At 45.9% G+C, this 70,005-nt stretch overlaps 4 protein-coding genes across 5 annotated transcripts; 2 read left to right on the top strand and 2 right to left on the bottom strand.

Annotated features, from left to right (window-relative positions):
* Window positions 1–3,956: 3,956 nt before the first annotated feature.
* RBM7 (RNA binding motif protein 7) lies at window positions 3,957–11,175 on the top strand. Of its 2 annotated transcripts, none has more exons than XM_035139637.3 (5): window positions 3,957–4,168; window positions 6,774–6,936; window positions 7,992–8,100; window positions 9,609–9,699; window positions 10,102–11,175. In XM_035139637.3, the coding sequence occupies exons 1-5, from the start codon at window positions 4,073–4,075 to the stop codon at window positions 10,474–10,476; spliced, it is 834 nt and encodes a 277-aa protein (XP_034995528.1). In that variant the 5' UTR covers window positions 3,957–4,072; the 3' UTR covers window positions 10,477–11,175. The 2 variants fall into 2 exon arrangements, with proteins under 2 accessions (XP_034995528.1, XP_034995527.1); XM_035139636.3 differs by having other exon boundaries at window positions 9,606–9,699.
* Window positions 11,176–15,032: 3,857 nt separating this feature from the next.
* Window positions 15,033–24,793, top strand: REXO2 (RNA exonuclease 2). The gene is made up of 7 exons (XM_035140185.3): window positions 15,033–15,265; window positions 18,742–18,825; window positions 20,029–20,106; window positions 20,998–21,109; window positions 22,387–22,495; window positions 23,698–23,751; window positions 24,367–24,793. The coding sequence occupies exons 1-7, from the start codon at window positions 15,107–15,109 to the stop codon at window positions 24,494–24,496; spliced, it is 726 nt and encodes a 241-aa protein (XP_034996076.2). The 5' UTR covers window positions 15,033–15,106; the 3' UTR covers window positions 24,497–24,793.
* A 332-nt stretch (window positions 24,794–25,125) lies between these two features.
* Window positions 25,126–31,317, bottom strand: LOC148683515 (NXPE family member 4-like). Its single transcript, XM_088657912.1, has 3 exons — window positions 31,183–31,317; window positions 27,340–27,558; window positions 25,126–25,755 (listed from the first exon to the last, which is right to left on the bottom strand). The coding sequence occupies exons 2-3, from the start codon at window positions 27,548–27,550 to the stop codon at window positions 25,220–25,222; spliced, it is 747 nt and encodes a 248-aa protein (XP_088514038.1). The 5' UTR covers window positions 27,551–27,558; window positions 31,183–31,317; the 3' UTR covers window positions 25,126–25,219.
* Window positions 31,318–31,614: 297 nt separating this feature from the next.
* On the bottom strand, window positions 31,615–41,479 carry LOC118097327 (NXPE family member 1). Its single transcript, XM_060268611.2, has 6 exons — window positions 41,348–41,479; window positions 39,910–40,020; window positions 36,966–37,753; window positions 34,240–34,301; window positions 33,225–33,446; window positions 31,615–32,462 (listed from the first exon to the last, which is right to left on the bottom strand). The coding sequence occupies exons 2-6, from the start codon at window positions 40,009–40,011 to the stop codon at window positions 31,927–31,929; spliced, it is 1,710 nt and encodes a 569-aa protein (XP_060124594.1). The 5' UTR covers window positions 40,012–40,020; window positions 41,348–41,479; the 3' UTR covers window positions 31,615–31,926.
* Between the last annotated feature and the right edge of the window lie 28,526 nt (window positions 41,480–70,005).

Here is a 70,005-nt window from a genome sequence, read left to right as displayed (position 1 = left end):
TGAAAAGCTGGAAAAGGGTTTCACTCTTATCTTAAAGCAACTTGAAAATAAGGATCTGAACCAGAGTTTGCTTATTTCCTCCTCCCTCCCTCTCAATCCAGTAGAAAGGACTATACCACTTTGAACACTCTTTTTATATTGTGAAACTGCCCTGTGAACCTCAGATGAACAGTGGTATAGAAACATTAACAACAACAACAACAACAACAGTTTCCCTTTGGTTTTTCTTTTCTTTTTCTTAAAAACACAAACTCAAATCTAAAACACCACACTCATTGAATCCTGAAAATCATCACACCAGGGAGATGATCATTCTCTCATCGTTACCCACATTTTACTATCATTACCTGTTTTCTTCTAAGAAAAAAGGTACCGGTACTGCATACTCTTGAGTATGCCGGGGGGGGGGGGGGGAGCACTGATTACCTGCAGTCCTGCTGTGCCAGATTAACAAGACAGGCTCTGATTATCACCAAAGGAAACCCCTCTGATTGGGTACCTTACCCAAGCATGAAGGAGCTGCAGGAATTTTGGGGGGTAGTGATTGTGCCTAGAAGAAAACACTTCAAATATTGGGGGGGGGGGAGCATAATAAATGTTATGTATTAAGTTAACTGCAGTATTCCTTTTGGCCACCGTGGCTGCAGTTCTTACCCTGCTCACTGTGGCTGCAGTTCTCACTCAGGTCCACAACATGCAAATGAAGGATTGAGAGTGCTGTTCACGGATTGGGTAGCTAGGGGAAGTTTGTTACTGTTGCAAGTTACTGAGTACTATATAAGCCAGTTGGCTAAGCTGCTGTTCAGTCTGGACTCAGAGCTAGAATAAAGAGCTGGTTGTTTTGAGAGCTGTGTCTTCATCCTTCTTACCCACTATTTTACAATAAAGATTTATGAATTTATGCATCGCATGTGCAAAGTGGAGTAATAAAGCAACCAAACAGAATCGTTTGCAATCCTAGGCTACCCTGTTCCAGGAATAAGCAATTCCAGTTGCTGGCTTTCTCTGAAAGCTGAGGCTGGAAATAGACAAGAGGCAACCAAGGTTATCCCACCTACAGGGTGCCCCCTTGACCAGGGTGCTCCCTTGGGAGGAAGCAGGGACAGCCAGTGAAACTCACTTCCAGAAGTGAAGTGTCAGCAGTCAGGATGGGACTATGACAGGTATCTTTATGAAGAGAAAAGGTAGGCACTTGTGGAGGGCCCAGCTAGATGTGATGCTAAATGTGTGCTTGCATGTGATAGTGGTTGGTCTGTAAACACACACACACACACGTCAGTGCAGATATCAGGTTGGAGGGTGTGTGCGTGCCTATTTGATATTGTCTTAGGAGGCCACCACACATTTATAAAGACTGTAAAAACACAACAGTTTTGACCGGAGAAAATTACTGCAGATCTTGAAGGACACAGTCCCGTCACGGGGATATAGGATATGAAATACACCAACCTTCATTTTGAGCTGCATAGACATAAAAGCTTTAGTTGTATTTTAAGTTTTCAAACTGAACAGTGTTTCAAACTTTTGAACAGTAGTTAAGTCACTTATGCATTCACTGCATAGCTGCCAAGTTATCCCTTTTTAAAAGGGATTTTCCATTATGCTGAATAGGCTTCCTCGCGAGAAAAGGGAAAACTTGGCAGCTATGATTCACTGTGTTCTTGTTTGTTTTGCAAAACCATCCACTGCTCCCTCCACGATGGTCACCAGGCAGGAGTCCTGCTGTAGGAAGGGAAGGGAGAGAAGGGCTGAAGACTGAACCACTCCGTCAGTGCAGCTAAGAAACTGGCAGTGTTTGGCTCCTTCTGTCCTTGAACTTTTCCACGTCCATCGGAATAACTTAATTTTAACCATGCACCTGTACCTGAGATTGCTTATTTCCATCTCTCTCCCAGTGCCTTTCCCTTGCGTCTTGTCTTTTTAGATTGTAAACCCTAAGGGCAGGCTTCTTATGATAATCCACATGGCCAAGTTTTGTGCCCACAGTGAGGAAGCCGTGCGTCTCTGAATGAGTCCTTGCTGTAGCAAGTGGAATCTACAGTCAGATCAGGGACTCACGCAGAAACACAGTGTGTGGAGTTACCTGGGGCAAGTAATTCTCAGGCACATCCAATTAGGGTTGTCATATGTCCAGAATTTCCCAGACACATACGGGATTCACCGGTCAACATGGGCGTAGGCAGGGGGGGCAGTTGCCCCCCCTGGAGGCGGGGCCGGTGGGCGAGAGCGGCGCTGGTGGACAGGGGCGGAGGCGGAGCGCAGCCCGGCGGAGCGCGGGTTCGGCGTTCCGCGCCCTCCCTCCAGCTCCCCGTCGCGCCCTCCGGCGGGGCCAGGCGGGGCGGGGAGCCAGGGAGCGCAGCTGAGCCGCTGTCGCCCTGCTGCGTTTTGCTCCCTTGAATTGCCCTCCTTCTCCTGGAGGCGCAGCTCCTTTCCCCGCGGGTGGCTGCTGCTGCGGCGTCCTCATCCTCTCTTCGTGCCCCTTCCTCGACGGGGTGTGGGGGAGGGGTTGCCCCCCCGCCCGCCCCCTCCGCGGCCCGGGCAGCCCTGTCTGTGGGGGGGGTGGTGGCGCGGGGGTGGCGCCGGAAGGATGTTTGGGCGCCGGAGGGACCTTCGAGCCACGGCGCCCGATGTCCTTGAGGCGGGCCTGCTGTGAGCTGGGAGGGGTGCGTCCGGGCGGTCGCTGCTAGCCCCGCGGGCCGCGCCGCCTCTGCCACCTCCTTCCTCCCGGCGGGAGGCTCGTGGGGCGCCTTCGGCGGGGAGTGCAGAGGGAGCGTGCGCTGGGCGGCGCTTTCGGGTGGGGCGCTCTCTCGGAGCCCTCCCCGCAGCCCTCCCGGCGGAGGCTTCCCGCTCCGCTGCCTGGCGTTCCAGCGGGGTGACCGCCGCGCGGTTTGCGCTGGGGGTGTGTGCGCTTGGGGGGGCTGTGGCCCCGCTCCGGAGTCGCCTCCCGGGATCGCCACTTGCGGGCCGCGGAGGGCATTGCTGGCGGGGGCGCCGCGGTCGTCGAGGGAGGCTTTGCGGCGCGAGTTGCGCACTCGGCGGCTCCTGCGCCAGTGAAGGCTCCGTTTCGGACTTTGGATACCGGAGGATGCCGCGCCCGTCGGGGCGCTCGTCGGCGCCCCTCTCCCGTTTCTCCCGTGCGGGGAGGGGGCGTGGGGGGTGCCTTTGCGCCGCGGCGCTGGATGGGCTTGGGATGGCCCTGGTGGATTGTCTGTTGTCGCCTTGACATCTGTTGTGGCCCCTCCCCTCCCGTGCCTTGGCCCCGCCCCTTGCCCCCCCCGGTTTTGATCCTGGCTACGCCCCTGCCGGTCAAAAATAGCGTCCAGGTTGAATTTCCAAAAATCAGGTAAAATGTCCAGGAAAACCCAGGCGTATGAAGGAAGTGTCGCATTTTTGGACAAATTTCCTTTAAAATGGCTCAAAAAGTACAACGTTGGCAAAAGAAAAGAAAAAGCTCAACTTTGCTTCCCTCTCCACCCCCCCACCAACAAAAGCGGAACAACTTTTGTTTCCGGATTTTCACTTTTTGAAACGGAGCGGGACAATGCATTCTGCGGTTGAAGCGCCTCCTGGTTTGCAGCCTTGGAACTGCTTATGAGGGGGCGGCACATTGTCTCGCAGTGGGCGGAGACTTCGCTTTTCACCGCGAAAAGGAGAAAGAGCGGTCAGTCTCTCGATTTGTCTCTTCTCGCTTGCCGTCGCCTTTACGTATCTTAGAAACGACTTGTTCTTTCCCTTCTGCGCGAGTATTAGGCTTTTAGTGGGCTTGATACGCTGCAGAAGCACGTTCTCATTTAATGCCGAACGTTATAAGGAATACCCAATCACAGTCCCGATAGGCTGCGCTTGCGCAGTTGAGCCGTCGAGGGCACAATTTTGGGCACCGAGGAAGGAGCAGAGCAGCTCATGCGCAGTGAGACTAACAGTCTGTCACGCCCAAGGCCCACATCGGCGCCTGCGCACTCGAGAGGCCCGCGGGCCTGAATCGCACCGGCCGCGGGAGCGGCTCTCCTTCTTTCGGCTGGGCCGGACGCGCGCGCCTGCGCAGTTCAGCAGCCGGCTGCGAGCTGAGGCGATGGGAGCGGCGGCGGCCGAGGCGGACCGGACCCTCTTCGTGGGGAACCTCGACCCCAAAGTCACCGAGGAGCTGCTCTTCGAGCTCTTCCACCAGGTAACGGGGCGGGCAGGGCCGCCACCGCCTGGCTTGACTCGACCTCGGTAGGCTCAGAGCGGCCTACCTCGCAGGGGGCGCCGGCCTTGCTGTATGTGTGGGGAGGGGGGCGTTTCCCTCTGCCTACGTTTTAATGCGCGGGCCCTCTGCACATGCCCAGGAGCTATAGAGGAGCGGGGGCTGCCCTGAAAGAAGACTGGCACCTCCTTGGTGTCGCTGCGACCGAAATCGGATCTGCGAAGGGAGACGGGGAGGCATTGGCTTTGTTTGCGTCTCGCCTGCCTCGCTTTCCTTTACCTTTGAACGGATTTCCGTTTCTCCTGGCTTCGTTCAGAAGCCCTTGCAAGGCGAAAAGCCCCCTCGGGATGCTCTCCTTCCCTCCGTTTCCATCTTAAAACAAGGCAAGGGGCGAATTCTTCTAAAGGTAAAACGCTGGCAGCAAATAGGTTTGATCGTTAGCTGGTTTCATGCCCGGAAAAAAGGGAACTTCGTGGTGGATGGGTGTGATAGGCAGGATTTAAAAATAAGTATCAGAACATTAAAACAACAACAACCAGCAGCTTGCAGAATTGACAACAAAAGCACCAAAATGAACAGAAATGAGTTTTTGATCTGGGCGCCCTGGGTTGTCGGAACAGGGCAACTTCAGTTGTAACCCAGGAGGTGCATAAACAGGAAAGGTAGGCTGGGGATGGTTTAGCTCTATATACGGTATCAAGGGAAGCATAATGTTTCATGAACTGGAAATTAATCCTATAGTATAGCACCACCTTGGGTGTACCAGTCCTGAAAACTAATTTAGTTTTGGGGATGTGGTCTCATCCCCTGAGCAAAATGCCAAGGGTGGTCTTGAGGGGGAGAAAGAAATGGGGAATGGGTTGTAATAATGGGTTGCCTCTGTCATGTTTGCCCAGGCTGTCTAAGGGTACTTCAGTTTATAACCAGGAGGCAAAATGTGTAGATTGTGAGCAACTCTGCCTTGAAACAGTTAGTCATAGAGCTGACCTGAGGAGAAGCTATCCTAGACCTAATTGTAAGAGGTAGTGGAACCCTTGTTTCAAGATGCAAGGGCTATTGATGTCAGGGTCAGCGTACATGTAAGCAAAAAGTTGCCACATCGTCCTGCGCCATCACATTTGTACCGTATATATTCACATTTGCTGTGAAAGTAAGACAGCCAGAATCGCCATGTCTTTATGGTGCAGTTGCATTCAGAATGTGGTGTGTACTGTTCTCTGTCTGCTCACATCTAGAAGAAGAAGAAGAAGAAGAAGAAGAAGAAGAAGAAGAAGAAGAAGAAGAAGAAGAAGAAGAAGAAGAAGAAGAAGAAGAAGAAGAAGAAGAAGAAGAAGAAGAAGAAGAAGAAGAAGAAGAAGAAGAAATTGTAGAGCTGGAAATGGTTTGACAAGGACATGGTTAGCTGTTCGTACACCTTTCCTACAAGGCTCAAGTGTCTGGACTTCTCTGTATAGAACAGAAGGCTACAATAGACGTTTATAGACGTAGGCATGGAGTGGCAAAAGCGCCTAGAGAACTTTTCCAAACACTTTCATAATGCTAGGACCTGGGGTCTTATGATGAAGTAGATTGGCTGTAGGTTTAGGACACACACAAAACTGTAGACACTCAGTGACATTCAGAGGAGATTAGATGAACTCCTTGAGAACTGGTCTGTAGTTCCAATAACTGAATGGGAGCTCAGGATACTCCTTGATGCCAAACTGTGAGGGAGTAAATAGGGGGAGGGTTGTTGCCTTCATGCACTGCTTGTAGGCTTCCTGAAAAACTGCCCTCCTCCTCTTCCCAATATCTATGTCCAGTTCTATTGGATCAGGGTGATTTGAACCATTGTAATGTTCTCACAGAAAGTTAATAATGGATCCGTAGAAAGACATTGTGAGGCTGACTTCAAAGGAATGCTTCAATGCTCCTTGCTTACTTAAAATCAGCATGGTTGAAAGGTGAATGAGTTTCCCTCTGCTTTTTCCGTGCATGCTTATGAGTGGAAGGAGGTTCACAGTGCATGTTAACTTTCTGTTCCATGCTGGCATGTGGCTGAATCCACTGCTGTTGGTTTCTTCCCTGGATAATATTGAGTGCCAACCAAAGTTGTTTATTTTTGCTTTATTTACATTTATCTCCTGCAATACTTCCATCATAGAACCCAAGTTGGTGTCCCTGTGGCCATCTTGTACACCCACCCAGACCCGATGGCTCTGGATTTACATGGGGGAATGTATTTTTCTGCTTTCATAGCACCTACCTGAAGTGATGCCTGGAGACCAGCAGTAAACTGACTATTACCTGGTTTGAACCTCCTTCACCTGCCTGGTGAATCTAGGACTATGTCCTACTCTCCAGTCCTTTGGAGAGTAAAATTGTAAAATGCCAACTATTAAGAAAGTTGTTTTGAGAACCTGCCTGACAATGCATATCTTTCATTTAATTGGTAACACCCTATACTGTACTTGAATGCAAATACAGGTTTACCTTGGAATGCAGGTGCATGCAACTAAATAACCTTCAAGGGAAAGTTGCTCCTTTTTTATTTTAATGTTTTTTTTGTTTTGTTTTTAATGTTTTTTTGGGTTTTTTTGGTTTACAGGGAGGTCCAGTCATTAAAGTAAAGATTCCGAAGGACAAGGATGGGAAACAAAAGCAGTTTGCATTTGTGAATTTCAAACATGAAGAATCTGTCCCCTATGGAATGAATCTACTTAATGGGATCAAACTTTTTGGGAGACCTCTCAAAATTCAGTTTCGATCAGGTATCCACAAAACCTTTAAAATAGCCTAGGTCATCTAGGCAAAATTGAAGGGGGTTCATATTCCCTTTATGCTTAAAATTCTGGTGTGTAAAACTTTTTATTCTGATGCATTTTTTGTGTTGAATTATATATCAGATTAAAATTTCACTGAGCCTGTAAAAACCACTCATGTGTTCCTAGTGTTGCTGCATATTTGTATGCTATCTTGAGGAGCTAACTCATTTGAAGGGGGCTTTCTGACAGTTTTTGGAAGACAGTTAGAATCTTTTTTAAAAGGAACTTTAAAAGATGTTGAAATGCACTTCTTAGAAGAGGTTCAGTTGTTTGGGGACAAACCATCTGTTTTTAGAAGGGATGTCCTACTCTAGCTTTGGATAACCTTTAGCCTTCCATATGTTGCTAAACTGCAACTCCCATCCTCACTGACCATTGGCTATGCTAGCTGGGGCTGATGGGAGTTGTAGTTCAACAATATCTGGAGGGCTACACATTCTACACATCTGCCAAACCCTTTTCAGTTGAGAACAGATCTGTGTGTATTCTGAGCTCCTATGATCACAGAGGAATGCACTTTGCACGTGTCTAGAAGCATTATTTTATCACTTCAGATTATTTCTGAAATGAGTCCCGGCACTCAAGCTAGTTCTAGAGTGAGCCTTAGCTTGGATTGAGTTCATGTGTAATTCCTTGGAATTGCTAAAATTCCTTTTTAAATAAAGGAAATGAAAACACTATTTGCTCCTTATTTGGTCTGTTTGAAGTAGTGTCCAAAGTTTTTCACTTTAGGAAAGCTGAGTTTCATCTGCAATTAACTTAAGTTTAGTGTCCTTAGCATTGCATCTCGATTGCATCTTCACCACTGGGTATTCCAGTAGGTTGCAACACTTGTTTTGGAAATATGTTTGTATGTCTTAATGGTTCTCTAGTGTGATACTCCAGAGCCCATTAAGTAATGTGCCATGTTTTCAATTTGTTAGCATCTTGCGTCGGCTTAACCTTTCTCAGTGTAAATGACTTGTTTTAGTTATACTTCAAACACGTCCTTTTACCTTTAGGGAGCAGTCATGCATCTCAAGATAACAATTCACCTTATTCTCAACCTGTATATGCTAATGGAAGCCCCTCCAGTATACAACAACTGCCAACAACAACTGCCAGTAGCAGGTAAGTTCTTAATGTTAAGCCAGACTTCCCCCAACCTGGTGTCCTCCAAATATTTTGGACTATAACCCTGAGTCTGAAAGATCTCAAGGGCATCAGTTTTAGGAAGCCTGTGGTAAATCATTTAAGTAGATTTAGAATTGCAGCTTGTTAGGGAGTGAACTCCATTGAACTTGGTGGGACTTGCTTCTGACTAATTGTGCCTAGGATTGTGTTCTTAGCATTCATTACAATATGGTAAATTCTGTGACTGCTTTCCAAAGTGGGCATAATACAATAGCCTATGTCTGAGCTTGCCTTTCTACCTTTATGTTTATTATTTGTCTTTAAGTGGGAAAGAATAATATGAACTGAATTCTAGCACTGAGAAAATATATTTCTATTAGCTTTTTTTCTAGAGCAGCTACAAAAATCAAATGGTATTGAGAACTTTGATGTAGCACATCAGGAATTTTGTTTCTAAAACAACAGATGGACAAGCAAATTAGTTTCCATTAGGGAAAGCTGTGAGTCTTTTCAGAATCTTCTAAATTGAGATGCAGAGTAGATTAAAGAAGCTGTTAGTAGAAACCTCCTGAGGCTTGCGATCTGTGTTTCTGTATTTCTTTGACAAGTGTGTCAGTTATAAAATTGAAGATGAACTGAAAACAGATTGCTCAGTTATACTCTGCTTAGAAAAATATATATTCAGTAACAGTTTACGATAATGGATCAAAGGAAAACTGTATGATGTAGTGGTTAGATTAGAAGTGTTATGCTGCAACCAGGGAGACCCAGGTTCAAATCTCCCACGGTCTCTGTCATTCAGCCTAACTTATCTCACAACCTTGTTTTGAGGCTAGGGGAACAAATATGAGAATGAGGGGGATAGAAATATAGCTATAACCATGAAGCTGCTAATGCCAATGTTTACCTGGTGCTTTGCTTCCTGGTTATTTTCATTATACCTATTTTCCCCCACCCCTGGGAAAACCATGTGCAAATAACTTAAAGTAGAACCATAGAATCGGACGGGACCCTGAGGGTCATCTATTCCAACCCCCTGCAATGTAGGAATCTTAGCTAAAACATCCATGGCAGATGACCATCCAACCTCTGCTTTAAAACCTCCAATGAAGAAGAGTCTACCACCTTCTGAGGGAGTCCATTCCACTGTTGAAGAGCTCCAACTGTCAGAAAGTTCTTCTAGATGTTTAGTCGCAAAATCACAGATTTGTGATTCTGATTTGGCTTCTACCCTCCAGAGCAGGAGAAAACAAGTGTGCTCCATCTTCCATGTGACAGCCCTTCAGATATTTGAAGATGGCTATCCTATCTCTTCACTGTCTCCTCTTTTCAGGCCAAACATACCCAAAGCCCCCAACTCTTCCTCATAATGCTCAGTTTCCAGACCCATGATCATCAGTATAACTGTCTTCAATTGAATACTGTTGACTGTGATTACTGTTAGTGCAGAATTCCATGATCTGAGACTTCTTCTGGCCAATTGACTTCTGGTTTTCGCTTAGCAGGTATGAGAGGAATGTGGATAACATCTCAACAGAGTCACCAACTGTGCAGAGGTCCTTCTCATCCCCAGATAACCTCCAGAGACAAGCGGTGGTGAGAATTCTTTGTTTAGCTGTTAACAGGAAATAGGCAGGAAAGGGTTTGCAAATGAGTGGAGCGGTGCATGCGTCAGACAAAAAAGCTGAGTGGTTAACAACCACAGCACTCAGAAAAATACTGGAAGCCAATGTAGATCTGGGGTTATATAGTCCCGGCGGCTGCTCTCATTCACCAGTCTGGCAGACGCACACTGACTGTTTAGATGTTGCTGGACTAAGAGATGTTATTAGAACCAGCCTTATTCTTTATAATGTAAATAGTTTTAACTGATTTGTATTTTTACACTGCCACTCTGGGACCTTATGGTGAAGGGCAAGTAAGGAATTGAACAAATCATCATCATAACCCCTACTATTGGCCATGCCTCTTCTTAACAGAAGCGCTTTCTGTTTCCAGATGAATATGTGGCAACAGTCGCAGTACAGTGGCAGGCACAGCTCCTTGCACCCGGAGCCATCCGGCTTTGCTTCGCCAGGGCACCACCCAAGTTATTCGTTCACCCAGTCATCGGCCTCATCCATGCAGTGGCGCTCAGAGACAAGTGCCGCCCAGCGCAAGAACAGAGTGAGCTCCCATCCGTATCCTACTGAAAGCAGGCATTATAGCAGCCGGGAACCTCAGCGCCCCAGCGACTATGGCTCGGAGCATCATTTCAGGGGCAATCGGGAGGAATATGGTCACGATGACAGACACTATGGAGGCTGGAGTCACGATTACGATAACCGGAGGGAGAACTACCGAGATGGCAAGTGGCGCCCCTCCCGCCACTAGCAAGTATTCAGAGCAGATTTTGCATACCTTTCCTTGGCAAAATGGAGTGGCTCTTACATTTTTAAGAAATCATTTTTTACAGAGAGCTTGCAACAAGTAACTGCACGAGTTACTTTTAAAAAATCGTTTTATAAAAATTACCTGCAGTATGTATTCCATGAGAAGTGGCTTCGTTTCAATTGTATTACGGTAACTTTCCCTCAGGGTTTAGGAAAAAAAGAGAAGGTGCCACGCTTTTAAACAAACAAAAGAGAAATCAATGTAGATAATTTTGTAAGGGGGGAAAAAAGGGTGCTGCTTTGGTCGTATTTTCAAATGAACATTGGTATTTTTGTAGAGTGTTAATGAGAAAGCTAGAGAGCCCCTGAGGTGGTTCTGGTAGTAAGTAACCCCATGGAAAAAATGAATGCCACAGAGTAGAAGGCTCAATGGCACATGGAAATATTGGTAACAGTGTTTTTCTTCTGGAATAAATGTTGCTTTTAAATACTTGTATTAAGCAAACATGCAGCCTGTTCAGATATTAAGAGTGAAACAAATTTGCTGGATGACTTGATGATTTGTATTGAATGATGTGTTAATTTTTTCAGCTGCTTTCATTGAGGGTCCTTTGATTTTTATATTATGAGCAAGAGAGCCCACAGTATCGTAAAAAGACTTTCCCAACAGTTTAAGTGATTAAAACCTCTCAGGAAATCATTGCATGCCTCTGTCCATTCCCTTTCTATAGATGACATAATTTTTAAAAACCTCATTGAATTGAAAAGTTTGGACATTACAATTGATATTTAATGCAAAGGAGAAACGAAGGTAAGTATCTATGCACTTCTTGTCCATGGGCTTTGTGTGGCCAAATGCTTTATTTCATCCAACCTGCAGCATTGGTTCATCTTTAAAATTAAATAAATTAAATAAAGTCATTTTGGGGGGAGGGGGAATTGGTCTACAGCACTTGCTCAGAAGTGCAGGACTTGCTCAGAAGTGCAGCTGCTAGCCTCCATTTGCAAGTACAGCTAAATTTGGAATAGCTTTTAACTAACCAGAAATCTGAGATGAGCTTTTTTTAATAGGGTGGATTTTTGTGACATCTATCCTCCTGAAGTTTGTGCATTTGAAATGCCATCAATGTCTTTAACTATGATTCCCCCTATACTGAAAAATAGTGGGACTTTTGAGATGGGAACTCTTGGTGCCATTTAAAAAAAGATCCTGTAGCTAAATTGTTTCCAGTAGCTTACGTTTTTGTTCACAGTGCTTCCATTTGAACATTAGTACAGTCATACCTCCGTTTACGACCACAGTTGGTATTGCGGAGCCAGTCGCTCCCTGAGGCACGCTTCTGCGCGTGCGCGAAGTATCGATAGAGCGCCGCGGAACCCGGTGGTCGGAAACCGAAGCAGTCGCAAACAGAGGCGGTTGCAAACCGAGGTTTGACTGTAATCTCTAGCAACTGGAGTACAGTAAACCTGCAACTTGTGCACATTTTACTCGTGCACATTCAGATTTACGTGCTTGTCAAACGAAATAATAAAAAAGCGATGGGGAGCAGGCACCCAGAAAAAAAGACTTTGGTAATTGCACCTGCCTTTGTACCCAATGTCTTTTGACTATACACAATTTTGGCTTTAGGAAAGTATTCAGACCCTCGTAATTTTCAGTTGCATCAAAATTGACAAGGGGGCAATTGCAGCAGCAGTAAAATGCGGCTTACCTTAATCTTTCACTTCCCTTGAAATCCCCTCTCTCTCTCTCTCTCTCTCTCTCTCTCTCTCTCTCTCTCTCTCTCTCTCTACTCTAATCCAAATCAGTCATAGTTTCTTGAACCCCAGTTCTTCCGTGCTGTTTGGGTTTATATCTGGGGGGGGGGGTGGCTAGAGGATGGAGATGCTTGTGACCCTCTTATTTACATGCCCAAATGGGACATCTTTTTTAAAAATATAATATTTTTGTCAAATATACACTAATATAAGAGGATTCATTGTTATCCTTTGACTTACATATTTATGGCATTGTTGCAAAAACAAGCACCCGTCTTAAAAAAAAAAAGATTTACGTAATTCAAAACTTCCTCAAGCAATACTGTTAATAGTATTTTCAAAAAATGCACTTGGTTAGCCATATTTTTATTTCCGCTAAAATAAATTCTCGTTCTTTCAAAATATTGTGTGCAAGCAAATTTTCCTAAGAACTAAATTTTACAGCTGGTGTTCTCTCTTTACATATAGTTGTTATATTTGCATCCAAAAGTGATTTTTTTTTATCTTCTCATTGGAAAGTTTGTATTCGAGAGAGTGGCCTTTGATGCCTTCAGAGTGACTGAATGCGTGAAAATGCCCAGCAAGTTTTGCATTGACGTGCTCAGCCTGCATCTTAAATAGGGCACATTTCATAAGCTGCTACACCAGATGCCTAGCCATCAGTCTTCACACTGTATTTTTTAGACAGATTGTACACATGCTGTCCACACATCAGCCACACATGCTTTGTATTCACAGAGGTAGTTGTAATGTCCTTTTTTCCCCGTTACACCTGGTGCGGGGTGGGGGGATGTATATCAAAGTTGATTGACTAACATTTCCAGTGTAGGTCAGAGCAAGACATCCAGTGATGTTACTTGGCAGGAGGACTATCTATTCCATTAAAGCAGAGAGTTTGCTGCCAGTGTCTTGTCTGCAGTAACGGGGGTTCTCTTTTCATTCACAAGCAGGCAAAACCTCAAATAAAGACTGCAATCCTAACCATGTCCACGCAGAAGTAAGTTCTATTGAATTAAATTGGGTCTCCTCGCAAGTAAGTGGGGTTAGGCTGGCAGCCTCAGGGTTTTAAAAGCCAGAAGGCAACCTTGATTCCCCCCCTGTTCCTTGTTATTCCCTAGCCCAGCCTTTTACAACCTGGTGCCATCCATATATTTTGGACTGCAACTCCCATTAGTCTCGGCCAGCACCAGGTTGCAGACAGTAGCCCAAGCCTATAAATGTAAAATAAATGCATTTTTAAAAAGTGGTTTGTCTCTCTTTTGATGGGGAGTGGAACATATTGTGAAGCCAACCAGGACTTAAAAACAAAAGGGAATCTTGACTTGCTCTGGTTTTCAAGAGGACCCAAGGGTTGGGTGACAGAGGGGGGGGGGTTTCCTATATTGCAATGGTAAATGCATGTTCCATCACCATGTCTGCATGTTCCAGTTCTGGCTTTGTATTCTGTGAACCTAATGTGTGTTTGGGTTGGTGTAAACACATTGCATACTGTAGCACTCTTAATGTGTAAGGCAATTTCGCGTGTGCCAGGATGCAAATGCAACGTGTAAAGAAGCTTTGAGGCGCAAAGTTGTCATGTAATGGCACGCTTTCTTAAATAGCAATGCCCTCTTCAAATATAGAATGCAATTTCTCATACCTGCATGCTGCTTCTGTGGACAGCCATAATAATGCTCAAGTACAGTGGATTTAGGTCGTGTGGGCACATGAGGGCTTCCATCTTAAACCTTCCTGGGTCTAGGGAAATGCTTCACAAAGTTCACTCTAAAAAAAACAAAACATGAATTGCAGAAAATGGCACTGGAGCCAATGAGAATGATTTTTCTTTCTGTTCTAAGTACCACTATGTCAAACAAAAAATTGTCCCTTACCACCTCCATGTGCCAGTGTTGTTTCTTATCTTGGTGTGGCTTTGAACTTACTAACCTAATGCACAGGACACACCTTTGTATCTGAAGAAGTGTGCATGCACACAAAAACTCATACCAATGACAAACTTAGTTGGTCTTTAAGGTGCTACTGGAAGGAATTTTGTTTATTTTGTTTTGGCCACGGCAGAGCAACACAGCTACCTACCTGTATTTAAAACTCCTGTTTTTGTCTCTGATGGAGGGGCCATCTTTCTATGATCCATGCTTGCAGAAGGACTCAAGCCAAAAATCTCTGGTATTTTCTCCAGTTAGGGCTAGGAATGGCTCCCACCTGAAACCTGCCTGTGAGTGTTGATAACACTGGTGGGTCTCTTGCCTTTTCCCCTCTTTTGAGGCATTATTTTAACTTTCCCCCTGTCTATTCCTGAGTTAATTATGGACATTTTTTTTTCATCCCTCTATTCTGTTACTTCCAAGCTTGGGGTGGGGGTGGGATCCTGCTCCCTGCATATTTGTTTGTTTGTTTGTTTTAAGAAAGAAAAAGTTTATGAGTCTCGGGAAGGGGCTTTGGGTTTTCCTTTGTTGTACAGACCACATATTGCGTGCTTTTAGAATAACACGTTAACTTTGGGCTCAGTACTTTCACTAAAAAGGGCTAGTATTTGCTTTCTTAATGTGACAAGAAAATGCAGCTTAGTATTGGGGAAGGGGGGGGGGGACGCAAGCCCAGTTGAGCCTTTTACTGGGCCAGCCTCCCGTTTTGGAGGATTGGGGCACGATCTCGCATTACAGTGTGGGAACCGAGCACCTCCGCCCCCGGAGTCTCATCCCTCAAACTACAACCCCCAGCATGCCAAGCGCGCAGCGACGCGCTCACTCCGCTGTTGCCACGCAAAACTACAAATCCCAGGAGGCTGCGCGACAGTCCCTTATGGCCTAGCGGGCGGGGCTGGCGCGGGGCTTGCTGGGCTTTGTAGTCTGCGGCTTCTCCGGCTTTTCCAGATGATGCGTGCTGGCGGAAGGGCTTGGCGGCTTTTCGGCGCGCCGGCAGGGAGGCGGTGGCTGTCGGGGCGCTGCCTGAGCGGGTTGCGAGACATGGCAGGAGCTGGAGGGGCGGCGGAGCCCGGCATGGGGCAGAGAATGGTCTGGGTGGACCTGGAGGTGAGGCGCCCAGCCCGTAACGAGGCCTCTGCGAAGGGGCATACCATAATATCCCGTCGTTTTCGTCCCCCCGAGACGCCTGCACCATGTGGAGTGCAATGCGGGGGTTCCATCCCGTAGTATCCTGCTCCCTGGAATTGGGTGCAGTATGGGGGGTATAAAAAAGGGCGCTCCATCCCATAATATGCCCCCCTCTCCCGCGCGACAGGTGCGGTTTAGCTCCTTTTGAGGAGGCTCCATCCCGTAATTCCCCGCTGCCCCAGAACATTGCCCTCGGAGAAATATGAAACAGTTATGCAAATGGTTTCTATCCCATAATATGCCCCCATGAGATTAGGTTCAGAAAATTTATAATTTATCTTTTAAAAAATCATTGTAAACAGTTAAAATCGTTATTAGGATCGGAATAACACTTGTAGTTTAATGGTGAATTTTGGATATAATGGAGATGTAAAAGATTTAGATTATTATAAAAGATGCAGGAGGAAATGACTAACAACAGGATCCACAAAGGGGTAGGAGAGAAGTCTAGGAGATTATTTGGAATCTTGTTTTTATGATGTATGCTGGATATGTGATTGCAAAACTTATACATACATATATATATATATATATATATATATATATATATATATATATATAATCTTTAATTATATATATATATGTATATATGTATATATGTATATATATATGTATATGTATATATATGAATATGAGATTTGGTTCAGTATCTATGTGTAAGGAGAGGGCGGGGCTGTATCCTGCAAAATTCCCCTGCCCCTTGAGACAGCTTGGGGGGGGGATACTTGAGGATCCTAATCCCATAGTATCTATTGTCTAGTATCTGTTCATGTAGAAATACCTCCACCACATAAGGCAACGTTCTCAAGAGATGTGACTGTTGGGTTATTTGCAAAGGAGCTGCAGCCCATAATATCCTCGCAAGAGATACTGGTGCAGTTTAGGTGTAGAATTCATCCTCCTTCCCCAAAGAGACAGGTGTAATGTAAGTGTATGCCTGTGTACGAGGAAGATCGGACTCTCTTAGAATATCCTTTGAGGAGATGTGTATCTTACAAGGGTCACAACTCATAATGCCCCCCACCCCTGACTCATGTACTACAGGGCATGTGCAGGAGATTGGTGCCTACCCCATTATTCCTGGGAACCTTGGTGTGTGTGCCCATCCGATATTATCCCCCACGATACATCGGCACTGTAGGTGGATGTGTATGAGAGAGGGAAGGAGACCACCCGCCCTTTAAGTGTTTTGTCTAGGAAATGTAGAAAGCTTGGTTTGTGGGGGGAAGAAACAGCCTAATTTAACAGGAAATGAGATCTTGGGAGCAGAATATCAAATATGGTCACCCTAGGACAGGTGGGACCCTTGGTAAGTTGGAAAGGAGTGTTCTAACATATACATGTATCTGCATTAGCAGTGCAGGAATTCACATGGGATCTAGGGCAGCCTTCACCAACAGTGGTTGGACAGTGTTCTTGAACCCACCAACATGAGTCTCACAAAACTGCGGGAGGCAGTGGAAGAAAAGGAGTGCCTGGCGTGCTCTGGTCTATGGGGTCATGAAGAGTCGGACACGACTAAACGACTAAACAACAACAACAAGTTCACAATTTACAGTCATACCTTGGTTTAAGTACGCTTCGGTTTGAGTACTTTCAGTTTAAGTACTCCGCGGACCCGTCTGGAACGGATTAATCCACTTTCCATTACTTTCAGTGGGGAAGTTCGCTTCAGGTTAAGTACGCTTCAGGTTAAGTACAGACTTCCGGAACCAATTGTGTACTTAAACTGTAATATAAACCTTCAGCAACGACTCTTGATATTGGGGTTCTTGTGAAAGCTTATTCTCTGAAGTAGTTACAGATTAAAGCTGACTCATGTTGGAAACAAAAACTCGGAACCAATTGTGTACTTAAACCGAGGTACCACTGTATTTGAAGGGGATATGTTGGCTCCATGTGTGACCAGACTGAGGATCAGTTCTGTGCTTCCAGCAGTAGCAGACAAGATGTCATTTCTTATTGTTGGCTTCCAGAAGCCACTGAATTTGGAGGCCTTTTATTGCTCTTAATAGTCATTGGGAGGTCTATTTTTCACAGCAATTCACAATCCTAGATTTTATCAACTTGTGTAGGCTTGAGGTCCTAAAACAATTGACGCACAATAATAATAATAATCTTTTTAAAATTTGTAACCCGCCCATCTTGCTGGGTTTCCCCAGCCACTCTGGGCGGCTTACAACATGCATAAAAACACAACAAAGTATCAAACATTAAAAAACAAAATATCCTCTGCGAGCAACAAACCAACCAACCAATAAATCAATAGAAACCAATAACAACAACAACAACAATAATAGACAGTTTGCAGTTATACCCAAATTAAAATAACCACCAACCCCAACTAAACATTTAACCACTTGGCTTAAGTGAGCAGGAGGAACATCACTGCTGTGGCCTGACATTAAAGAAATACCTGTAAAGAAATAAACTGTGTTCCAGGGCAATTTTCCGAGTTCATTTCCTAGCTCTTTGTGAGGCAGACACATTTGTTCAAACCTTCAGTGGGTCTTCCCCCACCCCCTATTTCCTGGCTGCTGTGAATGTTTTTTTAACCTACCAGCATCAGGATATTTAAGATATAGTCCAGGGGAAGGATTAAGGTTTGTTAAAATGCACTTTCTCTAGCACAGTGATGGGCAACCTTTTGAGCTTGGTGTGTCAAAATTCGCCAAAAAACTGAGCATAACTCGGGTGATGTGTCACTTCAAAAGAAAAAAACCATAATTTTGCGATATTTATAGTTTAAATAACAAAAATGAATAATTGTAATATATAACTGTATTTAATAAACCAAAAACTAATTATTTAACCAAACCAAACCAAAACCCCCTTATTTATCACAAAGTGCCCAGAGTTGTTGAGCTTTTGGGGGGGAGCTGCTGACCAAAGTTTTGGAGGTTTTTTTGGGGGGTGCAAAAGTTACTTTGCTTTTGGGGGGGTGCCCCAAAGCTGCTGCGCTTTTGGGGGGGAAGAGAACAGAAATAAATGATGAATAATACATTCGCTGGAACTAACACGCAGCACCGACATAGTCTGCCAAAGCGCCAAAAAAACCAGCACAGAACGGGTTAAAAAATGAACGCTATTATACCCAATCATCGTCTGCCAAAGCGCCAGAAAAAAACAGCACAGAAAGGGTTAAAAAACCAATCTCTGGCTACCAGCAACAACAACAAAAAAGGATCGGAGGAGGAGGAGGAGGAGGAGCGGGAGAACAAATGGGGGGGGACACAACAACAGCGCGAATGGGCCAATGGGGCGTGTGCCAGCAGTGAGGGCTCTGCGTGTCACGTCTGACACGCGTGTCTTAGGTTCGCCATCACTGCTCTAGCACATAGTGGAACAGAAAGCGCTGACATCTTACACTTGTTAACTTTTTGACTTTGATATAGATGACTGGGCTGGACATCGAGAAAGACCAGATCATTGAGATGGCCTGTCTCATAACAGATTCTGACTTGAACATCTTGGCTGAGGTATGTTGGTTGCGGATTTTTGCTCTGGTGCCTGCTAAATGCCAGCTAGCAGAGAAATAACAAAAATACTGGAGAAACCCGTTAAAAGAAAAAACTGGTGCAAAAAACTTCTTTGGAGGTCTGGTGGCCATTGATCCAGAATTTGAACAAATACTTTACAGGACAAACTATACCTACCACATTCCATAATATCTGTTTGTGTTAATATTCTCCTCCATACTGACATTAGTAGCTTTCTGTTTTTCTCTATTTTAGTGCTTGTTTTAACTGTACTATTTTTGTTTACATCTGAACTATGCCTCTGGGATGGAGGAAAGGGGGGGGAAGGGAGGTTGTTAAGTTTGTAATACTTTTTTTTCTTTTCAATATACATATTTTAAATGCCAGCTAGCTTGCTAACTGCTGTGAGTGGCCAACTAGTCACTCACAATTTCCACTGACTTCTTTGCTACATACCTGGCTGATGAAAAGCCCTTTTTATGCATGCAATTTCCAGATGTTTTTAGCGAGGGAAGTGAATGCCAACTGGATATTGCGAACTCAAAAGCTGACCTGATTACGGCTGCTTCCTGTTGCCATTAAGTCTAAAAGTTCATCAGTTTTTTAGTTGCTTTATGTGACCTGGTGCAAACTATCACCATTACACTTGAGAGTAAAAATAAATCTGATTGCGCTACAAGTTTACATCCCTTCATGTTCAAACAAAGGTGATTATTTCTATTCATAATACATATTGCTGTTTGAACAGCTCCACTTATATTGCTGCCAAACACACACACCATCCCTTCTTCCCTGAGCTGTTGTCCTTTAGCAGCTCTTGTTTTAGAGTGTTTTGAAGAGAGAGGTGAAACTGCTGGGCTGTTTCATTGACTCTTGAAAAAGCCAACCACATTTGACTCCTCTAGCAGGTCATTGTAAGAACCCTGTAACTTAAGAAGAAGTGCCTGAGTTTGCTTTTTCCTCTTCCCTCCCAATTCCACTTCCTTCTGTGTCATGTGTGGTTAGATTGTCAGCCTGTGGGTAGCAGCTATCATATCACTGATATATGTGAGCAATCCTGGGAACCCTTAGTGGCTGAGAACCAGGATAAAATGCTAGTATTACTATATTAACAATTGCAGCAGCAGCAGCAGCAATAAATGAGTGTCAATGATGTAACAGTCTGATCTGATTCCACATTGTTTTCTCCCATTTTGCTGACAGGGTCCCAACCTGATAATAAACCAGCCAGATGAGCTGCTGGACAGCATGTCAGAATGGTGCAAAGAGCATCACGGAAAGGTAGAGGCCTGCTTCTTCATCACTCACAATCCCTTGAGAAGAACTCCTCTGTCTTTTTACAGCTCCACATGCGCAGAACCTTACTTTGATCATGCCGTGTTCCCTGCTGTCTGCATTAAGCACTTCTCTGAAAAGGATAGCTGAAGGTTCATCTCATCCGTGCAAAATGGGCCAGCTTTTTGCCAAACCGTCACCCAGCTTCACAGTGTGTCCTTAGCATGACATTAGAGTTCCCCGTGTCCATTATGAAGACTTTTTGACATTAAACGTTTTTTGTTGTGCTAAAATTGCTGCATCCTTTGTCTGGGGTTTGGGAGTGGGGAGACCGCTTCCTTGTTTACCAGCAGTTCCTGTGAGGGAATGAGATCAGAGATCAGCCACATTCATCAATGGCTACTAGTTGAGATGGTTGTGTGAGTCCTCCAGATCCAGTTTCAGCCTCCGTCTGAATATTAGTGGTGGAGTGCCAATAGACCATGCCCTGTTTTTTGGCCTTCCCTGGGGCATCTGGGCCAATGTCTGTAGGAAGCAGAGGGTTGGATTAAATGGTTCTTTTGGCCTGGTCTAGCTGTGCAAATCCTCCAGCAGTTTGTCCCTTTTCCAGTAAAGGCTTCCACCATCCACTAAGATGATGATGTTTTCTTAGTCGTGTGCTGCCAAACCTTCCTGTGGCTGTTAAGGGGGTTGTTTTCTTTCTGTTTTTATGGTATAATATATTGATATTTATGTTCTAAATGTGTTGTAATTGGCTTGGAGGCCTTTGAGTAAGAAGTGACCACAGGTTTAATAAAAACTAACAATAGTATTGATTCTTGCATGACATCTTAACTGCCTGGCTCTTTTTAAGGCACGGGCAACATGATGTAATTTTGGCTTCTCTCTTTTTTCCAGTCTGGCCTTACAAAGGCAGTGCAGGAGAGCACAATCTCGCTGCGTCAAGCAGAGTACGAATTTCTGTCTTTTGTCCGTCAACAGACACCCCCAGGACTCTGCCCACTTGCCGGTAAGAGGTTTTACGTTTACGAAAGATAGTCATTTTTATTGATTTGTGCCATCCCTTTCCACTCAAAGGGCCTGAGGCAGCTAATGGATCAAAACAACGAAAATGCAAACTGTATATATATAAAGAAAAGCCATTAAGAATCACTCTTAACATCAACAAATCATAATTTGTTGTATGCAACTAACTTCAGCTATTCAAATTAATGGGTGCCAGTCATCTAGGTCTATTAATTTTAGCATGTCTGCTCTGAATATGTGTAACATTGAGTGCAACCCTATGTGGTTAATCAAAGCCAGTTTGAGAATCTGCAGTAGACCATCCCTTAATAGACGTTCATTTCTCCAAAACGTCATTCAGTATAAAAAGTTTAACTGAGAGAAGGGAAGGCGACATCTGTGCCTTTATGGGAAGGGAGTTCTGGAGACTGAGGTTCAGACGGTTTAATCCCTGACTCCCCTCCTCCTCTCTTCTGAAAGTATATGTGGGGACAACGCATCTTATGATGATTGTGGAGCCTGGGAAGGTTCAGGTAGGAAAATGCAGCAGCTTCAGATTTGTTGGAATTAGTGTGAGTGGAAAGCGAGGCAAATTCAGCGCCCAATTGCCCCGTTTTACGTCACCTACCTGGACATTTGGCCAAGCACCTTCCTTAGTCAGGCTGTAGCAGTGCTGCAGATAAAATCTAGTGGGGTTGGGCGGGTGTCTTGATTCTGTCAAAGGCAGAGTCATGTGTTCATATAAAAATAAAATAATTGGGCCAATAGTTGAGTATGGTCACTCACACTCTAGCCTCCACTTTTGTGAAGCCTGTCTCTAGTCTCAGAGTGGCATTAGAGACACATTTTCGGACTTGAAGGGCTGATCTTAAAAATTAAGATTGTACAAGTTCTAATAGTGCAAAGTCGGAGAAGGGGCTCAGCTGGGCACCATAGAGAAGTGTTGTAGAGAAGTTGTGCTAGCCATAGTCTTTTATATACTAACCTTTTTGTGCTCTTCCGCATCCGTTTAATGCTCCTAACCCTTTTAGATTATTTTAGCTTCTTATTTATATTTTAGATTATTTATCTTCTATTATATATACCTTCTGTTTTAATACTTTTTAGCCTTCAAAAACATTTTATAGATTTTAAATGACTGTACCCCCACCCTACTTAATGCTGGTCTATGACTGTAATAAAGATTTGAGATTGAGATTTGGGGGTGGGTGGGATTTGGGGGTGTCTTCGCCACCCACCTGAGCGCATGAACAGAATCTGTGCCTTTCCACCCCTTTTCAGGAAACTCGGTTCACGCGGACAAGAAATTCCTCGACAAGCACATGCCCCAGTTCATGAAACACCTTCACTACAGGATCATTGATGTGAGCACCATCAAAGAACTGTGCAGGTCAATTCCCACTACATCATTTGGCAGAGTTTGGGTGGGTGGGTGGCTCCTTGGGCAGCAAATGGCATGCCACACAGACTTTGAGGAAATCTTGTGGGCTTTATGTGTAATATGTGACCACCAAGATGCCTACAGTCAACAGCAGCTGCAGCTTTCTGAAAGATTCAGATTCTACAGTTGCAAAATATCATAGAATCATAGAGTTGGAAGAGACCACAAGGGCCATCCAGTCCAACCCGCTGCCAAGCAGGAAACACCATCAAAGCATTCTTGACATATGGCTGTCAAGCCTCTGCTTAAAGACCTCCAAAGAAGGAGACTCCACTACACTCCTTGGCAGCAAATTCCACTGCCAAACAGCTCTTACTGTCAGGAAGTTCTTCCTAATGTTTAGGTGGAATCTTCTTTCTTGTAGTTTGAATCCATTGCTCCCTGTCTGCTTCTCTGGAGCAGCAGAAAACAACCTTTGCGTTTATTTCTTATTCATATGATAGCTCAGTCAGTAGTGCATGAGGCACTTAATCTCAGGGCCGTGGGCTCAAGCTCCACATTGGCCAGAAGATTCCTGCATTGCAGGGGGTTAGACTAGGACAGGGGTCAGCAAACTTTTTCAGTGGGGGGCCGGTCCACTGTCCCTCAGGCCTTGTGGGGCGCCGGACTATATTTTGGAAAAAAGGGGGGAAAGAATGGATTCCTATGCCGCAAAAATAACCCAGAGATGCATTTTAAATAAAAGCACACATTCTACTCAGGTAAAAACATGCTGATTCCCGGACCGTCCGTGGGCTGGATTTAGAAGGCGATTGGGCCGGATCCGGCCTCTGGGCCTTAGTTTGCCTACCTGTGGTCACTAGAAGACCCTCATGGTACTTTCTCAGTCTGCAATTCTATGATTCTACGAACATGAGGTTTTGAACTATAGTAAAACGATTGAGTAACATGGAACTTTTGGAAGTGGAAAATATTCCTCTGCAATGTAATAACTAGGTTCCGTGAGTTTTAAAAAATTAAATCTGGAATTCTCGCAGTCCTGATTTTTGCATGAGATTGTTTCAAATTTTGTGCATCTGTGGCCTCTGGTGATTTTATATTTGGAGGCGGCTCCGGAGTCCTGCGTTTGTGGGTGCTCTTGCCTATGGCGTCCACCACATTTGGTAGATAATTTAGATTTTGGATCATGGGGACTTCTTTTGTGTGTGCAGACGCTGGTACCCAGAAGACTACGAGTTTGCTCCAAAGAAGGCTGCGTCTCATAGGTAACGCTAATTGTTTGGCTTTGAAGAGTGATTGTTTTGTGTGTGTCAGATTGTATCACCAGGCATCAACAATGAGGTTATGCTGTATGGTAAGTACAGCGCGGTGGGGGGGGGGTGCCATTGATAAAAGTTATTTGAAGTCTGCAGATACTAATCTGGAAAGGGACATATGCCCCGAATCCAAATGGAGAAGGGGTGGAGCTCAAGGGCAGAGCAGGTGCTGTGCATGCAGAAGGTACCAGGCTCAATCACGGTCATTTCCACATGAAGGGACTTGAATGTGACACCTCAAGGGGCTGCTGCCAACCAATGTAGACCAGGGATGGCCAATGTGTTGCCTTCTAGAAGCTGCTGGATTCCTCTCCCATCATCCCAGACCATTAGCATGACTCATGGTCAGGGATGGTGGGAGTTGTAGTCCAGCTATACTGGACTTCTATAGGGTTCCATAGCACATAGAAGTGCACAACCTGTTTGCAGCATTTTGGGGAACACTGTAAAGTCATGCCTTTTTCAGCTTCTTTTTAAATTAGCCTGCCCCTTGCGTTTGGAGGTGAGTGTGTATGGTGCAGCCTTCTTTTAAAGGAACGCTAACATTTCCTGAATTCCCTTTAGAGCCCTGGATGACATCAGGGAGAGTATCAAAGAGCTCCAGTTCTACAGAAATAGCATCTTCAAGAGGAAAACGGACGAGAAGAAAAGAAAACTAGTGGAAAATGGTGAAAATGAAAAGCTGGCCAGTTGATCTTGCAGCCTGGTTCTTTAGCAAAAGCACAAGGCACCAGAGGTGTCTCCGCCTGCCATTTTCAGTTCACTGATGGCTAAGGAAGGGGCTGCTTTCCGTCACTTTGCTTCCTCAAGATTCTTAACAATTACTGACTACCACATGTGATGGGTCGTTGACATCTGAATTGCCGGCCAGTGCCTTGAACCAACCACAGCCATTTGGTTCATGCGTGTGGAGTACCTTTTGTAGTTAAAGAACCCCTACCTGGTTTTAGGCACCCTCTTTTATTATGCAATAAAGCCAGACTTGCTGAAAGATGCTTGCCTCTTTTCTAGACTTAAGTATTTATGTTTTGCTTTTCCTATTTTGTGTGTGTGTGTGTGTGTGTGTGTGTACGTTTGGGGGCTGGTAGCAGGATTCAGCCTGAGTGGCATTGGAGTCACAGTCCAAGGCAAGATGCTGTTTACTGTGTCTCCCCCTCTGCATGTGACATATCACTTGTCTTTCCAGCTTGATGATTTCAGGCTTAAAGTTTGCAGGCACCTTGGTGTGGGCATCTGGTATAGGCACTTAGGTCAGAATCCAAGGGGACAATTTTTAGCCGTGCCCAAGGACTTCAATATGACGAATCTATTCACCTCCTTAGTTGTGGCGCCCACCCATCAGATGTCGATCAGATAAGCAACTATTTGATTCTTAGAAGGGAAGTTTTTAATTGTTGATATTTTTCAGATGTAAGTTTTAACAGACGTAAGTTAGAAGCATATTAATTTGATTCACAACCACATGAGCTGGTGGGTGGACGTTGCTTGTGCCGTAGGCAACCGTCATGTCCCAGGCATTGACAAAACCCACTTTTAGATCCTGAAAAATGTCCTTTAGTGCAAGGTATTGGGCATAGCCGTGGAAGTCACTAAATCGCTCCTGGTCAATGTCTATCTCCCGGGTGTTCTCTGCTTTGATGATGACCTTTGTATCTGGGCTCCTCAGGAGAAGGTGCTGGATGGCTCCCCGGATGTTGATCATCCTTTGAATGAAGAGCTTGATGGGGAAGGGACGGAAGTGCTGCCCCAGGGAGACGACAACCACCGTGTCTCCGTCGCCTGCCACATTGTCAATCTCTCTAGCGACATAGCTGTGGTCTTTCGTGGTATATTCGTGGACTGTAATGATGGGGTGGCCATGTTTTTTCCATTGGACTTGGATGTTCCTTGCCGTGTCTACAGAAAGCAGATTCCGGAGCTTCCCAGTCCCATAGGTGTCAAAAGGTTTTAGGGCTAGCAACAAAATAAAGACACAGGATCAGTGCAAGTTGATACTAGGGAGTTAAAGACATATGCACAACCGATTACCACAGGTAAGTGGGTGCCATTTTGCCATGGAGACCTGTTCTCATGTGCCAAAACTTTTGATAACGAAAAAATAGCTGTAAGGATTAATGCTGGACTTTCAACTCCCAGAAGCCCTATTCAGTATGGACAGTAGCCAAGGATGATGGGAATTGTAGTCTAACATCTGGAAGGCCACAGAGTAGCCACCCCCGGGTTAACAGCAGATGGATGCTTGAGGCAGATGGCTGTGGTTGGTGAGGTGAAGGCCTCATGGAAAGTATCTCGGCTACCAGAAAGACCAGTGAGCCAACACTAACTACCTAGACTGCCTTGTTATGTTGGGTGTGAGAAACCTTCGATCCTCCAGATGTTTCTGAACTACAACTTCCATCATTCCTGGCTATTGACTATGTCTTCTGGGGGATGATGGGAATTATAGTTCAGCGACATGTAAAGGAGCTAAGGTTCCCTACAAATTTTTGCTGCCTTTTCGCTTAGTGAGGAACGAACTACTCGCCATCTATGTGAGATTTCCCATGAGACATAATTGCTTTCCTTTGGAGCGAATGTTAAATCTCACCTGAACTCCTTAAATTGAACATAATTCCAAAATGTGTTTCCACTAGTCTTGCCTTTCCACAAAATGACTCACTCTGCTCTTGCATGATGGGTGATTTCAGAGCACCCTTACATCATTACCCTCAGCATTCAAAAAACGGGGGTACTGGACCTTCGGGAACAACCATTCAATTCTACAGAGGCTTAAACCACCTTGGAAAATCTGTTAAGTGTTAATTTGTCCCCACTGTAAGGTTATAAGGATTATCTAAGCCTATATTTGCGTCCAGCCTGGATTTCTCATTAGCTGGGGAATTCTCCCCTGCCTAGGTCCCATTGACTCGCAAGTCTGGCCATTGTTCTTTCCAGGCATGAACAAACTCTGTGACAAGCAATCGCAAAGAAGCAGCCCAAAATCTGTAGGACCGGTTTCCTCAAAGAGCACGTGGTAGTGTACTGGTTAGAGCAGGCTTCCTCAACCTCGGCCCTCCAGATGTTTTTGGCCTACAACTCCCATGATCCCTAGCTAGCAGGACCAGTGGTCAGGGATGATGGTAATCGTAGTCTTAAAACATCTGGAGGGCCGAGGTTGAAGAAGCCTGGGTTAGAGTGTCAGACTAGGACCTGGGAGACCAGGGTTCAAATCCTCCCATTTGGCCATGAAGCTCCCTAGGTGACAGGCCATTCACTACCTCCTCAGTCTAACCTACCTCATGGTGGTTGTGGGGGATTAAATGAGGAGGGGAAGAACCGTGCATGCCTCCTTGAGCCCCTTGGAGGAAAAAGGTGGAAGATAAATGCAATAAATAAAAATGGAGAACAGAAAACCAATACTGTATTTGTGAGAGACAGCATCTGCATGCTGACAGGAGCTGTTGCTGGGAAGGATCCTGAGTAACAGCAAGCGGCAACATCGAATCTGTGTCTGAGCAAATGGTGGTGGATGCTCTGCCAGCTTTGCAGGGAACCTACTATTCACAGTGTTTTCCAGATGCTCTAGCCATTGCCGCACCGTTGAGTCTCCCATGAAATAAACCCGCTTCTTTTCCAAGCAAGTGTTAATCTCATCCGCAGTCCCCATGCTGGACATTCTGCAAAAGACGGGGTGCCACTGGTCCTTCCACACGAAGCCAATGGGGAATGTGGAGCTCATCCCGACTCTGCACTTCTGGCTTGGTGGCATCTTGCTCCCTGGTAAACAATAAGAACAAAAACAGCTGAGTAGACGGTTGCATCTGTTGGTAGGTTTTGCTGCACTCAACTTGCTGAGTGGGGTTTCCATGGGGTTTAGATGGATAGAGAAAGAGACCTCCAGACTCCCAGAGCCTCCCTGTCCTTTTATCTCTATGCTGACTTCTCTCCATCCTTTGAAGTTTAGGCCGATACATCTCAGGTGGCATCCTGTTCTCAATTCCCTCCTCCTCTCTGCTCACACTTCCTCTGGACCTTGAGATGAGAGGTAATCTTGGATCTATCTTCCGAGGACAAAGGAGCAAGCATGGCTCCTTTGTTTCTCCTAGTTATCTAGGACTAGAGAGCTCTTTCCTATTCAGAATGTACTTCCCTTAATAAACATAAGCTTTCTTGTGCTCTGCCAAGTCTGAATACCTTTCAGCTAAAGGTGTGCTTCAAGCAAGTATTCATTTAACAAAAGCTAACTTCTGCTGTTGCATGCAAACAGCATCAAATGGCTGTTCTTCCTGGTTTTGATCAAAACCACATACTGTACTAAAATCTATGAATTTCTGGCACGATTTCTGACATCTGTGGAGGCGCAGCAGCAATTTTCGGCACTGCGGACATGCGCAGATGCCATTTCCGGCATCGTGCTGCGCCCATCCGGCCCACAGATGATGTCTGTGGGAACGATCTGGCCCATGGCCGGAAAACCTTGCCGACGCCTGGTCTAAGCCTTGCAGAACTTGGCTTCCTGCAGAGGTGTAGAAGGGTAAAGTGCTCAGCTTCTGCTTATAAACTCATGTTTTCTTTTCCTTCAACACATATTTCTGAGGGCAGATCTACACATATGGTTCTTAACTTTAAGGAAAGGTTAAGGAATGGTTTTGATAACGCATATGGACACATGACTCCCTACTTTGAATGTTCACAATGCGTTATTAAAATGAGACACAAAGGGTGCTGCCGAGCGACCAGAAACCAGCTGTAGTGAGACAGCATTTTGAACAAAAAAAGGTTTTAAAAATCCTTTAATTTACAAGTATGCCCTGTGACGTTTTAGAACAACGTATCTAATATTGTTCTAATAACGCTAAACAGGTATGTGTAGATCCAGCCTAAGATGAACATTTCCCTCTTTTACTCTATGGATTTTTATAGGAACCAGGCAAGCCTGTGTAAAAGCATCACTTACTTGGTACTAAAGGGAAAGGGGAAAAAGAAAAGGACTTCAGTTCACTTGTCCCTTGTTTTTATAGTATTTCTTTGAGCAACAGAAATTTCTTTGCAGTTTTACTTGCCCCATTTAATTCCAACAGCTGTCTATACTCAGCACAACCTTGTCCCTCAATACAATTCCAAAACAATTCACAATTCTAACATGCTAGAAAGTTAACCATTGGGTTGTTTCTTATTTAAAGATCTGACATTTGACTCAGGAGCACTATTGCTTTCCAATGGTAGGGCTCAGCTCTGCAGTATTATAATTCTTTTAAATTTATATCCCATTTTTCCTCCCAAGGGAGCCCAAGCGACTGAACCATGGGTAGGCAAACTAAGGCCCAGGGGCCGGATGCGGCCCAATCGCCTTCTAAATCTGGCCCGCAGATGGTCCGTGAATCAGCGTGTTTTTACATGAGTAGAATGTGTGCTTTTATTTAAAATGCATCTCTGGGTTATTTGTGGGGCCTGCCTGGTGTTTTTACATTAGTAGAATGTGTGCTTTTATTTAAAATGCATCTCTGGGTTATTTGTGGGGCATAGGAATTTGTTCATCCCCCCCCAAAATAAATAGTCCACCCCCCCCAAAGTCTGAGGGACAGTGGACCGGCCCCCTGCTGAAAAAGTTTGCTGACCCCTGGACTAAACAGTTAAAACATCCAAAAACAATTCTAGTACAGATGCAGGCTGTAAAAGTAAATTCCAAAATGAAGACCTCTGCATATTTTCCACCACCATCCCCATCTTCGGAATTCCAAGGAGTCTTGAGCTCTAGAAAATCTAACTTTAGAAATGAATTCACCTCTGCTACAAGGTTGGGCAATGCCAGGGAATCTCACGTTTTGGTATCTGCCTAGAAATTGGCACCTTGTAGTGCAGCTGCACAAGATGATTAGCATCCTCTGCTAACACCTTTTTTCACTGGCTTCATTTCCCTTCTTTTGTTGTGAAGTGGGGTTCGTGATTTGAGCTCTCTTGATATACAGTGGTACCTCGGTTTACAAACACAATTGGTTCCGGAAGTCTGTACTTAACCTGAAGCGTACTTAGCCTGAAGCGAACTTTCCCACTGAAAGTAATGGAAAGTGGATTAATCCGTTCCAGACGGTCCATGGAGTTTTTAAACTGAAGCGTACTTAGCCTGAAGCGAACTTTCCCACTGAAAGTAATGGAAAGTGGATTAATCCGTTCCAGACGGTCCATGGAGTTTTTAAACTGAAGCGTACTTAACCTGAAGCGAACTTTCCCACTGAAAGTAATGGAAAGTGGATTAATACTTAAACTGAAAATACTCAAACCAAGGCGTACTTAAACCAGGGTATGACTGTATTTTTTATCATTGTTGGAAGCTGCCCAGAGTGGCTGAGGAAACCCAGCCAGATGGGCGGGGTACGAATAATAAATGATGATGATGATGATGATGATAAGGCAAGTTCAAAGCACTTTGGAAAAATATTTATAGTGCAATTGTTCTGTGGGGCTAATCATGTCATGTGTTAACAGATGCTTTCTCAGTGAGTTATGCACCTGCTGCAAGTTAAACACTTCTCCATAGGAGCCAACTCCAGGGGGCCGTGGGTGTTTGGGCACCCACAAAAATATAATTGTGGGTGCTGGGGACCCACAAACTTAGTGAGAAAAGCTGGCAGGCGGCAGCGATGCTGCCTCTGAGAGAGAAGTAGTTCAGCCCCGTCCTCTGCAGCCAGCCAGTGAAGCACCTTTTTCTGAGGGAGTGGGCCTGGACGCCAGAGCCCCTCCCTGTGGAAAAGGGTGCCTTGCTGGCTGCAGAGAGGAGGAGGAAGAGAACCCACTGCCACCAAAATGCGTGCATGCAACATCACACACACAGACACACCTGCATATGGTGCGTGTGATGTCACACGCACTATGTGCAGTCATGTGTGTGATGTGACACGACCGCGTTGCATTGGCAGGCACCCATAATCCTGAGGGTGAGTGCCCCCCCCCTGCTCCAGGCAGCCATCCTCAAACCTAGTGCCTTAGCAGATGTTGCTGTACTGCAACTTCCATTAGTCCCATGCAGCAAGGCCAGTGGTCAGTTGCTCAGAAGCAAACCCACTTCCGCGCCTGCGACGGAGGTGGCGTTGTAGGCAGGCCCCGACCAACTCTTGCAATGGGGGCTGAGATCTCAGCCCCCTCGCGATGGGCCGATCCCGCCTCTGTTAGCCCCAAGCCGACCAATTAGGACAGCCGGGGGCGGGGCTTGTCCCCTTTTAAACAGCCCGGAGGCGGGAACTCGGCCTCTTTGCTCCCGCTCGCCAGCACATTCAGTTCACCCGCCCACCCACCCTTTAGGTTAGGCTGACGCTGCTATGGACTTCGGTCGGTCGCCTGGTTGGCCAGGGGCCGGGTAGGACTTTTCCCACGTGGGCTAGCCATGATGGTTTTTTCGCCTACCTCGTAGCAATTTGTCACAACTTTGGTTTGGCGGTAGGCATTGTAAATTTGCATAAAAAGAAGAGGGGGGCAGGTTGCGTCATCACCTGCCCAGCAAATGGAGAAATATTCCGTTAAAGGTTTCCGGGGGCAGAGCTTGGTCCGGAGCCTGGAGAGGTCAGGGCCGTAAGGCACGCCCCAACGGTGGCCACAGGAGGGTTTCCGGTAGATGTACATCACGGGGCTCCTTACTGGTGGTTAATTTATCCCAGACTCCAACACACAGGTTGGTGTCAGATATAGTTGGTTAGGTTCCAATGCCTAAGCCAATACTGTTCAACATCCGTAACCAATAAAGTTGTGGCCTTATTCGCCCACTTAAAATCGATCATCTGTGTCTTGTGTCTTATTTCACGGGTGGGAGGGACATTGCCACACAACAGCAAATAGCAATTGCCTTCACTGGATTTATTTCTGTTCCAGACATGGGATGAATCTGTGAACATTGTGGGATTTTGTTGTTGTTGTGGGTGGGGGTAGACAGAGGATGTTTGGGGTACCAACCCATCCTTGGACCTAAGTGCTTACTAAGTTTGACTGACTTCTCCACACCCAGACCTGAACTGATATTCGCTCTCCAAGTGATCAAATGTCAAGAGGACTTAGGGATATAAATCAGTGTGACCGCCCACCCCCATCCTCATTAAGTTTCCTGATAGACTGGAACTTTGTACTGTCTCTGTCTCCAACCCTCTCTTCCCTAAACTAACAGATGTATGTTAAAAACATAATGATTTGGTTCCAGATCACATGGTCAGGTGGATGGACATCATAAATGGCGTAAGCAATGTTCATGTCCCAGGCATCTATGAAACCGACATTGAGACCTAGGAAGATGTCCATTACGGCAAGGTTTTGGGGGTAGCCATTGACATCACCCAACCGCTCCATGTCTGTGTCCATCTCCCGGGTGTTCTCTGTCCTGATGATGACTCTTGTTTCTGGGCTCCTCAGAAGTAGGTGGTGGATGGCTCGCCGGATGTTAAGCAGCCTCCTCACAAAAAGATCCATAGGGAAAGGGCGGAAGTGCTGGCCCAGAGTGATGGCAATGACCGTGTCTTTGTCCCCAGCCAGCCTGTCAATTTCATTGGTGATGTAATTGCCGTCCTTTACGGAGAAAAGTTTCCTAGACACAAAGGGGTTCCCGTGTCTTTTCCACTGAATGAAAGTGCTCCTCTCCAGATCCAAAGCTACGTGCGTTTTGAATAGTTCATCACTGTCGCGATCAAAGAACTTCAATGCTAGCAAACAATAAAAGGAAAAGAGTTTGAAAAGGGGGAAAGGGAGTCAACCAGCTCTTGTACCTAAAAAGGGGAATCAGGCATCCTACTCTTTGAAAAGTGGTGTCACTTGGTAGCATTGATGTGGACCCAACTTTTAATGGCAGTCTTGGGTCCTCAATGGGGAGAGCACTTTTAGGTTTCTTCTTTCATTGTAGCTAAGTTTGTGTTTAATGTGTACCAGAGAAAGAGCATGTGGGCTCTGGACTCCGCAGATCAAGTCCATAGGGAGGGAGTCTACACTACCCTTGTGGCTGGCAAGGAAGAGGCAGATAGCAATACCTGGGTTTAAAAGTTGGCCACAACTTCATAGAATTGTAGAGTTGGAAGGGACCCTGAGAATCATCTAGTCCAGGCATGGCCAAACTTGGCCCTCCAGCTTTTTCGAGACTACAACTCCCATCATCCCTAGCTAACAGGACCAGTGGTCAGGGATGGTGGGAATTGTAGTCCCAGAACAGCTGGAGGGCCAAGTTTGGCCATGCCTGAATTCTAGTCCAACCTTCTGCAATGCAGGAAAATGCAGTTGTCCCATACAGGGATAAAACCTGCCACCGTGGTGTTATCATGCGCTAATTAACGGAGCTATCCATTAATTACATGCAGTAAATCATCAGCTGCAACCAATGTGTATGCGAATGGGAATGGGATGCGAAACTGAAGCCAAAAGTGAAGGGTGTTCAGAGCAAATCTGAAGGCAACCCGCACACCAGGAGAACGTACTTGCCACCTTTTCAGTAAGGTAATAGATCCATTGCCTTAACGTTGAATCCCCCATGAGATAAATCTTCTTCTTCTTCAGGCATTCCTGGATTCGATCCAGAGTGCTAAAATCAGATACGGAGCAAAAGTGTGGGTGCCAAACCTCCTGCAAGGCATAGCCGCTGGGAACGGGCAAACTCATCCCGACCCTGCATTTGTCTCTTGCCATCATCGTCGCACTTCCTAACAGAAACAGATGAGGGATATTTGGGGATGAACATGGAGAGAGCTGGGTTTCTGGAGCTTCAGTTTCCTTGTGTGGGATTTAAGCATCTTTGGAATATGGTCCCCATCAGTGTGCCCCTGGCACTTTGAGTTCAAAAGGACAGGACCCTTCAATATCATTGAAGAACTATGTGAGATACTGAGTTCCGAGATACTGCTTAGATTAGGGACTCTTGTGGATTTCCCTCTTTTGTCTCCTCCAAAGCCTTGTTCTTTTTAGATGCAGATAGGACTTCAATGGGTCTGCTCTGAGTATGTAATACTAGCACTAAATACAGCCCAGAGTCTTCCGAGTCAGACTATTGGTCCATCTGCGTACTTATTGCCTACACTAGCTGGTAGCAGCTTTCCAGAATTTCATACTGGAGTTTTCCCTGGTTCTATCTAGTCATGAAGCACAAATTGAACCTGGGACCTTCTGCATGCAAAGCCGATGCTCTGCCACTGAGTGGCAGTCTTTCCAAAAGTGTCTAGCATGCTTGAAAGAAATAGTTCTGAGGAATGGGGCGAGTTTACATCAGATCTGGTGACAAAGTGTCACTACAGCTGGTGCTAAGCCAGCCATCCCCAAACTGCGGCCCTCCAGATGTTTTGGCCTACAACTCCCATGATCCCTAGCTAACAGGACCACTGGTCGAGGAAGATGGGAATTGTAGTCCAAAACATCTGGAGGGCCGAAGTTTGGGGATGCCTGTGCTAAGCCATGCACCATTTATCAAAGAAACCCGTATTGGTTAAAAAGACAACTTACTATTACAGGATAGGACACGAATCTCCCCAAAACTCTGTGGTATCTCGATCCCGATGTTGTCCCTTCAAAGACAGAAGAGAATGGCAAATGAGTGCATAGGAAATATGCTTCATCATCATCATCAAACCTTTTATTGGCATCACATACAAACATCCATAACAAATCAATACAGATTTACCACCTCCCCAGTGGCACAAAACATTAGCCAAAAGAAAAGAGGCAAAGCAGTTGATCGTCACATCTCTAGGTCTCCAGGGAGATCAGACGTCTGCAATGTGTTTCGACAACAGAAAACCAAATAGAGATATTTAGCGACTAACTTGGTGAGCTCCTGATCATTCCCCAGTAATAGAAAATATATGACCTCCAACTCTGGTTTCCATTTGGGCATGCAGAGTTGGTCTAGGAATTGCTGGTGGAGATCAGCATATAGTTTACATTTAGGAACCATATGTGTAAGGGTTTCCACCAGGTGGTCTTCACATGGGCAAATCCTTTCTCCTTCCACCATGCCCGAGAACCTTCTCCAAAGGAGATTTGATGGATTTGAGTTGAACCTGGCCAGCGAAAATGGCCTTCTTTCTTGGGGGTTACGCAAGAACTCAAGATAATTGTGGTTAATTTCAGGTGCCCAAGAAAGATTAAAGTGAAGAGGGGAACAGATTTTCTCTGCTGCTACTGTTAGTCCCTGGCGTTCAATATCCCACAACCTATTTTTATTATAGCCTTGGCAGATGGTAGGAACATTGATCGCAAAAGTTCCACTGACAGCCCAAGTTGCTGTACCTTTATGTTAAACTGAACAACACTTCTTTGCCTCTATTTGACCTTCTCTACATGTGTGTGGTGGCACTGTGGGTTAAACCACGGAGCCTAGGGCTTGCTGATCAGAAGGTTGGCGGTTTGAATCCCCGCGACGGGGTGAGCTCCCATTGCTCGGTCCCAGCTCCTGCCAACCTAGCAGTTCGAAAGCACGTCAAAGTGCAAGTAGATAAATAGCTCTGGCGGGAAGGTAAACGACGTTTCTGTGTGCTGCTCTGGTTCGCCAGAAGCAACTTAGTTATGCTGGCCACATGACCTGGAAGCTGTACGCCGGCTCCCTTGGCCAATAGAGCGAGATGAGCACCACAACCCCAGAGTCGATCATGACTGGACCTAATGGTCAGGGGTCCCTTTAACTTTGTGTCTCGCATGTGTTGGGATCATGCTGGCAAAAAGTGTCCTTGCCACCATTCAAGGGCCAGTCTGGTTGGCTTCTGCAGGTTATGGAGGGAGAGGGGATGGCCTTGTCTTATACATCAGGCAGCAAAGCATCTTGGGTCAGCACTGGGTACCAATTGCTAGGTATAAGAATGAAACAAGACCATCTTCCGGAGAAGACTGCTGCAGGAAATATGGCAAGGGTACTTGCATAAGAATGAAATAATTGCAAGCAAATTTATGGGGAAGGGGGTTTTAAACAGCAAAAGGACTCCTTGCTGAACTTGTAGCATTTTGCAATTGTTGAAAGCCAGATTGGCCCTGGCAGATCCCAAATGTTGTATAGTTTCTTTTCTGGAAATGATTCTGTTCCACACTATATTTGAGGGTCTCTAACCCAGGTGGCGCTGTGGTTAAACCACAGAGCCTAGGGCTTGCTGATCAGAAGGTCGGCGGTTCGAATCCCTGTGACGGGGTGAACTCCCGTTGCTTGGTCCCAGCTCCTGCCAACCTAGCAGTTTGAAAGCATGTCAAAATGCAAGTAGATAAATAGGAACCGCTACAGCGGGAAGGTAAACGGCCTTTCCGTGTGCTGCTCTGGTTTGCCAGAAGTGGCTTTGTCATGCTGGCCACATGACCTGGAAGCTATACTCCGGCTCCCTTGGCCAATAATGCGAGATGAGCGCGCAACCCCAGAGTCGGTCACGACTGGACCTAATGGTCAGGGGTCCCTTTACCTTTACCTAACCCAGGTGTGAAGGGACGCGGGTGGCACTGTGGTCTAAACCACTGAGCCTCTTGGGCTTGCCAATCAGAAGGTTGGCGGTTTGAATCCCTGCAACGGGGTGAGCTCCCGTTGCTCAGTCTCAGCTCCTGCCAACCTAGCAGTTTGAAAGTACGCCAAAAAAAGAGTGCAAGTAAATAAATAAATACCGCTCCGATGGGAAGGTAAACGCCGTTTCCGTGCACTGCTCTGGTTTGTCATGCTGGCCACATGACCCGGAAAAACTGTCTGCAGACAAATGTTGGCTCCCTCGGCCTGTAAAGCGAGATGAGCGCCACAACCCCAGAGCCATCTGCGACTGGACTTAACTGTCAGGTGTCCTTTACCTTTGCCTTTTAACCCAGGTGTGGGGAAGAGAAACTGTAGCTCTCCAGATGTTGGTGGGCTCCAATTCCCATCATCCCATTGGTCATGGTAGCTGGGACTGATGGGAGTTGGAGTCCAACAACATCTGGAGGGCCACAGAGTTCCCTCTGCTTTAACCCAAAGAGAGAGAAATGAATGGTGTGAATGACTCATGTACTGACCTGTGATAAAGCTTCAAGGTTTCTCTCCCAGTTTTGTTTGGACTTCTACCTCTGTGATTCCCAGACCTCTCCAAGGTCCTCACAAAAGGGACCCACCTGCCCCGTTCCCACCAATATTTATATTCAGTTGCCAAATTAGTTCTAATAAATCTTCCCACACTCACAAGCAGTGCATTGCTGTCTAAGCTATAGGTCTGATATGGAATTGCAAGCACCTCCTAAAAAGGCTCTGCTCCAAGGATGTGAGGTAGGTGATGGGATTGTTGTCAGATGTCAGGAGAACAAATGCTTCACAGGGCACATTCTTTGGTTTCACACAGTAGAAGGCTTCTTGGTCTCGTTCATCCAGATACTCGCACAGTTCCGCGTTTGTCTCTATGACAAAACCACATTTGGTGTAGACGAGTGAGGTCCCATTCAGAAACTTGCCCCTGAAATCTATTTTGTCGTAGCCTCTCTTCCTCGCAGCCCACAGTGCAGAAACTCCTTCGCTGGGGTGGATGAGCAAGATGGACACTTTGACATCACCCTCCCAAAATAAAGTGAAATTGACTAGGTATGTCCCATTCCTATAGTCTGTGATGTGCCCCGAAGCTCCAGCCCCAAGGCTTGAAGAGTAGATCCTCACTCGTAAGAAGTCTCCTCCGTACTTCTTTCTCTCCCCCAAGTAGTTGTACAAATCTAGCCGAACCATCAAGGGGTCTCCAACGCAGTAAGAACCCTTTTGGTTTAATATGGTGGCCTTGCTGTTCCTGGCACTTGTGGTGGTCATTATATCTGTGAAAGTGACGCTGGGCATCAACTGGTCCAGTTTTGTAAGGATTTCCTTCACCTCCTGCTCTTTTTTCCACCGTTGCACCCTAGTCCTGCACTGGGCTGCAGTCTCTGTCTGACAAATCCTATTCCCCATGAATCTAAGGCAAAAGTCTTCATTTCTTTCCAAAGCTCCTAGAAAATCCCCTGGTTCCTTCATGAGTCTGTTGTGATCTCCAACGAGAGTGATCTTGAAAGAGAAACAAGAGAAGACAAATGATAAGTGTAAGGGGAAGAGAATATAGGGATCCTCCTCCCCTCATCAGAAGCAGCTCCTCCCCAAGCAGCGATAGCAGCGAGGAAGCTCAGGAGTCCAGTCAGGAAATGGGGAGAGAGGGCCAGGGCTCTGGCAGCATGGGAGAGCCCCTGCTACACAGGAGGGAGGAAGAGAGAGGGGGGGGGAAGGGTGGAGAAGGAAAACATGGAGCGTAGACTCTTTTTTCCTCCGGTTCCGGAATTACACAGGAGAAGGAGGGGAAAGAGATTTGCTGTCCCGAGACTCTTATGCTGGAGGAGGTCCAGGGGCGGTCCCGTGCCGGATTCTGCGTCGGACTGAGCAGACATGTTGTACATACCCAGCTAACTGTAAATAGCCTGCACTAAATAAAAACTGCTGAAAGACAAGCATGCGGAGCATCGTTACTCTAGAGAAGCCACAAGAACCCCTGAAAATAAGGAAACAGAATTCAGATTTGCTGAGTATCTCTCTGTCTCTGTCTGTCTGTCTGTCTGTCTGTCTGTCTGTCTGTCTCTCTCAAAGTGCCCTTCATACAAAGATGACAGATTCCAAATAAGACCCTTGGTCCATCTCCCCTCCCCTCCAACCAGCAGCAAGGAGAAGCTCTTTCCAGCTCTACCGCTTGTGAGGTTGGGGGCTGAACAGGTGACTCCCTGGGGTAATTGTGCCCCTGAATGACCAGGTGCAGTCAGGAGCCATTTTGGACTCACAGCTGTCCATGGAGGCGCAGGTCAGCTCTGTATCCAGGGCAGCTGTCTACCAGCTCCACCTGGTATGCAGGCTGAGACCCTACCTGCCCGCGGACTGTCTCACCAGAGTGGTGCATGTTCTGGTTATCTCCCGCTTGGACTACTGCAATGCACTCTATGTGGGGCTACCTTTGAAGGCGACTCAGAAACTACAACTAATCCAGAATGCGGCAGCCAGTCTGGTGACTGAGTAGCCGCTGAGACAATATAACACCGGTCCTGAAAGACCTACATTGGCTCCCAGTACGTTTCCAAGCATAATTCAAAGTGTTGGTGCTGACCTCTAAAGCCCTAAATGGCCTCAGCCTAGTATACTTGAAGGAGCGTCTCCACCCCCATCATTCAGCCCGGACACTGAGGTCCAGCTCCGAGGGCCTTCTGGCAGTTCCCTCACGGTGAGAAGTGAAGTTACAGGGAACCAGGCAGAGGGCCTTTTCGCAGTGGTGCTCTCCCTGTGGAATACCCTCCCAACAGATGTCAAGGAGATAACTATCAATCAATCAATCAAGCTTTATTACGGTTATATACCAGCTATTATGAGTGCTCACTGGAAGGACAGATCGTGAAGCTGAGGCTCCAATACTTTGGCCACCTCATGAGAAGAGAAGACTCCCTGGAAAAGACCCTGATGTTGGGAAAGATGGAGGGCACTAGGAGAAGGGGACGACAGAGGACGAGATGGTTGGACAGTGTTCTCGAAGCTACGAACATGAGTTTGACCAAACTGCGGGAGGTAGTGGAAGACAGGAGTGCCTGGCATGCTCTGGTCCATGAGGTCACGAAGAGTCGGACACGACTAAACGACTAAACAACAACAACAACAACCAGCTATTAAAAATAAAAATGCTTTACAAGGCTATGGGAGTTGTCATTCGGGGTGGATATAAGAGTCTATGAGTTTGAAGGGGCTATGTTTCCAGAGGGAGGGTCCAGCTGGCCTTTCCCCTGTGCTGCTCAAAGTTCTCAGTTTCGAACCCGAGCGAAGGAACTACTTCCCACAGTCCAATACCGAGTTTGTTATTCCAATGGCTGTCTTGTTCTTGGGGGGGGGGGGACTGGTCCTGCAGATCTGCGTGCAGAATCTGGCTACCGTCCGAGTTAACTTTTGCTCCTTTCCTAATAGTAGGGCCTTTAGGTTTGGCCTTATCTGGGAGGTTGGCCAGGCTCTCCAAAATGGGGGCGATGGAGATAACTATACAATCTTTACTTTTTTTTAAAAAAATATGTATTTATTGAAGATTTTCACACACAAAAGGCATACAAGGATTACAAAACACAAAAAGAAAAAAACAGAAAAAAGAAAAAATACAAAATACAAAAAATATGAACTTGCAACTTACGTTCTCCCCCCCCCCTTACCTTGAACACCCTCCTGTACAGAGTATAGCTCAGGATGAGGAAGCCTGCCAAGCCCAATGTCAGAAGGAATCCTTTCCTTTTGATAGTGATGAAGAACATCATGACGATTGCCTGCAGGGAAATGGAGAACACGCTCACTAAGGTGCCTCAGATCTCGTGAAATCCTCCTTGCATATAGTTGTGGGGCGAGCAGGGTGACTACATGAGCAAAGCGAGCTGTGCTGATGAAGATGCCCAGTGAAACAGTTCCAAGGGAATGCTTCCACAAGCTGTCCTAAGCCCAGGAAGCGTGCACTTCTGGGAGCAAAGGGGTGGTTGCTGAGTTAATGTTTGGCAGCAAATCAACAGGTCACTTGGTCAGAAGCCAAAGTCCAGCTGGCAAAAGACAGCAAGGAGAAGGAAAGCTCAAATTTGGGGGGCTTCCTTGGGACTGGTGACAGCATAACCCAGACCTTTGGATGACCTCCAGCAGGGAATAGTAACTGTTGGGAAAGGACCAGCTGATCACTTATCTGTGATTTCCTACTTTGCAAGGGTTAGACTAGATGGCCCCTGGGTACCTTCCAACTCTGCAATTTTGTGATCTATCCTTCTCTATCCCGCTACACCTAGCTTTGGGTGGGAGAACACTGGAGACTTTTGGTGTGCTTGCAATGTTTGGCTAATTCAGGCATCCCCAAACTGCGGCCCTCCAGATGTTTTGGACTACAACTCCCATGATCCCTATCTAGCAGGACCAGTGGTCAGGGGTGATGGGAATTGTAGTCCAAAACATCTGGAGGGCCGAAGTTTGGGGATGCCTGGGCTAATTTAACATTTTCAAGCTTGATAAAGTGGAGTCAGCTGTGCTCCTAGAAGTGTGACCCAGCTAACTCAGATTCTCAGAGACTAAGATCACTTCCAGCTGGAGTGTATATTGAGCAATGGTGCTTATTCGTTTTCACAAAATTTGTTGGAAAGTTACGTCCGTGGGAGAGCGTCTCCTGCAAGTTCCATGGAACTCAGAAGCCTGCTCTGCCGTGACCTATCCCAGTTCTGTGGAAAGCCTTCCTGTTGAGCTATGACAGGAGCGCGCTATCTGCACTTTCTGAAACAATTGGATACGTTTTTGTTCTGACAGGCTTTCCTAGCTGGAGAAATGGGTCTTTGTCATGACGGTCGATTCGGAATGGTTTTAGCTTTGTTTTAAAGGTCCTTATTGTATTTAATTGTTTTTATTGTACATCACATTGAGATGGTTGTATAGAAAGTGATTCATAAATCAATAATAAACAATATACAGTGGTACCTCGGTTTATGAACACAATTGGTTCTGGAAGTCTGTTCATAAACTGAAGCGTTCATAAACTGAAGCGAACTTTCCCATTGAAAGTAATGGAAAGTGGATTAATCCGTTCCAGACGGGGCCGCAGAGTACTCAACCTGAAGCATACTTAACCTGAAGTATGAGTGTAATTGGTTCTGGAAGTCCGTACTTAACCTCAAGCGTACTTAACCTGAAGCGAACTTTCCCATTGAAAGTGATGGAAAGTGGATTAATCTGTTCCAGACGGGTCCGCGGAGTGCTCAACCTGAAGCGTACTTAACCCGAAGCATGGGTGTAATTGGTTCCGGAAGTCTGTTCATAAACTGAAGCATTCATAAACTGAAGCGAACTTTCCCATTGAAAGTAATGGAAAGTGAATTAATCCGTTCCAGATGGGTCCGCGGCGTTCGTAAACCGAAAATTCGTAAACCGAGGTGTTCATAAACCGAGGTTCCACTGTAATAAATAAATAATAATATAAAAAAAAATCAACGTCATGTGGTTGTTATCCCGCATTTTCCACTGCGAGTTTCCATCATTTTTCTTATGTCCAAAAGTCAGGCATGTTATTGTTCTTTAGCGGATTTTTTTTTTTGCACACAATTGCAGCACTGTCATTCTATTAATCACCATTTACCTGGTATTTTTTGGGGGGGCAGGTAGGGTCTTTTTTTTTTGGCAGTGGGTTATGAAGATGCACTTTTATTGCATGTGGGACATACGGTGCTGACCTAGGATTTATTGGTGGCGGCTTCCTTAGTGAGATGTGTCTGTCTCCCTCATAATTAACTTTCTGGACTGTCCGTGGGCTGGATTGAGAAGGCGATTGGGCCGCATCCAGCCCCCAGATCTTAGGTTGCCTACCCCTGCTTTAGTCTTATTGGCTCCGCTTGTGAAATACTCTGCCAATAGATATTCAGCAGGTGCCTTCTGTTTCAACTTTTAAATGCCTGCTGATCCCCCCCCCCCATTCTGCCAGGCTTATGCAGGCAAGTAAGAATGCACACACAACTCTTCTTATTGTGCTTCGCTTTATTATTATTATTTAGATATTGCTCCTTACAAGGACGTGGGTGCAGCTGCAGGCAGCCTGGCTGCTTCTACGGTAGGGCAGGCATAGGCAAACTCGGCCCTCCAGATGTTTTCGGACTACAGCTCCCATGATCCCTAGCTAACAGGACCATTGATCAGGGATGATGGGAATTGTATGTAGTCCCAAAACATCTGGAGGGCCAAGCTTGCCTATGCCTGTTCTGGGGGAAGGAAGCCCTCCTGCTGCTGCCTCTCTTCTGGTCATGGGAGTGGAGCTGGCTAGGGCTGGAACTTGGATTAAAGCACACACACACACACACACACACACACACTTTATGTATAACTGTTGTAAACTGCTCTGAACAGCGGGTTCTAAATATTTTCAGAAATATAATAAATAAGCAAACTTTAACAAAGGAACAGATTGCCCCGCTTGCTTTCACTCCTGTCCTCACCTACCTACCCATAAGTATCTGCTCACTTCTCTCCTGGCAGATGAGCAAACTTGGCCAGCTGTTAGATCAAGCTCTAAAGTTCTCCAGAGAGCCCCTTCATGGTGGATGTGAATGGTGCTTTTCATTTCCAGAAAGAAAGTGAAATATTGTCACACACTCACCACCTCTGATGGGCAGGGGCCCCGCTCTCTAAGGTCTCTTGCCCATGGTTGAAGCATTCTAGAAAGTGATGGAGTCTTGCCTTTGTGATAAACACTTTGTAGCTATGCACACACACAATGGGGCAAGGAGACTCTTCTAAGCAGAGAATGTGGTCAGCTGCTATCAGTTCTGCTTCAGATTTGCAGACAACTGGCTCCAGTGCTAGACCCCAGCACTGACTCCAGTCAAAATCTTGCCCTTCCTTGTCTCCCAGTCTCTCCTTTGAACTGTCACTTTCTCCTTGCTCCTTTGCCTGTCTTCTTCAAGACACTACTGAGAGATCCCCAGCTGATAGGACTCCACCTCTTAATGCAATTCTCCCAGGTGAAGCATTAACCCGATTGTCCCCAGCTATTAACCGCAATTCACCTAACAAAAGGGTTGTCAGCCAGATGCCATAACAATGCACACCTCTCATAAATCTTTCTTGGGCTCCTGAGCCCAAGCAAACATGTCCCGGCTTTGAACTCTGATTGGACTTGAAGCAGCAGCATCAGATGAAATTAAAATGTGACATTAGGTTAATAGCTCAGCCTCACCATAAGGCTCAGGGATCAGGGAGCCATAGACCTTGAGCACATCTTCTTCCAAAGAGACATCATGATGTAGATTCCAGAAGAGCAGCTGTTAAGCTTGGCAACTCTGGAGCACGCCAGTTTGGGTGGGTTTTCTTGAATAGCTGGCAACTCTGGCAGCTATGTCAGGGCGAGTTCACACATGCACATCAATTCACTGCAAGGTCAAGGGACGAATTCTCTGTTGAAGGGATAATCACAGATCAAATGCCATTGATAGAACTTCCATATCCACTCACATCACCTCAACTCTTGTCCTTTTCAGTGGATTTACTGCACTTATTCACCTGAGAGTGACTAGGGGAGGGGTTAGCCTCATGTGTTCAGCACATATTGCATGTGTGAAAGTGCTTTGAGTCCTGGGCCAATGATTTCTGGAATAACAATCTATTTTTTTTACTTCTAATATCCATGACGGAAGTGATAGGATATGCAATGTCCACCTGACAAATGTCACAATTGGGGTTGCCATACGTCCTCTTTTTCCAGAACACACCCTCTTTTTCATGGGTAGAGTCATCATATTGATCCTTGGTTAAAAGTAGAAGTCAGCAAATGTGTCCTTTTTTTGCTCTTCAAAATATGGGAACAACAACTCAAGCAACTATTTTTTTTATTTAAAAAAATGCATCAGAGATAGCAGCTACCCATTTGAAATGTTTTACAGTGATATGTGCTGGAAGCTTCCCAGAGTAGCTGGGGAAACCCAGCCAAATGGGCGAGGTATTATTATTATTATTATTATTATTATTAGTAGTAGTAGTAGTAGTAGAATCATCATAAAAGGACATTTTTTGACACACTCACAGTGCAATCTATGCACAGCTACTCATGAGTATGTCCCATTGAGTTCATGGGACTTACTCCCAGGTAAGTGGGCATAGGACTGAAGCCCAAATGCTTTCTTCATTTCTAAAACCCTCCAAAGTGCTCTTGTTGTTGAATCTCTGCTGCTGACCCTGAAATTACCAACCTAAAGCAAGCACACAAAAACCTTCAAAAGAGGGCACTCAGTATGAAACTGTTGAACAGGAATCTTGAATCCATTAAGATTCCAATCAAAACCATGGATTTATCCCCTCCTACCGATGTTGAATTATCATAGCAAACCTAAGATGATTGTGTTATCACCAAACCACTGATGTTGAGAATCCTCGCTGTGTTTATCTTGTATACATATATGCTTTGCATATAAATATCACAGACGTTCATGCACCTCTTGCATTCCGTGCCATTGTGGTCTGATGATTTTCATTCCACTTTCTCCTCCTGTCTGTTTAGGATAACATAGGGCTGCCATAGGTCCGGATTTTCCCGGACATTAACGGGATTTCGAAGGTGGAATTTATGTCCAGGGGGGATTTCCGAAAGGCGGCGCTTTGTCCTGGATCTTTGACAAGTCAATAGAAAAATCACTGGTTTTTTTTTTTTTTGGTGTGTTTGTGTGTGTGTCACAATATATATCAATATCTATCTATCTATCATCTCTCTCTCTCTCTCTCTCTCTCTATCTATCTATCTATCTATCTATCTATCTATCTATCTATCTATCCCCATGAACCATAGCACGCCAGGCACTCCTGTCTTCCACTGCCTCCCACAGTTTGGTCAAACTCATGTTTGTAGCTTCGAGAACACTGTCCAACCATCTCGTCCTCTGTCGTCCCCTTTTCCTTGTGCCCTCAATCTTTCCCAACATCAGGGTCTTTTCCAGGGAGTCTTCTCTTCTCATGAGGTGGCCAAAGTATTCTAGCCTCAGCTTCAGGATCTGTCCTTCCAGTGAGCACTCGGGGCTGATTTCCTTCAGAATGGATAGGTTTGATCTTCTTGCAGTCCATGGGACTCTCAAGAGTCTCCTCCAGCATCATAATTCAAAAGCATCAATTCTTTGGCGATCAGCCTTCTTTATGGTCCAGCTCTCACTTCCATACATCATTACTGGGAAAACTATAGCTTTAACTATACAGACCTTTGTTGGCAAGGTGATGTCTCTGCTTTTTAAGATGTTGTCTAGGTTTGTCATTGCTTTTCTCCCAAGAACACACACACACACACACACACACACACACACACACACACACACCTTTCGGGGTGTCTTGGTTTTTACTTTTTGAAATATTGCAACCCTGAGAAAACAGTCTGTGTGCCATCTGACATGGGCTGTAGTCCATGATGTCACAATAAATCTGTTCAATTGTGGCACTGAAAGCAACAAAGATAAATGTGGCATCCTAAGAATTAGCAGGACTTTCCGCTCCTGGAATTCTGGAAGGGTAGTTGGGTTCGCCTTCTGCAGCAAAACTAACACTGAGTGCCTCCAGACAGCCAATATTTTGCGTGAGGAATTCAAATGCATAACAAAACTTTAGGGTTGCACAACTGAAGTAAATTTAAGCATTCTGTTGCAACAAATTCTGGGCTTTTTGCAGCTAGGAAAGTGATTTAAAAGTGTGGGGTGAATGAATAAATAAGCAGAAAGATGTGTAAACAACCCACAAGCCAATCAGGATGAATGCTCATTGACATATAACCACCCTGTAAACAACAAATCCTCAAGAAACACCTGACAGTAAAGAGCTAACCATTGTGTAGGTCTTGTGAGAGCAAATCAGAATGAATAAAACAGGTTTTGTGGAGAAGCCCAAAGAGTCTGTGGCACCTTAAAAGATGAATGTTTCTTGCAACAGAACCCCTTTGGAATGATTATTGATGGAGTCAAAGCATTGTGGGTACCAGATGGAAATGTTTTCTCACCTTTGTTCTCTTTGATGTAAAGGATGGGCAGTTAATCTTGGCGACAACCACCTGAAATGACCTGCCAACCTTGCTAAATGGAGGCCCAGTCTGCTTTTCTTTCCTCCGCTTTGTGCCTAGCAAAGGATCCCTCCATGGACCACTTAGCACTGGGGGGAAAGATGCAAATAACTGCTGGCTCCTAGATTTTTTAAAAAGGGGGGGGAGGGGAGGAACAGACATGCTGTTTCTTTGCTGGCTCCTAGAACTTGAAATATTATTTGCATGGGTTAAGCTAAAGGGAAAGGACCCCTGGATGGTTAAGTCGAGTCAAACTTGACTATTGGGTACGCCGGCACTTATCTCACTTCAGGCCGAGGGAGCCAGCGTTTGTCGACAGACAGCTTTCTGGATCATGTGGCCAGCATGACTAAACCGCTTCTGGCATGACAGGACACCACGACGAGTGCCAGAGTGCACGGAAATGCCATTTACGTTCCTGCCACAGTGGTAGCTATTTATCTACTCACATTGGTATGCTTTCGAAATGCTAGGTTGGCAGGAGCTTGGACAGAGCAACGGGAGCTCACCCTGTCACACAGATTCGAACCGCCAACCTTCTGATCGGTAAGCCCAAGAGGCTCGGAGGTTTTAGACCACAGTACTACTGTTTCAGTCTGCATAATAGCTCTTGTGCCTCAACTTAAGAGTTTGAGGGGGGGGGTCAGTCTGGATGAACTCGTGACCTTGCATCTGTGAGTAATAATAATAACAACAAACAACAACAATTTATTATTTATACCCCACCCATCTGGCTGGGTTTCCCCAGCCACTCTGGGCGGCTCCCAATCGAATATTGAAAACACAATACAGCATTAAACATTAAAAACTTCCCTAATCAGGGCTGCCTTCAGATGTCTTTTAAAAGTAGGATAGTTGCTTATTTCCTTGACATCTGATAGGAGGGCATTCCACAAGCCAGGCGCTACTACTGAGAAGGCTAGTTCCCTGTAACCTCACTTCTCGCAGGGAGGGAACCGCCAGAAGGCCCTCAGTGCTGGGGGTAGAGACGCTCCTTCAGGTATTCAGGACCGAGGCCATTTAGGGCAGGCATCTCCAAACTGCGGCCCTCCAGATGTTTTGGCCTACAGCTCCCATGATCCCTAGCTAACAGGACCAGTGGTCGGGGAAGATGGGAATTGTAGTCCAAAACATCTGGAGGGCTGAAGTTCGGGGATGCCTGATTTAGGGCTTTAAAGGTCAGCACCAACACTTTGAAGTGTGCTTGGAAATGTAGTGAGAGCCAATGCAGGCCCCTCAGGAACCATGTTATATGATCCTGGCTGCCACTCCCAGTCACCAGTCTAGTTGCTGCATTCTGGATTAATTGCAGTTTCCGAGTCACCTTCAAAGGCAGCCCCACGTAGAGTGCATTGCAGTAGTCCAAGCGGGAGATAACTAGAGCATGCACCACTCTACATGAGTGTAGAATGTGTGAGAGGAAGCCTGCCAGACCAGTTCCTTTGGTGAAGTAACGGTTGGCTAGTTAAGTACCATGATGTCTAAAGAAGTCGCTTGTGCTTTCCCTGCCTCCTTAGAGTCTCTCACCACTCAGAGATTGGTGTGGCAAGTTTCAGACTATTTCAAGGTGCAGGCTTTGAGCCTTCACCATCACAGCTAAATTCTTCCCACTTAATCAAACAAACAAGCAAGCAAGCAAGCAAACAAACCATTAGAATTCTTCACTGCTCTCCATGGCAAGGTCCCAAGGCAAGTCACATGTACTGGTTGGGTCTCTCCCACAGAAGCGAGACGACTTCGGCAGTAGTTAACTCAGGTTTATTGCTCAAATTAACACGCAAATCACTCTGAAGCTCAGTCACACAGCATCTGCTTCCAAATTAGCTGTTTCCGAATCTGAGATCTGCCCCTTCCTCTTCCCCCATTTAACTTTCACTTCCTTTCCTGTTCATGTCTCTCATTAATTCTTGCGCGCCTACACATCATGGGATGGGCTATTTCCGGTGGCCCTCCCTCTGATTCCAAGCTTAGACTGTCAGTCTGTGTCTTCCCTCCTTCTCCTTGTTCTCAGAGCTCAGGCTTCTACTGCAACTAGGCTTCTCCTCCCTCCTTCCGCATTCCTGCCTAATTACCTCCTCCTGTCTCTCCACGCTCTTCTCCTCTTTCAGCAATGGGACGCAGCTGACATCACAACAGCAAAAACTACAACAGGCACCCCCAAACTGCGGCCCTCCAGATGTTTTGGCCTACAACTCCCATGATCCCTAGCTAACAGGACCAGTGGTCAGGGATGATGGGAATTGTAGTCCAAAACATCTGGAGGCCCGAAGTTTGGGGATGCCTGATCTACAACTATAAATGCAACAGTTACAGCCATAAAGCAAGAAATGTGTCAGAACAATTTAAAGGCAGTTCCATATACAGTATTGAGGTTATTACCAGGGCTTTTTTTCAGCCTGAACTTCCTGCACCTTTCAGGTGGCGCCATTGCCATCCTAAGAGAACAAGGGAGGTGTTAATGGTGTGTCCCTGTTGGGGTGAGAGTCATTCATTCCCAGAAATAACTGTCTGTGGACTCTGCTACTTTGGTATAGAATAGATAAAGCACTTTATAGTATGCGTTATAACACTGTGACACCAGATGGTGCTGTGGAGTCCCGCTGTGGATTTCCCTGTATGAAGTTTACAACGCATTTCTGTCTGTTCTTGAATGTATCCTGCGATTTATTTCTACACTCTGTTCCTGACCTGGAACTTGCTTGGAACTTGCCTGGAACATGCTTGGAAGCCACATAATGCTCTGCTGATTAAGGGGCCTGATGCTTGGAAGCACACTGGACCCAAAATTCTGGATTGAATCCAGATTGTGGGGTTTTGGAATATCCTCCAACAGGTTAATAGAAATTCTAACAGTTTCAGTACCTCTTTTTCTAGAAAAACAGCACTTTCCCTTATTACATCAACACCCCTCCCTTTCCATAAAGGAACCCACGGTGGGGTACATTGACCCAGGGTCACCCAGTGGCTGGGTGGGATTTGAATCCTGGCATCCCAGCTCCTAGTCCAGCAGTCTAACAGCCACACCAAACTGGCTCTCATATGGTTTCAATGCAAATGTAGGCTTCCTGCCCTATGTCTTGTCACTCCTTGCTGCTCTACCATGGGGAAGCGTTTGGAGGAAGCCCTAAACTTGCTACTGTGTGGCAGCTGAATTGGTCCAAATTGATTTGTTTATTTCATTTAACAGGATGTATATACTGTAATCGAAAAGCGGGTTATGTAAAAAGGCACGGTGCCTAACCAAAGGTATAACTCAATTTTTTGATCTCTCTCTCTCTCTCTCTCTCTCCAGCATGGCTAGCACAACTTTTGGCACACCTTGGGAAGAACTCACCTGTGCAGTCCCAGAAGAATGCTAAGCCATAGTCAGGGGTAGTTTTGATTCCTTGAGACCGAGACCTGAGACCCAAATGCAGAGAATGAGGGCCAGTCCAAAACAATTGCACGCAGCCTCCCAACTTCTGTCAATGTGCTATACAATGTGCTGCAAGGTCCCTTCCAAAGCTTCTTCTTTGGGGAGGTGTGTGCGTGTGTTTGGGGGGGGGGAGGGTGTTACCAAAGCAACAGATTCAAAGCAGGTCTCCAGGAAACACATCTCTCCTTGGGGCATTTCTGTCTAGCTCCTCTCCTAAAACAGATGCCAATATTGGGAGGGGAAAAAGCATTGTCTGGGGGATATAAGCAGCACGTTCAGCTTTGATCTGCTTCTGGAGGACCCTGAGCAACCTCAGCAGGTTTCTGAGAGATGCTCTTTTCTCGGAGGACCAGCCTTAGACTGGCAAACAGTGCTAGGAACCGTTGGGATGTAGGAGGATTTTTATATGCACATCCTTGCATTTTTTTTTCATATGCAAGATGCAGAATAGTACAAATCTGTTTTTTAACTAGTAAACTAAGATGTGGAAGGAGGACCTACGTACAGGGACCCCTCTCTGCATTCACATGGCGGTCTATTCCATTTCCACAACATTCCCCCAAACTGTTAATTTCCACATATATTTGAGATTTCGCACAATGTAAAAGTCACGTCTGGAATTATAGTGGAATACAGTGCAAGTTTAGCACTCGTTTCCATATTATTTGCAAACTGATTTTTCTTTTTTTTTCTGGAATCAAAGAACACAGAAACGAGCTCTAAAATTGTACTGTATGGTTCTAAAGTTCATGGCACAGGTGGAATAGTTCTAGCAAAAGAAATCTGTTGCCAGCTTGTTTCTTTTCTGCATTGGCAAAGGATGGTGTCCACTTCCTGCATCTCTGCAATGTTTGACTCATCAGACAGTGACATACAGTAATCATATATCCTAAGTGCAGGGATGATTTCCTGTGCTATCCTCATGCTAAGCTCACTACTCCGAAACATCTACTGAGTCTGCTGTCAGGAAATTTGTTTACGGTCATTTGCAAAGCAGATTCTCTCCTCTGCCTCCCAAATCATTTAGGCTCTTGATTTATTACCAATTTGTTATGCATCTTGGCAAAAAGCAAAGCGAGGGAAACAAACAAACAAACAAAAAAGACTCCCCAGCTTGAAGTGTTGAGTGTGTGTGTGTTTGTTGAGCTTTAAAAACTTGCAATATTTCATCTTCTTGTAACTCCTCTGGGGAATTAGGAGCACCCTGCACTGGAATGAAGTGCAAGATACAGAAACCCTTTCATTATTTTATTTGGGATCAGGACATTCCCCTGGTTGAGGCAGCAGTGGTCTCATGGCTGTGGTTTGGTTTATTTGCCTGAGTCCTTGAACTAACTCCCCATCTTCTTCCACATCCTTACTCCCCCAAAATCTATGCCTTCATTTCTCATACACTCTCTGCCCATGACCCTACTAATTCTCCTCTACCTCCTTCAGCCACCCAAAAGGTCCTTGCTCCTTGGCAAGGGAGAAACATGCTAAGAGGAAGCAGGGCCGTCTTAAACATATATGGCGTGTGGCGCCGTGGTGTGAAGATCCCTCCGGCGCCCCCCCCCGTTTCCCAGCGTGGCTGTCTGGCAGGCGCAGCGTGGCGCCCCCTGGCGGCCCAGCGCCCTGGTGCATTGCGCCACCCAGCCTTGCCTTAGGGCAGGCCCTGAGAGGAAGGCACGCTTGGCAAATCCACACCATGATCAACTCCTGCCCGGAAACCAATGTACCCACTGTGGAAGGATGTGTGGATCCAGAATTGGCCTCCACAGTCACTTACGGACTCATTGTTAAAACAGTGTTTACTTGGCTATGAGTGATCGCCAAAGAAGAAGAAGAAGCTCCTTGTCTGCTCTTTATGCCTGGAACTGATTTCCACAATATCTGCCTGATACCATCTTCCTTTCTTTTCCCTCAAAACCATCTTGAAAACCAGGGATGGGGAACCTTTGGCTTCCAGATGTTGCTGTACTACAAGTCCCACCACCATCCCTGGGCATTGGCTATGCTTGCTGGAGCTGATAGGAATTCTAGTTCAGTAACATTCCGCTTGGACTACTGCAATGTGCTCTATGTGGGGCTACCTGTGAAGGTGACTCGGAAACTGCAATTAATCCAGAATGCAGCAACTAGACTGGTGACTGGGAGGGGCCCCCATGACCATATAACACACGGGTCCCTAAATGGCCTTGGCTCAGTATACCTGAAGGAGCATCTCCACCCCATTGTTCTGCCCGGACACTGAGGTCCAGCGCCGAGGGCCTCCTGGTGGTTTCCTCCCTGCAAGAAGTGAGGTTACAGGGAACCAGGCAGAGGGCCTTCTCGGTAGTGGTGCCCACCCTGTGGAATGCCCTCCCATCAGCTGTCAAGGAAATAAACAACTATCTGGCTTTTAGAAGGCACCTGAAGTTTCTAATGTTTGATGTTTTATTGTGTTTTTAATATTCTGTTGGGAGCCGCCCAGAGTGGCTGTGGAAACCCAGCCAGGTGGGCAGGGTATAAATAATAAATTATTATTATTATTATTATTATTATTATTATTATTATTATTATTATTATTATTATCTGGAGGGCCAAAGGTTCCCCACACCTGCTTAGAACCCATATTTTTCTTTGGCTAAATCCGGTAGCCCTCAGACAGTGGAAGCAAGCCCTCAGGACGTGTCACTGCACTTGTTCCAACTGGTCTCTCCTTTTCCTTCTCTCCCTTTAATTCCCCTTCCTTTGCTGCCTCAACCATGCTTGGAAGCTAGACTGCAAATGCACAAGGCCTAGAACCCACCCTTTGTTTACTTACGTTACATTGTGAAGAGGCAGGCACACTGGCGCTGCTTTAAAAATACACACGAGCAACAATATTTTCCCCACAAACGCATTAATTCATGCAGTGCCCTGTTGGGAGTAGCTGTTTGAGCAAGCTGAAAATCTCAAAGGAACGGCGACGAACTGAACGCAGCTGTTCCCCTGGCATTTATCTCTTCAGCTCTATGCTTGAGTAAAGCTTTACTCTTTGAGTAAAGCTCACAACAGTTCCTTTGGCTCTGTGCTCGAGTGAAGGAAAGCAAATGCCAAAAAGGAAAAGATCCTCGCCTGCCTATAAGTCAGGGCTGCTCTGCTGAATTGGTGGACAGGCTGTGCTTTATAACAGCCATTATAAGAAACTGGCATGCTTCATGTAAATGCTAATCTTTACAATTTGAGGAGACAGGAGATGGAATCATGGATATCCATCATCTTGTCTAGTTAGACTTTTAAAGGAAGCCAGGATTATACTAGACAACTGCGGACACCGACCTCTCCGCTGATGGAGCCAGCTTCTGTTTAATCATAATTAGTTCAGTGAATGCAACAGCTTAGTTGGTTACAGCGTGGTGCTGATAACACCAAAGTCGCAGGTTCGATCCTCATATGCGACAGCTGTATATTCTTGTATTCCAGGAGGCTGGACTAGGTGATCCTCAGGGTCCCTTCCAACTCTACAATTCTATGATTAGTAACAACATAAATCTCTTATTTACTGCCCCATGTGCATAGCCTTGACTGGTGACTGGGAGTGGCAGCCGAGATCACATAACACCGGTTCTGAAAGGCCTACATTGGCTTCCAGTACATTTCCGAGCACAATTCAAAGTGTTGGTGCTGACCTTGAAAGCCCTAAATGGCCTTGGCCCAGTATACCTGAAGGAGCGTCTCCACCCCCATCGTTCAGCCTGGACACTGAGGTCCAGCACCAAGGGCCTTCTGGCAGTTCCTTCACTGCGAGGTTACAGGGAACCAGGCAGAGGTCCTTCTCGGTAGTGGCACCCGCCCTGTGGAACACCCTCCCATCAGATGTCAAGGGAATAAACAATTATCTGACTTTTAGAAGACATCTAAAGGCAGCCCTGTATAGGGAAGTTATAAATGTTTGATGTTTTATTATGCTTTTGTATATGTTGGTAGCCTCCCAGAGTGTCTGGGGCAACCCAGTCAGATGGGCAGAGTACAAATAATAAAACTGTTGTTGTTGTTGTTGTTGCTGCTGCTGCTGCTGCTATGTTATGGGTAAACAAGTGCATTTGATTTGAGGGAATAGATATCTTAGACAAATTTTAAAGCAAAATAGCCTTTCAACAATTTAAAGTACACATGTGCACTATGTTCTGTGCTTGGAGTTTGCTTCAGTGTTGCATAAAATCTACCTTCAAAGAAAAGAAGGGGAACAGAAGAGGCTTTTCAGTGCTACAATCCTAAAGAAACCTTATTTGCCGCCTGTAAGACAGATGCCTCTCAAAACTCTTAATTTCATCTGAAAGAAGGGCATGCCACATCCCCTGCTTTGTTCATGAACGGTGGGATCCTTTGCATCTATAATGCATTTTCCTATTGGAATTGAAGCCTGGGTCATCTATCCCAGGGTCTGGAGTCTGGCGCGGAGCCAGGCAAATGGCAAGTTCCTACATCCATTACAATTTCACATGACAGTTACTTGAAGCCGATCAAGAAAATCAGGAAAGCTCGAAAGACAACACCCATTGGGCAAGACATACGACTCCAAGCATCCTCTGCTTACGAAATGAAATGAAATAGCCCAATATGATTCATCATTGCATTTTCTCTCCCAGAAACATCTGATTCCTTGTCATCTTCCATCAGGGGCTGAAACTGAGCTGCGCAACGGCAACTAATGCATGGGTTTTCCCTCCCTGCAGAGCGATTGAAGCTGATTCCTGGGGTACTTAAAGGACTCGGGGGCACAGACCCATGATGCAGATTTGCCTTTGGACAAATTAAGATGATGGGGGCTGGGTCTTAGGATATATATGTGGTTTAAATGTGTGTGTGTGTGTGTGTGTGTGTGTGAGAGAGAGAGAGAGAGAGAGAGAGAGAGAGAGAGAGAACGAAAACATAAGGGCATACCCTCCAACTGTCCCAATTTTCCAGGGACAGTCCCAGAATTATGAAAGCCATCTTGGCTTCTGATTTCATCCCAGTATGTCCCTATTTCCCTCGCCAGTGCTGCCACTGCAAAGCTCAGAAAGAAGGATGAGCCAGCTGTGAGGGAACATCTTGTTGCCTCTGCATGGCCTCTCTGTGGCTTCAGCTGTGAACTTCCTCCCTTGGGTAGCTGGTAGCAGCTTCTGGAGAGTGGGTGAGGAGGAGGAGGAGAGGCTGTGGCTGCTGAGGCCCACAGTCCTGTGTGATGCACTGGCTCTGAGGGGCAGGCAGAGGAAAGGGTGCTCCTGGGTTGGGAAGAAAGGTGGAGTGAAGTTGAGCACAAAGAAGCCTTGATTTGGAGGGGGTGGGTGGGGTGCTTTGTGCCTCTACGTCCAGTCTTGCCCCTTTCCAAAATTTATTTATTGGTGTATGTTTTTCTTTTGGCAAAATTGTTGTGTTTATTCGCAACAACCACAAAATCCACGACACTGGCAATAATAATATTCCATCCATTTTAAACATGTGCATCAATATAGGCATTCCAAAAGTCTAAATATGTGTCTAAATGAAACCAACTATTGCAATGTGTGAAACTGAGGAGCATGCATTCAGAAATAGAAAGGGCAGTGGGATCTTCAGGTGGTGGGTGAGAATCTAACTGATGAGGCATTAAACCCCCTGGCTCCCTGTCTGAAGTCATTGCAGGTGGAAATGTGTATGCAGACCCGAATGCCACTCATCCGAAGAGAGGTGCAAAATAGGCCATCTCCAAGATTACTCATCTGCAGAAAGAGAAGCTCTCCAACCATTTGTACGGACTAAGCGGTACAATATAAAATAAGATCTGGAAAACTGAACCTCCCTTTTAAAATGGCAACGGCGTCTTTTAAAGTGAATGTAAACTCAAATGCTTTTGAAAATACATTTGGGGGATATAGAAAGGAATACCATGAAACACATAAATTATCCGTGATAAAACACCCCTCTTAAATTATATTAACCTTACCCCAAACGCTATGTCCAAGTAAGGCCCATCTTTCCAAATCAAGCGAGAGATTTGTCACCAATCTATTTAGATTCAATTTACCGGCAATCATTTGAGAAATGTCACAAGGAACCGAAATGCCTAAAGATGTTATAACCTCTGGGCACTAGAGGAATTGCCAGTTAGCATATAAACAACACAGCTTTATGGTGCTCTGTGGCACCAGGGCCAGTGTTATTATGCTCATGAGAGTGTTCAGGGACTGAAAGACAACAGCTCACGCAGCGAATTCATCAAAATGAACAATTTACATTTTTCTTTCATTCCAAATAGATTTCCTCATATGGCTACTAAGCAGCTTAAAAACCTGCTAGAAGAATGTTTAAAACTGCATTTCTTGTGCACATCAAAAATGGGAGAGAGACCGTCCCTCAAGTGCTTGAAGGCAGCCTGTGTACAAGCAGTAAGTTAAGGACCGATGGCTCATCTAGCAATCAAGCGCAACCACCCGTTGGTCCTGCAAGACTTTATTAATGCACAAAGGAGCTGCATCCTTTCACCATTGAAAAGCACTAAACTGGTTGGCAATGCAAGTGAAATATTATTGACTGTCAGCAGATGGCACCCTTTCCATTTCCTATATCTTTGGAGCCAGCAAAGCCCCCAAACAGGTGTGTTGTTGTTGTTTTTTGCAAATTATTGTGTCCTTAAGAAGTTCTAGAGCTTGCAAAGAAAGGAATGGAAAAGCCTTTCCTTGGAGATGAGGAAGAAGCCACACAGGGACACCTGGAAGCAGGTGGGCATGGCAGAAGTGGGCAGTCAAGGTAGGCAGCAAAGGAAATGTCTGTCATTAGCAGGACAGGTTGAGGTTATCCTGATTTGAACATTTACACCATTCCAAACAATGTATCCTGTCTGATCTAAACTTTCTTTCTTTTCTTTTTTTTTTAAAAAAGCACAACCCTGTATTATGTGCATTCATATTGCTAACTTAAAATTTAACCACTAGATTTAACGCTTGGGATGGGATCGAGAATGCTTAAGGCATTCCCAGTGGGTGTTTTCTTTTAAACGACAGCCATGGCAAGCCCTATCAAACTGCCTTTGAAAGCCTTCTTTCATATCAACAAAAATTATTTCATTTATTTCACAGCATTTGGTTGTAATAAAACCTCCTAGTGGTTTTGCTTAATGGATTTCTACCTGGTATGGAACACTGTGGAAGCCAGTATCTTCCCCCCTCCCCCCCTTTTTAAATAAAAAAGGGTTTTTTTTATTAATTTTCATTTTTCACAACACACATAAAACAACATAACTCACAACCATGTTGCTTTAAAATGTCAAATTAAGGGTTTTCCACCTTGCAAATTAATTCTAGATAATAGTAAGAAAAGGCCATGCCCTAAACTTCTGATCTTCCAGTTCTATATCAGCCCATGGTTTTCCTCCTGGAACTTGAATGAAAGACACAAAATCCCTGACTTGGAACACCTTATAATATGTAAGCAAATGGGGAACTCCCAGACCTCCCTTGTTGCCATTCTTATACAATATCCTGCTGCATAACTGAACTTTCTCTCCCCTATGAATGAATTTACCTAGTAATCTCTGCCACATTTTAAGTTGTGGTCTCTTCAGGCAGCTACAGAACCAGCTTCAGAGCAGGGTCCCAGCCTTAGTCCCTCGTAAGTGAGCAATCATAACGTTTGACATTTGAATACTCAAAATCTGGATTTGCATCTTGAAGGTCTGCTGAGTTTCCAAACTGGTACACAATTTCGTACCGGTTCGTGGAGGAAGCGGACAGAGAGTTCTTGTTTTTCTCTCTCCCTCTCTCATCATCATTCAAGAACCCAGTGAGGGTCATCCAATGAAGCTGAAGGCCAGGAGCTTCAGGACAGGCAAAAGGAAGGACTGTATCAACAGCGTTACTCAAATGTGACCTAGAAGCAAATTAGCCTCCCAGGCTTCGCTACAGCCAAAACTCTTCTCCAAACGAAAGGACAATTAGTGACTGGGACCCAGGCATCCCCCCCTCCAGCCCTGACATCTGTCCAGTGGGAAATTAGTCACATCATAGAGGTCACTGAACAGCCGTTAGACTGGCGGCAGGGTTGGTGTGTGGGTTGGTGGCATTCATCCTTCCATCGTTGCCGCTGCAGACTGGCTTGATGCCAGGGTCCTCAGAAGTCAAAAGACTCTGTCTCATGCCATCCATCAGTTGAATTGTCCAGCAGCCGTGCATTATGGGATTTATCTGGCCACACATTTTCCAGAGGAATTAATTGTCTGCTGTCAAAAGGTGGTGATTGCTTCCGTGTGCTTTTCGGAAAGCCGGCAATATGGATCCCTCGCTCTGGGACGCAGGTGGGGTTGCAAAATTGCCTGCACCCCTGCCAAAATCCTCCATCAAGAGGCCTGTTCAGGTATGTTATTGTTGCATCTTTGAGCCAAAGTGCTGTCGCTTCTTATGAATGTTCTCATAATGACACCCCAGATTCATCATAAAACTCACATAGCTGAAGCTCCTTCAATGGCAAGTGCAGGAGTTAAAAAGCTGGTGGTATCTGCAAGAGGGTTTTGTATCAATAGATCCATCACTGAAGGCTTTCAATACAATTTATGGATGGTTATGCTTCAGGTATGCACCTGCCTTTTATTTCAGGTTTTGATTTGGCAACCAACATTCAGGATTCGAGTCTTCATTATGTTCTGTCCTTGAAGACTGTTCAACGGCTGCTGCAGAATGTGCTAACTTGCTTTCCTGTGGGGAGGGGAATGTATTGTGCCATTGCTGCAGCATTTCTTGCTTCCTTTAACATTGCAGGAACAATTCAATTTGCTGTGCTTAACCCTATGAAGGCTCAAATATAGTTGGCTTTTATGGGCCTTCACAATGTCCTCTGTATGTCAGGGGCTGGGCAGAGGAGGAGCAGAAGTGGTGGAGACCGCCTCCCCATCCTGACCCTCCCAGGGAGGAGGAAGAGGAAGACAGTATAGATTTACAACAGTGGTTTGCGGGAGGTCACAGCTCAGAGGTAGATGAGGGGGAAAGTTGGGAAATCACGGGAGAGGAGGAGCAGGGAGAGCTGGCTGGCATGTTGTCACTGGAAAGCATTCCACACTCACTATCTCCCAGAACCGGGCGAGCCTTAAATGTAGGAGAGCAAAAAGCTCAGAGACAGAGGACACTTAGCGGCACCCCTAGAGGAGATGATGATGACAAATGAGGAAGTGGGAGAGAAGGGGGTGGAGATTCACTTGGGACAACACCATTATCCAATATAGACAGAGGTTCTATAGCCTCTCTCTATAAAGTTTGAAATAAAAAGGACTGTAAGAAACTTCTTTTGTCTTTATATCTGACACAGCAATCTGACACTGTCCCTGTGTTTTAAGCTGGTCTTCCAGAGAAGCCTAGAGCAGAGCAGGTCATAGTCTTGGTTTCATGGGGCAGATTTGAAGGGTGGTCCCATGTAGGGTAAGGCTGGTGAAACATCTGCAGTCGTCCAGATGGCACTGGACTCTGTCTCCCATCAGCTCCAGCCAGCTTGGTCAGTGACCAGGAAATATGAGTGTTGTATTCCAGCAACATCTAGAGAAGCACAGTCTCCCCATACCTGCTTCAAAGAACCATTCTTGGTGGCTGAACTTGGTGCTTATGCAACTCTTTTCTTCCATAGGATCAAAAAATGTCAGGCCCAGTTGGCTTCTGGAAGTGATATAAGATCTCCTTTTATCGTGTCTTGGATCTTTGAAGACATAACAAACTGAATTATTGAACAAAATCTGCCTCTAAAACCAAAATCTTAAGGAGAATCTTGACTTGATAACAACTTAAATTATGCCTGAAGGTTCGGCCTAATTAAATGGTATGGGCTTTAACCTGCCGTCCTTTGTTTTCGAAAGCTGTGTAGTAATCATCCTCTAACGAAAAGGTCATAGCCCTAGGTAACAATTGAGTTGGGAAGTTCAAGGGAGATCTGGAGCAATAAGTTACTTAAGTACGTCCACAGAGATTTGTAAGACAAAGCCATTCAAGCTGGTTCTAGCCTAAGGGCCTGATAAAGATGTCTAGAGGGCCACATTAACCCCTAGGTCCTGAGCTTCCCCACCCTTGATATGCCGGAGGAAGAGGCATGGGCATGGAGGAAGAGGCATGGGGTTGAAAAACTTTGTGGGGAGCTGTGTGCTTGCTGTATGCAAGGGTGTTTTTTTTAAAAAAATAGAACGGGGTCCATATCACTGCCAAAGGTCAGTTACCAAGTTCCACCACACTTTGGCATCTAATCTAATTTGGGGTGGTTATGCAGATGAAGAGGGCAGGGCCAGATCAGTTCTTAGAGGATTCTGTGGAATTCTAGGGAGTCAGGGTTTTTTTTTCCTTTAAGGAGCCACAAGACTCTAGACTCTTCATTGTTGCTGCTGCTACAGTCTATCCCCTCTAGTAATGGTTAAATTCCCAGTTACTGAAATGTAAGCTAGCAGTTCTTTGCAGAAGAAGTGGGGGATCGACACCAGTGGAGCTTAGGGTGGGGGCACGACTGAAGATTAAAGACCCCTGTCTGTGAGCCATGCTGCAGAAGGTGTGTGGGCCTTCAAGAAGCCATTCTTGGCCAGCAATATAGACAGATGGGCAACCAAAGGGCTATTTGTCCATCTCTCTCTCTCTTTCTGCCAACTTACAAGAAAGGGTTGAGCAGCTTGTTAATTTGTTTGTTTTCCTTCCCTCCACAGATTAATAACACTTCTGTTGTCTCTGCTCCCAAGCTTCCATCTCTGGGAGTGGTTTGAGATATTCTCCATTGTCTTGCCTCAGTGAATTACGCATCACCGTAATTATGTGTTTGCCTCTTGTCAAGGCTTTTGTTGCCATTGTCGAGCCACTGGATGAAGACAGACATCAAGCAGAGAACTGGGCGAGGCCAATTGATTGTTCGACTGCACAGTTTTCTTGACTTCAATGGAAAAAGTGAAAAAGTGAGTCTGCTCTGAGCATGTCCAGAGTGCCTTTTAAAAAAGGCCTGGCAGCAATGTTCAGAAATGGAAAAGGAAGATGTGAAATTGCCCCCACCCAGTGTGAGACCGTTGACCATCTATTATCTGTGGCAGGTCCAGCCAACCTGCCGCCCTTCAGAGGTTACTGGACTCCATCTCCCATCAGGCCCAGCCATCATGGCCAATGGCCAGAGATGGTGGGGCTTGTAGTCTAGCACCATGTGGAGGACAACACACTAGCTATCCCTAGTCTGCACTGATGGCAGCAGGATCTTGGGTTGAGAGAGACGTACCCCAAACCTGCTACTTGCTGAGTCCCCCTGTGAAATGAGGAAGGAAAGCGTTTGAACCGGAAACTTTATGCAACCCAAACACACACTGCCACTGAATGATGGGCCCTCCTTTATTACCATTTGGCACAAGGTTCCATGTTCCCTGCAGTAACAGAAGTGAAAGTTGGGCAGTGAAGAAGAGGAGTAGGAGTAGGAGTAGGAGGAGTAGGAGTAGGAGGAGTAGTAGTAGTTTGGATTTGATATCCCGCTTTATCACTACCCGAAGGAGTCTCAAAGCGGCTAACATTCTCCCTCCCCCTCCTCCCCCACAACAGACACTCTGTGAGGTGAGTGGGGCTGAGAGACTTCAGAGAAGTGTGACTAGCCCAAGGTCACCCAACAGCTGCATGTGGGGGAGCGGGGGAGCGAACCCGGTTCACCAGATTACGAGTCCACCCCTCTTAACCACTACACCACACTGGCACCACACCACATCATTCATGGTTGACAAAGCAGGAAAGGCCATTTCACTTAACAGTGTCCTAAAAGGGGTGGGAAGGTCCTGGGTGCTGTCCAAGGTCCAGGAAATTTGCTTCTTGACCTGGTTTCTGTTGGCGTACTCATGATCCTCAAACTCCCACAGAACTGGAGGTAGAGTTTGCAAACTATTGGCAGTGGTGCCCCACTACTATATTCTCTGGTCTGAAGCTGTGGGGGCCTTACCACCTCTCTTGGGTGGCCTGCTCCAACCTTTCCAGAAGCCTGACACAGAATGGCCACACCCCCAGGCCCTGCCTTTGCATTGCAGAGGAGTTATGGGGAAGGGCTAAGACCCCACACTTTGTGAGCGATGCTGGGCCTCCTCTTCCTCCACCTTTCCAAATACCTCTGCACCTTCCAGATGAGTCAAGTGCCCTCACATTCTGAGGAGTGCCTGGGGCTTCACAGGCAGACAGCATGAGAAGTGAGGATGGTGATGTAGTCCATTTAGTGGATCTCTGGCTCCTGGCATTTGCCAAATCTGGATCGTCTCTGGCAGTGGTCTCCAGATTTGATGAAGTGAAGGGCCATGAGTTGCCCCAAAGTTGTTGAGCTGTTTTTTAGGGTTGAAGTTGTTGAGCTTTTTTAGGATTGAAGTTTTTTTGAGGTGTATTTTTTGTCTTTTTTAGGATTTTACCCCAGGAAATAAACTGCCACAGGGGCTGGGTGAAGCTGACCAGTGGGCCGGATTAGGCCACCGAAACGGACTTTGGACAGTCACTCTCTTGCATGGGACACAGGCAAATAGACAAATGTAGAGTGGGGGGCAACTCTTTGTTACACTTTTCAATACACTTGTGGGAGGGTTTGTTTTCTTGCCTGTACAGAAAGCTCACAACGAGAAATTTCTGGAGGTTCTTGTCCCGGGTGACACCTGCAGGCAATGCAGACATTCTTGTCAGAATGTTAGGGAAGGATGTGAATGGGCCGGTGACCTAGAAAGGAGTCCCTACCTCTCCCAGGGTGTCGAGACACTTTAGCAGAGTGACAGAGGCTTTGCATGCCCACGTGTGCTCTAAGCCCTTTGGACAGATGAAGCAACCTCGTACTCCTCACGCTCCCGTCCCTTGTTATCTGCCACCGGCAACTCCTTGACTCCTGCCAATCTGAATCTTCTCATCATCTAGCAACATCTCTATGCAATCTGACAACGGAATCCCTTGCTAAAGCACACGGCCTGTTTGTTTTGCTTTGTGTCTCAGTGGAAGCAAAGGCCGCTGCATTCCGGCCCCAAAAGCATGAATCGCCCGGTGACAAGCAGGGAACATCCTGGTCCAGTGAGAGCAATCTGTGGGTGGTGGGTCGCTTTTCTCTGTGTTTCCAGTTGTGGATACAGGGTGCAGGCCCACTGAACTGTCTGTCAGCACCTGCAGATTTGGATATGGAGGAGCATCTGCAGCTAATAGAGTCATATGGTTGCTCAATGGTGGCTTTGCACTAGAGTGCTGTGTTTACCCAGACACAAAATGGGTCATCCAGTTCTCTCCTATCTTCCCTACCTTGTGTCCAATCCTCCTCATCACCAGAGACACCCCCAAACCCCAGGAGCACCATTTATGGGGTTGCAGGAGTTTTAGTGGGTTGAGGCGATGGGTGAAAATCGGATGCTGTGACTTGCACTGCCTCCGTTGCTGGCTGGCAAAACCAGCAAGCCTTATCCTTCCGCACTCTCTCCTGCTCTGGAACCATTTGTGGGAGCGGCAAGAAGAGACATCTTTATTGCTAATTCATTAAAAACACATAAAGAAAAATCTAACAGCAGATTAGCTTATGAGGGCAGTTTTTACAAGTGCACTGCAATTAGCGTATATAGAAAACAATTATTTCCTAGTAAAACTCTCCACTTAATCTCCCTCCTTATTTGCCCTCTATTGGATCTTCAATCACTCTCTTGCCTTTTAACACACACAGGAACACAAACACCTCTGCCAGTACTCTCACCTGCTTTCCCCAAAGCTCTCAGCTTTCAGCCAGTGTGGTGTAGTGCTTAAGAGCGGTAGACTCATATTCTGGGGAACCGGGTTCGCGTCTCACTCACCTCACAGAGTGTTTGTTGTGGGGGAGAAAGGGAAAGGAGATGGTTAGCCGCTTTGAGACTCCTTCGGGTAGTGATAAAGCGGGATATCAAACCCAAACTTCTCCTCTTCTTCTTCTTCTTCTTCTTCTTCTTCTTCTTCTTCGGGTAGAGGATATTGGGTACATGTTATTAAGGAAACCAGGGACCACCTCACCCCTTCAAATTCTCTTTCATCCAGTGGAATGAGCTAATGCTATCATTTCATTCTGCATTAATGCAATGCAATGAAATGAAATGAAATGTGTGTCTGCTTCTTGGGAGGACTGTGTTGCCTATGTTAGGGAGGGAGGGAGGAACCTGTCAGTTTTGGTTCCTTTAGGTTTCTCATTTCCCACCTTATCTTTAAATTCTCTAATCCCCATTTCCACATGAGATTGTGAAGATGATAGATAGATGATAGATAGATAGATAGAGAATATATATAGTATAGATAGATAGATAGATAGATAGAGATTGTGTGTGTGTGTGTGTGTGTATATATATATATATATATATATATATATATATATATATATATATATAATATCTCCACATGATAATCTATAAACATTTTGTGTGCAATTCTGTCTAATAAATGCATTTTTGCAAGCAATGTTCTTCAATATAATGCATTTTTGTACACTATTTCCCAATAAAATAAATATTTTTGTGCACACACTTCTTCTTTGGTTGGAAAACTATATCACCAACCTTGGAGAAGTGCACATTTTGAAGAGGAGCTCCATTTTCGTTTGCCAAGGGCCAATTTGGTGAGCTCGCCTTACTATGGAAGCTGAATGAGTGTGTCGACCACAGCAAACTATGGCAAGTTCTTAAAGAAATGGGAGTGCCTGATCACCTCATCTGTCTCCTGAGAAATCTCTATGTGGGACAAGAAGCTACAGTTAGAACTGGATATGGAACAACTGATTGGTTCAAAATTGGGAAAGGAGTACGACAAGGTTGTATATTGTCTCCCTGCTTATTTAACTTATATGCAGAATTCATCATGCGAAAGGCTGGACTAGATGAATCCCAAGCAGGAATTAAGATTGCCGGAAGAAATATCAACAACCTCAGATATGCAGATGACACAACCTTGATGGCAGAAAGTGAGGAGGAATTAAAGAACCTTTTAATGAGGGTGAAAGAGGAGAGCGCAAAATATGGTCTGAAGCTCAACATCAAAAAAACCAAGATCATGGCCACTGGTCCCATCACCTCCTGGCAAATAGAAGGGGAAGAAATGGAGGCAGTGAGAGATTTTACTTTCTTGGGCTCCTTGATCACTGCAGATGGTGACAGCAGTCACGAAATTAAAAGACGCCTGCTTCTTGGGAGAAAAGCAATGACAAACCTAGACAGCATCTTAAAAAGCAGAGACATCACCTTGCCTACAAAGGTCCGTATAGTTAAAGCTATGGTTTTCCCAGTAGTGATGTATGGAAGTGAGAGCTGGACCATAAAGAAGGCTGATCGCCGAAGAATTGATGCTTTTGAATTATGGTGCTGGAGGAGACTCTTGAGAGTCCCATGGACTGCTAGAAGATCAAACCTATCCATTCTTAAGGAAATCAGCCCTGAGTGCTCCCTGGAAGGACAGATCGTGAAGCTGAGGCTCCAATACTTTGGCCACCTCATGAGAAGAGAAGAATCCTTGGAAAAGACCCTGATGTTGGGAAAGATGGGGGCGACAGAGGACGAGATGGTTGGACAGTGTTCTTGAAGCTACGAACATGAGTTTGACCAAACTGCGGGAGGCAGTGCAAGACAGGAGTGCCTGGCGTGCTCTGGTCCATGGGGTCACGAAGAGTCGGACACGACTAAACGACTAAACAACAACAACATATCCCACATCCCTAGACTCTGCTATGCATGAGTGTCTTCCTCTCCCTACACCCTTCCCAAAGAACCCCAAAACAAGAGCTCCCCAGTCAGAATCTCGGCTAATGCTGGCAGGATATCCCTTCCCTCACTGGAAGAAACACCGAAAGACTTCCCCATGGCTAAAGCTAAAGCTGAATCAAAAAGACAGGAATCAATTTACACAGAGGGACTACACACTTAGTCTGGTGGGAGGTGCAGGTGGCTGCTGTGTATTTTGTAAGGAAATAAAATATTTTTCGATTGATTATGAGTTGCAAATGGCACTTGAGTGATTCCCTCTGACTCGGCCCGGCTTGATATGCCCCCTGGGCTCCCTATCCATCCAGGGCCTGTTTTATTCACTTCTGCATTTGCAACAAATATTTTATGCATGCTTATACAATTTGTTGTTGTTGTTTGTTTATGACCTGTGCTGGCACTAGATTCCCAGTGTAAATGAAATACGACATGGCAGTCTTGTAGTGGGCTGACATGCATTTAATACATATGTAAATCCGTCTCCTTGGACAGAGTGTCATATAAATATCGTTAACAGAATGTTAGGGTCTGTTTAGCTCACAAAAGCAGGCTTCTTCCTTGGCTATTCTTTTAGGAAGCATGGCACAATGCTGCACAAAAGACCCTTGGCTTGCAAGGTGGTTGGGTGCAGATCAGCTGAGCTTCTCTGGGAGGCTGGTGGGGCCGGGAGAAAAGGGGGTTATAGTGTTGTGCAAACTCTAATTGCTGAATGGCGAGAGACTTCAGGGATGCCGGCATCTATCCAGAGTTCAGTTTCCTTGGAATGAAGGCCAGTGGAGGCTGTGGTGCCCTCACAATATATAGTTTTATTTACACATATATGCAACCTAAGCACAAGATGGAGGCAGGGCCATCTTACCCATAGGCACTAGGGGTGCGGGGCACCCAGGCACTGGGCTCTCAGGGGTGCCAGGCCGAGAGTCCGGGGCCTGAGAGTTGAGTCTGGTGAAAAGCTCGCCCATCGGTCGGAGCGCCGCGGCTTGCTCTTGCAAACTTGCGGGTGGCTCTGTACTGCGGAGGCGACCGAGCCAGCGAGATGCAGAGGTGGGCAGCTGGCTCTGCCCTCCTGCGTGCCTGGGACTGGGCAAATGGGGGGGTGCGGGGTGGATCTTTGCACCCCGGCGCTGCATATGCTTAACACAGCCCTGGCCGGAGGGGTTCACTTCACTAACACCTCAGCAGACCTTGTATTTCCATTCAGTTCCCAAGGAAATCCCCAAGGCATAGGCCAGCCTACAGCATCAGCCAAAACTCATGCACATACTGTCCCCCTTGGCTTATTGTACTCCACCCTAGGATGACATGGCATCCAGCCAGGTGGGGTGGGGAAACCCTGCTCATTTGTCTCTATGGCAGCAGGGCTCATCTTTGGACATGGAAATGGTGGTACTTAACAGGCCAGCTAAGGCCATTATCTTACGAAGAAACGGTTTGAACAGCTCAGTAGCCTTTTCCACTAGATTCTAAGCCTCCTTGATACCAAATCACAGGCCTGGGTGGGGCCCACAGACAGGGGCATAGCAAGGCGCCGTGACACCCGGGGCGGCAAATTCCCATGCACCCGTGGGTGGGCGCGGCGTCGCTACGTAATGACACATGTGTCGTTACGTGGCGGGGTATCGCCACCCCCACGCCTCCAAAGCCGCGCGCCTCGCTCCAGCAAAAAAGAAGAAGAAAGAAAGCCGCTTTCTTTTGTATTTTTTTTTCTCCGAGGCTGCTGGGCAGAGGCGAGGGGCGGGGCCGCGGCCCCGAGTGACACCCCCTCCAGGGCGGTGCCCGGGGCATACCACCCCCGCCCCCGCTTGCTCCGCCCCTGCCCACAGATATCATTTAGACTGCCCCCCATTGATAACAATACTTTTGAAGGGACCATTAAAGGTCCCCGCTCTGTGTTTCAAAATGCATGAGGTTATTCATCAAGATAACCTCTTATCACTTTAACACACCGTTGTGTCAGTTAAATGGACCTCGATCCTTCTAGATATGCATGACAAAGACATAGTCCAGGACCCTTTGCATTAAAAAAAGGTGTGTGTGTTTGTGTGTCAGTGTGTTCTTTGAAGTTCCAATTTATAAAACCATCATGGCTTGATCTACAGCCGCAGCAAAAGGAATCATAGACCAGGCCCCTCCGACCTTACACCCCTTACACCCGCCAGTTGTTGTTGAACTCCCATTCCCACTTGGCACAGCCAATGGCTAGGGGATGGTGGAAGTTGGAGTCCAAAACAGGCTCCCCTCCATGCTGAACTTCTGGCACTTGGTGAAGACCGTTTTCTTTCAGCAGGCATTTTAAGTCAGTTTCCCCAATATTATGCTTAATTTTAACTGACTTTATAGTCATTGTACCTTTTGGATCTTCACTGCATGCTGCCTAGCCACTGCGGCGTTAAGAGAGAGAGATATATATGGTTGAAAGAATAAAACTAAGAAAACTAAACTAAAGTCTGGAGGGCACCAAGGTGCTTTTGAGGATTTGGCTTCAGCATTCTCACCACCACACAAAACACACCAGTAAATAATTGGGCATTTTCTTTCCCTGACTTTCCCAGCTGTTTCACCTGCAATTTCACAAAAGGAAATGGATTGTTCTTCTGCAGTACGTGAACCTTCTGAATTACACCACCCAAGCTAAGAGAGGCTGAAAAATCAAGAGGTCCGTCCAGTTGGGAAAGCTAAATTAACTCCAGGTTTAATGTGAGGGTTTTTAGCATGGATCCCACCCTGTCCCAGCCAGCCAGCCTGGAGAAGCATCCCTTTGTGGAGTGGCTGTCCTTTGGAAGACAGCGGACACAGCCTGGAAAATAAAGAACTCGCCACGATAGAATCTGAAACCTCGGGCGCCTTTTGTTTTCCATTGTTGGTGTTGTTGATACCCTTTTGCTGGAATAACTCACCAACACTGACAGATAAGCTTTTAGGGTAGTGAAATCTTGGTGACACTTTAAGTGCCCCAAATGACAATACAAGGACGTGAAAAATTATCCTGCACACGCTCCACACAACAGGCTTGTCAAAAGCGCAGGTGTCGCTGGGGAACTGAGGTTCCTTCTGCTGATGGGCAAGTTTCCCACCCACTCAGTGGGGCTATCATTACGATACCTTCCTCAAAAGTGGTTGTCAGGTCTGTCAAATAATCACCTGCAATGGCTCTTTGGAGAACGGCATCGCCTCCCTCCTCTCCTGACATTCTTTGCAGGAAAACTCTGAGGTGACTTTTCAAAATCTGGGGATCCCTCGTGCACACTGCCCCCCTTATACATCACCAATAGGATGTCTCCTCCTCCTCCTCCTCCTCCTCCTCCTCCTCCTCCTCCTCCTCCATCATCATCCCAGTCCCTCCACTTGAAATGCATATCCAGAAGTGATTTAGAGAGGCCCAGGAAGGAAATGGAACAGCCTGATCTTGCTCACACAACAGATTCCCTGAAGGTCCTTATTCAAAATCCTCAATTTATCTGGTCATTAGATCTAATTAAATTCCTAAGACTTGGAGGCCTGATGAGTGAGTATTGCTCCCCCCCCCTTCACCAATTAAAATGGAAGAGATTAAAAAATGCCCTGAATGCTTTGTCCTTGCCATGGTTAATTGTGGAGGGAGGGAAATGGGCGTGTGTGCAAAAGGCTCCAGAGAAGGAAGGAAGGAAGGTAATAAAGAAATAAAGGAATAATTTCTTGCCCCAAAGTTGAATTTCCTGGCCAAAAAAGAAAGAAAAGAAAGAAAGAAAAAGGATAGAAAATCCTTTCGAATTCTCTCAGGAAATTCCCGAGGGGGGATTGTCGCTATCTGTCACAAGAAATACAAGGCACATTTTGGAAGGTGGAGCTTCTTCTGAACCCCCTCAAAATAACAATATCATAGCAACCACTAATTATGGCTCCCAGGAGATGCTTTGGTTAAGCAGGGAAATCCAAGCTTTGCAAAGCACAAAGCATTTTGGGATCTATATAGCTCTATGTATTTGGTTCCTGAAGAAGCTTCAGTCGCTCGTTTTTGTGAAAATTGTGACAAGCTCAGAGATCATGGTGATGGTGGGGCCAATTAAATTCTGTTGATAACATCTTACAGGGACATGCTCTGTTCTGCTAAATGAAGTGCATTGAATGGAGACGTGTTCTCTTTGCAGGTCCTGAACATGCAGCACCTCAATTTTGTTGGGTGAATCACTTGGAAGGCCTGGAAGACTGGGAAACACCAAGGAAGGTGCAGCAGCTGTTACCAATGTTGTGGTGTCCGTATGGGTGCCCTGCAGGAAGACTGGATGTACTGCTGGCAAAATGATCCTCAGGTAGCGCAGTGGTGGGAGGCAAGTGGTTATTTGCAGTGCTTTTTTGGGGGGGTACTCAAGGGTAGGCAGTACTGACACGTTTTTAAAGAATGTTAAAAGTGTGGCACTTACTGTAACTTCATGAAGAGTACTACCGTGTTTCTCATATTATAAGACACGTCTTATATTTATTTTTTCCTCAAAAAAACACACTATGGCTTATTTTCAAGGGATGTCTTATTTTTTTCCTACTCCTCCTGCCGCGGCCGGCATTGCTGCTGCGCCTATCACTATGTCTTATTTTCGGGGTATGGCTTATATTCCTTGAATGCTTAAAAATCCTGCTATGGCTTATTTTATGGGTATGTC

Source organism: Zootoca vivipara, chromosome 14 (assembly GCF_965207765.1).
Source record: "Zootoca vivipara chromosome 14, rZooViv2.hap1.1, whole genome shotgun sequence".
NCBI classification, from domain to species: Eukaryota; Metazoa; Chordata; class Lepidosauria; order Squamata; family Lacertidae; genus Zootoca; species Zootoca vivipara.
The sequence above is the reverse complement of the archived record's forward strand: the minus strand, read 5'-3'. Positions and strand labels throughout refer to the sequence as shown.

What these genes read in the sequence shown, in the direction of transcription:
- REXO2 (XM_035140185.3), top strand. Translation starts at nt 15,107, where the DNA reads ATGATGCGTGCTGGCGGAAGGGCTTGGCGGCTTTTCGGCGCGCCGGCA. An exon ending in TGGTCTGGGTGGACCTGGAG is followed by an intron (nt 15,266 to 18,741) that starts GTGAGGCGCCCA and finishes ACTTTGATATAG; the next exon opens with ATGACTGGGCTGGACATCGA. An exon ending in ACCATCAAAGAACTGTGCAG is followed by an intron (nt 22,496 to 23,697) that starts GTCAATTCCCAC and finishes TTGTGTGTGCAG; the next exon opens with ACGCTGGTACCCAGAAGACT.
- RBM7 (XM_035139636.3), top strand. Translation starts at nt 4,073, where the DNA reads ATGGGAGCGGCGGCGGCCGAGGCGGACCGGACCCTCTTCGTGGGGAAC. An exon ending in TCTTCGAGCTCTTCCACCAG is followed by an intron (nt 4,169 to 6,773) that starts GTAACGGGGCGG and finishes TTTGGTTTACAG; the next exon opens with GGAGGTCCAGTCATTAAAGT. An exon ending in ACCTCCAGAGACAAGCGGTG is followed by an intron (nt 9,700 to 10,101) that starts GTGAGAATTCTT and finishes TTCTGTTTCCAG; the next exon opens with ATGAATATGTGGCAACAGTC.
- LOC118097327 (XM_060268611.2), bottom strand. Translation starts at nt 40,011, where the DNA reads ATGATGTTCTTCATCACTATCAAAAGGAAAGGATTCCTTCTGACATTG. An exon ending in GAGCAGAGCCTTTTTAGGAG is followed by an intron (nt 34,302 to 36,965) that starts GTGCTTGCAATT and finishes CTGTCTTTGAAG; the next exon opens with GGACAACATCGGGATCGAGA. An exon ending in TCGTGTCCTATCCTGTAATA is followed by an intron (nt 33,447 to 34,239) that starts GTAAGTTGTCTT and finishes TGTTTCTGTTAG; the next exon opens with GAAGTGCGACGATGATGGCA.
- LOC148683515 (XM_088657912.1), bottom strand. Translation starts at nt 27,550, where the DNA reads ATGCCACCAAGCCAGAAGTGCAGAGTCGGGATGAGCTCCACATTCCCC. An exon ending in TCTGGAAAACACTGTGAATA is followed by an intron (nt 25,756 to 27,339) that starts GTAGGTTCCCTG and finishes TTTTGTTGCTAG; the next exon opens with CCCTAAAACCTTTTGACACC.